This window comes from Theropithecus gelada, chromosome 13 (assembly GCF_003255815.1).
Source record: "Theropithecus gelada isolate Dixy chromosome 13, Tgel_1.0, whole genome shotgun sequence".
NCBI lineage: Eukaryota > Metazoa > Chordata > Mammalia > Primates > Cercopithecidae > Theropithecus > Theropithecus gelada.
In genome coordinates this window covers 98454555-98526643 of record NC_037681.1, presented here as the reverse complement: position 1 = coordinate 98526643, position 72089 = coordinate 98454555, and positions in this window count along the sequence as shown.

Here is a 72089-nt window from a genome sequence, read left to right as displayed (position 1 = left end):
ACTTGAAATGACTGGGACACACTCAGAAACACGTTTTTGGAAATTGATGTCACTGGAGACATTCAAAGCGTCACATCTTAAAATATGTGTCCAATCAGCTGGTATAAGTATTATTAATAGAACACTGTATGAGAAGTTTACTTATGTATCTTTCAAATTATTAATTTGGGTAAAATGTTTCTGTATATAATCCTAATATTTAGTTGAGTTATCCACCATGTGTCCAGTATCATACTAGGTATAATGCACTGGATATATTTACATACCTAAATTCTGGCAGAGACTTTTTTCTGTACTGGTTAATGAAATTATTCTTAGAGAAGAATTAACTTTATTGGGTCTATGAATTTAGTGTAAAAAGCAGTGTAGTTTTTTGTTTCTGTTTTTTTGAGACAGGGTCTTACTCTGTCACCAAGGCTGGTGTGTAGTGATGGCTGCAACCTCTGCTTCCCAGGCCCAAGAAATCCTTTACCTCAGCTTCCCAAGTAGCTGTGACTACAGGCATGCCCCACCGCACCTGGCTAGTTTTTGTATTTTTAGTGGAGACAGGGTTTCACCATGTTGCTCAGGTTGGTATCAAACTCCTGACCTCAAGCAATCTGTCCTCTTTGACCTCCCAAAGTGTTGGGATTACAGGTGTGAGCCACAGTGCCCAGTCAGAGCAGTGTAAATTAAATGGATTTTATAAAACATTTATCAAATGATTGTCTTGAATTTTGATGGAGCTCGAAAAGTAGTGTTGAACAATATAGACATATAAAGGTTAAGAAGGTTGAGAATCATCATGCAGACAAGAAAGATTACAAAATTAAAGAATTACCAAGGATCCATTTTTAATATTAGCACATAAAAATTTTCTTTATAGAGTATAATATTGCTTATTTTACTTCTTTCAGAAGGATTAAGCAGCACAGGGATAGGTGTTCCAGGTCAAGGAATTTCTTCTGTCATGAATACTTAATTATATGGCTGTCTTAATGTTTTCTTAAAATAATTTCAAATTTTATTCTAGATTAAGGAGGGGTACATGTACAAGTTTGTTAAATGAGTATATTGCATGATGCTGAGGTTTGAGGTATGAGTGATTACATCGGCCAGGTAGTAAACATAATATCCAATAGTTAGTTTTTCAATCCTTGGTCCCTCCTGCTCTCCCTTCTCTTTCTAGTAGTCTTCAGTGTTTACTGTAGCCATTTTTATGTCCATGAGTACCTGATGTTTAGCTTCCACTTATAAGTGAGAACATATGGTATTTGACTCTCTGTTCCTTTGTTAATTTGCTTAGGATAATGGTCTTCAGCTGCCTCCTCATTGCTGCAAAGGACATGATTTTGTTCTTTCATATGGCTGCACACTGTCTTCATTTTCTTAAAGCAATTTATAATTTTCTAATTGCCTATGTGCCTCTTAATCAACACATCCAAAGCAAACATTTAATACAGCTCTTTCTGATTTAATAGATAAGAAAATAGGCACTATCCCACTATCTAGCCCTAACAGGCCCACTTTCTCCAAATGCTTTCCCATCCAAAACTTGGATTGTTAAGTGGATGAGAGTTGCTGCCATTTAAAAAATATGTATATGTAAAGATGCGAGAATTGGAGGTCATTAGTCTGGATCTTCACATAGTAAAAAAATTCAATAAACAGTAGAAGACACTGCTTTACATTATCAGTTTTAGTTTCAACTTTAAAAACTACAAAAGATAATTTAAGTGAGCCTATAATAGTTTCTGTTGAGACATGTGTTTTGGAGAAAGAACGAATGTTGGATAATACGATCTATCTATCAACCATGAGTAGCAGGGAATTCTTTTATATATGCAATATTAAAAAGAAAACAAAAACAATTCTAAATTTATAGTTGAAGCCTGAATTTTATGTTCCATAATAAATTTGTCAAAAGTAAAAATGGGGCTAAAGAGGATATGTAAAGAATCTATGATTAAATTTTTTGGCTTTTAAGAAAGTTAGAATTAGCGTGAATGAGAAACAACTCCTAGGAATTGTGTTGCATTCTATGCAAAGTGCTTTAACTGGGACATAAATAAATCAGAGTGAATTCCAAATAGAGAGCTGGGAGACAGTGAAGACACTCAAAGCTATGACATATGCAAGGTATTATTTAACTGAGGTGTGTTTATGTTTTGGAAGAGACCCATAAAATGGCAAAGGAAATATTTCCTCAAATGCTTGAAAAGCTGGCCATGGAAAAGAAAGAAGTGTTTATGTGACTCTAGAGTCATAGTAAGGATGAGAGTGTGGAAGCTTCAGAGAAAAACATTTCTCCTCAATCAAAGGAAAAACTGCATACTAATAAAAGCTATCAAAAACAAGATGGGCCTATGGCAAATGCCATAATAAGGGTATAAGCACACAATATTATGTTTGGACCTTAAGGAAAGAATGAAGCAACAGCTAGAGAATAACACTAAGCAACTTCTAGAATGTTCTAATCCCTCTTTCTGCTATTTGGTTAAATGATATACTCAAAATTACAGGCCTTATTTATTTAAGGTTGATTTTTAAAATGTGGTAGAAAATGCTGCCAGAACAATTAAGCCTTTTGTACCTTATATAAGTTTTCATTTTACATGATTTTTAATCTATAATTTGTAATCTATTAGTAGGCAAGAAACCAATTTAGCAGCTAAGAAGAGCATTTTCAAATAAGTAAAAGAGATAAAATTGCAAAAACGAAATTTCATCCAACAAGGATCAATATTGCTTTGCAAATCTTTTGTTTGAACACCTCTATGTGTATGTACATGCACGCACACACAGACACATGCAAGTACTCTGTAATGACACAAAATGTGCTTTTCACTGTGAGCCATGTTCTAAAACTTTTTAAAAACACTGTCTGAAACCATGATTCCATGTATATCTTACATAATTTTGATTGCATTGGATAATGAGAATAATAATAATATTGTACATAAGTAACCAATTGCCTAATTTTTGTCAATAAATTAATTTTAATTACTTTTATTTACAATTACCATAATTCCATTTTAGTAGTCTTCTTCCATAGTGTTTCACCCTTGAAAGTGACTGCAATTTCTTTCTTTGAGATTAGATTAAGACTCTGAAACAAAGGAGTGTTTAGGGATTGATGTTGCAAACAAGAATAGTTAAACTCCTGAGTCCAGTGCACATTTAATATTAAGGTTTAATTCTAAACTAAGTTTAGAGGAGTTGGTGGGAAAATTAGTTTTAGAACTGGGCATATCTGGATTCAAATATTGGCACTTATATTTGTTTAACCTAGGACAAATTATTTCATTTTTCTAATCTCCATCTTTCTATATATAAAATGAAGATTACATTTTTCAGAGTTTGACTTTTATGCAATATTCGTCCCCTAAATCTAACTTCATAGGACATATTCAGGTTACAGAGAACACTAGAGTGATTACATTTTATAGTGAGGTCTTCAGTTTTAAAAGAGAAAAGAGTGAGAAAGAGGAGAAAGAAAGGAAAGGGAAAAGAAAAAGACGAGAAAGAAAGAAAGAAAGAAAGAAAGAAAGAAAGAAAGAAAGAAAGAAAGAAAGAAAGAAAGAAAGAAAGAGAAAGAAAGAAAGAAAGAAAGAAAGAAAGAAAGAAAGAGAAGGAAGGAAGGAAGGAAGGAAGGAAGGAAGGAAAGAGAGAGAAAGGAAAGAAAGAAATTAAGAAAGAGAAAAAAAGAAAGAATGGGAAAGAAAGAGAGAGAGAGAGAAAGAAAGAGAAAAAGAATGAAAGAGAAAGAAAGAAAGAAAGAAAGAAAGAAAGAAAGAAAGAAAGAAAGAAAAGAAAAAGGGAAGGGAGGAAGGGAGAGAAAGAAAAGAAAGAAAGAAGAAAGAAAGAAAGAGAAAGAAAGAAAGAAAGAAAAAGAAAGAAAGAAAGAAAGAAAGAAAGAAAGAAAGAAAGAAAGAAAGAAAGAAAGAAAAAGGGAAGGGAGGAAGGGAGAGAAAGAAAAGAAAGAAAGAAGAAAGAAAGAAAGAGAAAGAAAGAAAGAAAGAAAAAGAAAGAAAGAAAGAAAGAAAAAGAAAGAAAGAAAGAAAGAAAAAGAAAGAAAGAAAGAAAGAAAGAAAGAAAGAAAGAAAGAAAGAAAGAAAGAAAGAAAGAAGAGAGAGACAAAGGAGAGAGAGGGAGGGACAGAGGGAGGGAGAGAAGGAAGGAAGGAAGAAAGGAAGGAAGGAAGGAAGGAAGGAAGGAAGGAAGGAAGGAAGGAAGGAAGGAAGGAAGGAAGGAAGGAAGGAAGGAGCTGTCGAAATTCTTTTCATTTGTTTACTGTCTGTATGTGTAATTTTTTGTGGAGAAGACTATTCCATCTATTTAGGAAACCCTCTCCTTCCTATGGGTATTTGAATCCAGAATAGGGAATTTAAGAATTGGAAAGGGATCAAGAAAGGTGGATCTTGTTTCACAGCCATAATTTGATTGGGGTAAATGGGATACTTGCTAAGGCTTTTCCCACAGGACCCCAAGGTAGAATGCCAGCTAGGAATTTGGGACAGAAGGGCTATCTAAGAATTAAGAGCATTATTTTGACTAATAACAGCTATGTCATGCCTACTTGAGAATCCTAAATTTTGTTTCAGGTGGAAATTTAGTGTTCTGAGTCTTAAGAACAAGTCCCCAAAACTCTTAAGCAAGGTTCCCAAAGCAAATATTTGTAATGGTCCATTTCTTTATCTCAGCCAACAGATTATCACTAAAGTAGTTGACATTTACAGACTATATCCTTATATCTAAGGATATAAGGCTGACTACTACATTTTGATTATAATAGGACAACTTAAATTAAGATGCACACACACACACACACGCACACACACAAAGGTGTGGTTATAGTTAATATTTTCGATCCAGCTTCAAATGGCTCATGAGAGCCAATTTTTAAATTTTCAGAAAAGTTTTTGAAAGTGGTTGTTAAACACAGCCAGTTTTAAAAATTAAATTGCATAAATGTACATTTTCGTAAATCCTTTTAAAGAGATAAATGCTTAAAATACTCAAATTCATCACTTTCTAATTAGCTTGATCTATTTCACTATTATCTATACTCTTGAGGTTATTATTCTGTTGTTTCATTATATTCATAAATACACTGGTGTGATACTGCACATCATTTTCCCAATGTTCATTGACATCATGCCATTAACTTGAAGTAGATATTGTTGGAAATATTTACACCACAGATACTGGCAGGCACTATAAATCAAGGCTTTGTTGTTGTTGTTGTCGTTGTTGTTTTTAGAAGCATCAGTTGTTAAACATGGCCATTACACTCTGGATTATGTCAAAAGATTTCAAAAGTATTGGTGACACACATTTGTTTAGGAGGCCCCCCAAAAACGAATTCTTACCTATGTTAACTACATTATTACGCTCCACCACAAGGGACATTAGCCCTTTTAGAGGGAAGGGCTGAAGCCTCTTTGTCCAGGGACAGCTGAGGGCCACAGCATATGGAGCTAGCCCCTTCCACTGCCTGAGAATAACTGAAGAAACTGTTCCTTTTTTTTTTTTTTCTTTTGAGACAGAGTCTCACTCTGTCCTCCAGCCTGGGGTGCAGTGGCGTGATCCAGGCTCACTGCAAACTCCGCCTCCCGGGTTCATGCCGTTCTCCTGCCTCAGCCTCCAGAGTAGCTGGGACTACAGGTGCCTGCCATCACGGCTGGCTAGTTTTTGGGTTTTTTTTTTTTTGTTTTTTTTGTTTGTTTGTTTTGTTTTGTTTTTTGAGACGGAGTCTCGCTCTGTCGCCCAGGCTGGAGTGCAGTGGCGCGATCTCGGCTCACTGCAAGCTCCCCCTCCCGGGTTCACGCCATTCTCCTGCCTCAGCCTCCCGAGTAGCTGGGACTACAGGCGCCCGCCAGCAGGCCCGGCTAATTTTTTTGTATTTTTAGTAGAGACGGGGGTTTCACCCTGTTAGCCTGGATGGTCTGGATCTCCTGACCTCGTGATCTGCCCGCCTCGGCCTCCCAAAGTGATGGGATTACAGGTGTGAGCCACCGCGCCCGGCCAATGTTTTGTATTTTTAGTAGACACAGGGTTTCATCATGTTAGCCAGGATGGTCTCCGTCTCCTGACCTCATGATCTGCCCACCTTGGCCTCCCAAAGTGCTGGGATTACAGGCGTGAGCCACCACACCTGGTTTCCATTTTTTTAGATAAGACAAGAGCAAATTGAGACACTGTGAATAATTCTTGAAACAATTAATATACAGCATTTATTTTGAAATAACTAACATTTTTTTTCTTTTATCAATGTCATTTTGTTTCTCCTTAAGCTGAATACTTTACTCTGCACAAGTATAATTTAATACCCAAACATGTAATGGAAAATAAATTTTCATTAGATTGCCACTGGATCATTGTTGATCTATAGCAATGCCTTTTCTCTATTCTCTACTCTTCATGCCAAACTTCCACTACAAACAATAACTTTGTTCTAATACTGAAATTCAATGAAAAGACCAGTGTGTAATAAAGTATCAAAATCATGAATCAACAATAGGGACTCTACTGACAGCTTCATAACCAAGTACAGAACACATCGATCTTTATGCTAGCTAGAGTTCTATTGCTGCATCAAGAGGGAGTTCATATACAGGGGTTTTCTGTCTACTAAGATGGATATAAAAAATGTATATTACCAAGATACAGTGAAAAGTTAAGGGTTTTTTTGTTTTTGTTTTTGTTTTTTTTTCAGACTAGAGGGTAAAAGAAAGAAAATCGCTGTATAGCTGTGGAAGTAAGAGCCTATGGCAAACTGCCTGCTGTGCCCTTTGTGGATAGAGTTCTTAATACAATTTATTCTGTTATCATTTCTTTGGAAAAATATATTATCTTGTGGTATAAGATATTTGAAGATCTGTCTTGTTAAAATGCTGTGTTTTAGTAGATGGACTTTTTTTTTTTTTTTTTTTTTTTCCTATTAGAGCATATAGTCTATTCTCATCCTGTGGATGCCATCAAGATGTTTCTTTTTTAATAGACATTTTTTAGACAGTTTTAGGTTCACAGCAATACTGAGCAGAAGGCACAGAAATTTCCCATATACTCTCTTTCCCCACAAATGCATAACCTCATTCATTATCAATATCTCCCACTAGAGGGGTACATTTGTTAGAACTAATGAGTCTAAGTTGACACATCATCACCCAAAGTCCATATTTTATATTAGTCTTCACTGTCGGTATTGTATATTCTATAGGTTCTTGAATTTTGCAATGCTTTATAAACTTTGTTTCTAAAAAAGCCAAATTATTTTGTGCGGATTCTACTATGGGGTATATCACTATGCGTGAATTTAAAATTTTAGTAAGTGCACTGGGAAATCGACTTACCACCTAATCTTTTCTCTAGCAATAAGCCATTGTTCAAAATGTGGCAGGGACTCCGGAACTTGCCTCAAAAATGAGAACTGTCAATAAAATCGTTATTTATGTTTAGTAAAAATCAATGTAGTTTGAAGCACTCTGAAGAGAATTACAGGTGGATTAAAAGTCAATTATAAGAATCAGAATCTTCACTAACATAATGTTCTCCAGACTTTGGTATTCTTTTCTTACCTTCACATTTACATACATTTTTATTCCTCCATACTTTCTCTTATGATTGTTGATGTCTTGCATAGGTTACTCCATTTTGTAGAAAGATTAATTAAACACTTCATTTTTGGGAGAATCTCAAGCTCAAGTTCAGACCAAGATAGCATATCATACTCCTGTGATATTTGGAACTTATCTTCAAAATAGGAAGGAAAGGTAAAGTTATCCATTCAATGTTAGCATAACCTATTATGATAAATAACAGTTTGTTTCACTTCTAAGGTTGGTTTTTAGTAAGTTAGTATGCAGATGATATGTTTTATTTAGCTTTGTCTTACTTTTAGGTATATTTCACTATAGGTTATTAACCTCCATAATAGAAAGATATGTTCTGTAAGGAAAATATGAGTTTGTCTTAAGTCAGATAAACTACAAGAGCCTGAGATATGAATTCTAATCAAGTGATTCATTAAAGCAGTGCTCTAAAGAAAAGGGGAAAGGTAAAAGCTAAGTAAGCATGTAGACTTCCCTCAGCCTGCTCGTGTGGTGAAACTCTGGAGCTTGACTTATATTCATGGAGTTAGTCTTCTCTTTGAGTCAAAAAGACTCCCTTTCTACTCCCAAGTTAATTAATCAATCACTGGCTGTGTACTATAGGTTGTAATTGCCCAAGAACAATTTTTTGAAGAAGGGCAGCTATTAACTGCTAGTGTGCAACAATCACGGGGTATAGAGGATGGGTCTGAAAGAATACCCACTTTCAGTGCTCTCCTCTTCATTGAAAGTCATGGGGCCTAATTATTCTCTGTGATTCTTGATGCTTGGCTTACAGTAGAACTGCCCTTGCTGCATTCCTCCTAGATAAAGGAGAGTCTAAATGGGGCATCAAGAGAAAGCATTAGAGAGATTTAGAAGAAAATTAACTAATAAACATATATATTTACATTAATTTTATATATATAATAAAAATATTTGATGCCTATAGTCCAATTGCAGTGTGAAGCTTTATTTTTGCCTAATTACCATTTTGATTTAAATTTATCTGAATCAGAATGTTTCTAGAGTAGATGTGACCAGGCACTGCTTTCTAAATTCCTATAGTATTGTACTTATTTACCCCACAAATTTTTATTTTAGCCCCCTTGGATCCTGAAGGCATCTGAATCTGCCAAATAAGGTATAGTTGTATTGGAGGAACTTAATTGTAACAGCCTAGGATAGTTATCTCAAAACTAGGATAGGGTGAGGCTAGGGCTAGGATACTTATCTCAAAACTATTCAATCTTCAGTCACCTCTTGGTGCTACCACTTTTCAAATCTTCGGTTTTACATCATAAAATCAGTATTAAAGAGCTTCAAGGGCTTAAAACTACCTAATTTTATAAATAAAATAAATTATAAACAGTGCTTAACACATGATGAATGAATATATAAAACGGATGTATATTTGTATGTATCATTATTATTGCTAATTTTGCTAATCTTGTCATTATTTTTATCCAAGTAGCCTAAGACAACGCTAAAGCACAGAAAGAAGTTATTGGCCTAGAATTTTTCAAGTAATGAGCAAAGAGTCAGGACTTGATTAACAAATTTGGGATCAGCACGTCCAACTAGATCAAAAAACTGAACTTGATCACCAAGATATATTTTCTTTTCTACAATTTCTAGTGTGAGTCCTTACAATCAATACTTTTTCTATTCTACAACTGAAATTTTTCCAAGACTAGAGCTGAAAGAGAATACCCACTTTCAGTGCTCTCCTCTGCATTGAAAGTCATGGGGCCTAATCATTCTCTGTGATTCTTGATGCTTGGCCTAGAGTGGAACGGTCCTGGCTGCATTCCTCCAAGTACTAGGTTCTGTTTATTGTCTTAATGTCAGAAATGCTTTTTCCGTTCCCTTAAATTTCTATTAAGAAAACCTCTCCTCAGTCATTGTCTATGATTATGTGCTGTGGTGAAAGAATGCCATCATAGGAATGAGCAAGTGAAGTTCTGGTAAGAGTGGGCATCTGCTAATGGTAACGGCTGAGTTTATTACCCTTTTTGATGCAAGTGGTTTCAAGACTTGTTAACTAGTGGCCTAAATAAGCAGACAACAGGCATAGATTTGTCTACTTCACTTCCCTTCGTATTTGAAAATTTCTTTGAATCTCACCCATTGATCTCCTTTGTGCCTTGATTTTAGTTGAGACAACATCATGTACTCTCTTCCAATTTCCAGAGCATTAATTCATTTTCGTTCTCTCTCTCTCTCTCTATTTTTTTTTCTTTTTTAAAGACAGCTCTCTGGGCCCACATATAATCTTAACATCTTTTCAAGTATTTTCTGATCCTGTGCCTTTGCACTGTGACTTTCTAATTTTCCCTATATTTGTGGTTGCTTTTGTATGTCCTACTCTTTAATGCCTGCCTCCCAAAAGAGGAAAAAGATAAAAATGAAGAAGATGAAAAGGCACTGCCCCGGAAGTTATTTCAGCTGCAGAGGGAGTGGCTTGCAACAATATGAAGAGACGCAACAGCAATGACTGACTGCTTCTGTCTCTGCCCCTCCAGGATTAGAAGAAGAAATCAGTGATCAAAACACCGATGGCTGACATTTGGAGAACAGTGTCCTTATTACTCACCTTTGATCTTACAAAATGTATGTATATTGCTCCAGGAATATATACATAGTTGCCTACCATAGGGGAGGGAGGTGGAGGATAGGTGGCTGTTGCCAAGCTAAAACTAAAATTGACCAACATTAGCCACAATTGACTGTCCAAGCCTCCTTCTGGACATTGAATGCCTTCGATAGATTCCAAAGTTCGAAAATAGTCACATCAGACAATCCTGCCAGTTTAATTGTTGTCTGAGTTGAGAGATGGATTTCTGGTATATCCTACTCCACATTTTCCCAGAATTCTCTAAGCTCTTATTTTTATGTTTATTTATTCATTTTCTCAGCTTTTCTTATTCATTATATCTACAATTCTTTGCCAAATTATTTATTTATTTATTATTATTAGTCTTTTTTTAGAATAAAAATGCTCACACAAAAAATTATCAGAAAAAAAAAAGTTGTTCCAAGATCTCAGCTTGGTCACCTCAGTCATCCTCCACAAAAACACTGAGGGGTATTTTTAATTTTATTGAAACCAGTGAGTAAACCTATATCTCTAAATAATGGTTTATAAAACTTATTAATGTTAATCTTCATTAATTATCAATTGTTCATTTAATATTGATGATTTGTTCTATCCATTGATATCTTTTTTTTTGCCCTGAAGACTCTCTTCCAGGGAATTCTATGATCTGTAGACCAGCTGTGACTATAGGACTCCTATTCACTTTTTTCTGGAATTAGTGCCACTGTTTGCTGATTATCCATGGCTTTCCCTTTATTTTCACATCATTTTGCATGTAATAACGTAACATGAATCTCAAAAGCATCATGCTAAGTGAATCTACCCAGATACAAATGACTAAATACCTTATTATTTTATTTATATGACATTTAAAGAATGGTAAAACTATACAAAGGCCAGTAAACAGATTGGTATTTGATACTGTCTGGGAGATGGAAGGTGATTAACTGTAAAGAGATGTAGTGAAAATATGTGAGATGGTGAAATGTTTTATGTTTTGAATTCGGTTATGGTTATACAACTGTACACATATGTCAATATTCATTGAGTGGTATCATTTATAAAGAAGAATTATTTTATGCTGTTAATATTTCAATTTCAAATAATTGTTTTTTAAAAAATTCTGTTATTTATGGTCAGTTTCGATATTATTACAAATCTCTCCAAATTTTCAATATCTTAAATAGATATTTATTTTTTCTGCCATAAACTTTGAGTTGGTATAATATTTCTCTTCAACAAAGGCAGCAAAGGCAGTCATGCCTGCTACCCTCAACCTCAGAGGGTTGAATATGACTACTCTAGCTTATGCCCAAATTCAATGAGTAGCAAAAAGGAGGAAAAAAACTAAACCTATTTATTTTAGGAACCATACCCATTTATTTTAGGCACCTATTGGAATTGTATTTGACATTTTCTATTGACCTGATGTGTAAATAAACAAAGATAACCCAAAGGAGAACAAGACACAAGCTATATATTTAGAGTTTGCAAGGGTGTCAATCACTGATGCCTGCATTTGGCACAAAGCTAAAGGCAGGTAGACGAGGAGAAAACTTTATAGAAAAAAAAAAATTGGAAAGGATTCAGATATAATCTGTTTGTATATTTTTTGCTATAGGAAGTTGGAGCCAGGCTAACTAGAAGTGAGTGTCTTATGTGCTTTGTTTGGTTGGAGCCAGGCTAACTAGAATTCAGCATCTCGCGATTTATTTGAAAACCATATTTGGGTTTCTTTGGCCCTGAGTTGGATTCAGGGGCAAAATTATCCAAGCAAACAATTGATGACCCAGTACTGACAGTTCTCAGCCAATTGCTTCAAATTTTGTGGTTCAGCTTCTCAAGTGGTTGATGCAGATTTTCTGCTTTAGAGTTCTATTGTCATATATTGGCAGGCCATTGCCTACTTGTATATTCAGTCTAATAAGCAATTGGTCACATGGCAATACTTTCTTAAAATGGAGACTAGGCAATGTATTTTGTTTTTCTGGTTGGGTATCATCAAGCCAAATGTATATTTTTATACAAAAAGTGAACCCCCATACCCACACTTCATTACAGCCAAACATTTGTGTATATATTTGTTCCCATGCATAGAATACATTCAGTGATACCCTAAGAGATATAATCCAATGTCCAAACAGATTATTGCTTAAATCTAAAGTTTTGGATCTTTGAGTTATATACTGTTCCTTTTGTGTCTCTATATAATGCCCTCTTGGTGAGGATGTCCATAAATTAACTACATATTCAATATACAGTAGTTGAGTAGGAGCAGAATAATTGCAATTCAATTTCCCATCAAGGAGAATGAGAAACATGTCATTGCCACCATTGAATAAAATGACCAGATCCTGTAATGAAGAAATTGCTAAGAGTCCCCTACTCCAGAAGTAGAATATGTTCTAAGTTCCTTGGATAGCCCGCTTTGATACCACTGATTATGCTTTCTGAGTGCTACATAGTCAACCTTAACCTAGTGCAAAGTTTTTTTCCTTTTACATTATCTTCTCTGGCCCATCTGAAGTAGGCATTAAAAGAATATGACCTTCTTGGAATCAGGTTTTCCAACTTACAGTCTACTAGTCAGTTTGGGGGTCTCTCTGAGGTTATTTCAGGCATCTAACAACCATAGGATTGCTCAAGCAAACTAGTATTTGGAGCAATATAATCTCTTCAAAACTTTAGTAGGTTTCTGTCTATTGGATTCCAAATAATTCTAGGGCAATGATATTTAGAAATAGTTTCTAAGCCTAAAATATCTAGTCTTTTATATACTTGTCTTGTGCTTTGTCCATCAGAGTCTCTCTGAACTTAATCACATATAACTTGGGGCCATCTGAAACAATAGGTTTCAGTGAAGAGAAAAAGACATTCTTTTCATCTATCCTGCTTGGCTGGCTCTCATTATCTGGTAGAAAACAATTACTGGGAGATGTTTCAAAAAGGCTTAAGGGCACAATCTTATTTTTTGAGAGCCATCTCTTATAACAGCTTTATTTTAGGGATGGGGGATAGGTTTTTTCCCATTTTTATAGAGTTCAGTCATCTTGAAGTTCAAGCTATAGCCAAAGAGCATCCCTAACAGAGGTGTTTGCAAAAAAAAAAACTTACCTAATGCCTATATTTAAACTGAATTCATCCTGTTTTATAAGACTTTTGTAAAAGCAGAGAAAATAGTAGCCATATGCATTAAATTCTTATTTAAAAATTATTAATTTACTTTTGTAAAAGCAGAGATAATTTTAATATGCATTAAAATTCTCATTTAAAAAAGTTATTTCCTCTAGAATTTTGAGCTCTATTGGTATATAGTTTACCTTAGAAGGTATTGTACACTCTACAGAAACCACCAGAATTCTAGACTATGTTATTTAGTCCTTGATGTCCAGTACTTCACTGCTAAGCCATGTCACATATTTAAATATTTAAGATTTTGCCAGGTCATACCCCACTTCTAGATATTAAATTTTGTGTAGGATAAGACAGCATTTCAATTGATATAGAAGAAACACAAAATTAACAATGATGTAAAAAATATTCATTTATATCATTTTCATATGTAGTTGAAGCTTGTAGATTGAATTTTTATGTTGAAACTTGACATGGTCCTAGGCTCCCTGTAGCTTGTTGCTTTTTTTCTGTTCTCATTTTGTGGCTTCCATTTCACATACATGATGACTGTTCCAGTGTTTGCTACCATTCCAACCAGTAAGCATAAAGGAAAGTCAAGCAGTGACAATTAAAAGGCATAATCAGAATTGTATATTGTCTAGATCGTGCTTATATGTTGATACTTGGCTTGAAGAAAATTTAGGAGATATATATTCTGGCATAGAAGTTCACTGCATGTGATTCAAACTATTAAAGAAAGTTTATGAGATAAAAGGAAAATAATACTAGATGAGGACTGAGATACACATAAAGGAATTATGAGCAGTAGAAATGATAAATATGTGGGTAAATACCTTTTAAAAAATATCTAATTTATTTAAAAGATAACTGAATATTTCAAACCAAAAATAATACACTGTGAGGTATAAAAGGCATTTAGAAATAAAATATATGAAAATAATATCCCAAGATAGAGAAAAGGAGCTACAAGAAGTATATTTTCATAAGGCCTTTTCCACATATATATGGAGTAATATGATGTTATTGAATTATAGACAGTAACAAGTTAAACATGCATATACAATCCCTACAGCAATCCAAAATAGAGATAAATATGTAAAATGGATAACATAATCAGCTATTATGAAAATAATCAACTAACAGTAAAGCAGGAAAATGAAGAAACCTGGATACCTTTCCCATTTTTATAAATTTTTATTTGAGAAAAGTTCCTACCCAGTGTAATAAATGAGATAACATGGATAACATAATCATCTATTATAGAAATAATTAACTAATACAGAAAGCAGAAAAATGAAGATATATTGGATACCTTTCCAATTTTTATGAGTGGAAAAGTCCTCACCTAGTGCTATAAGGGGTGGTTAAGACTCCAATAGAAAAGCGATTATCTCAACTGACTTGAATAACCAGAGTATGTAAATCCAGATAACTGCCACAACTGGAAAAGGAGGAGGAAAATTTCTTTAGAAACAGAGCAACAGAAGGCCACGTCTTTCTTACTTATAAACTAGATCTAAATATTGGTCAGGTCTGCAAAATTCAAATTCCCAGAAAATACTCCAAGTAACACAGCTAGAGCTAAAAGAACAGAAAAGATTTCTGCTGCTTTCCAACACAGGAGAGACAGACATCTTATTTCAAGTACTGACATGTTATCTTCCTTTTAAAACAAACAACATTAAAAAAATAGAAACAGGTCACCTCAGAAGGCCAAAACAGAATCCAGTCTCTACAATGTATCATTTACAATGCCTAGGAAAAATCTAACATTATCAGATATGCAGGGAGAAATATGACCCTATCTTAATCCATTTGTGTAGTTATGGCAAACGACGATCAACTGGGTAGCTTATAAACAAGAGAAATGTCTTTCTCACAGATCTAAAAGCTAGGAAGTCCAATGTCATCATACCAGCAGAATCAGTATCTGGTGAAGGCCTGCTTTCTGGTTCAGAACTAGATTTTTTTTTTTCTGTGACTTAACAGGGTGAAGGAGCAAGAAATCTCTCTGAGGTCTTCTTTACAAGGAGAGCAATCCCATTCTTTAAGGCTCCATCCTCATGACCTAATCACATGCCAAGGTCCCACCTCCTAATACTATCACATTGGGGTTAGAATGACAACATGTGAGTTTTGGGAAACATATATATCTAGACCATAGTAGACCTACATTGCAAAAAATAGGGGCAATCAACTGTGATATACATTGAGATGAACTAAATATTGGCTTAACAGAAAAAATTATAAACTAACTACTATAGTAATGATAAATGACATAAATGAAAACATGCTCATAATAAATGAAAATATATAATTTAGTCAAAATAAGATTTTTTAAACCAAAAGCAAATTATATTTAAAAAATAAAATTTATAAAATTAAAAACAAATAATTAATGAACTGATCATCATCATAAACATGATAGAAAAGAGAGTCAGCAAATGTAAAGACAAATTAATAGAAATATCTGATTTAAAGAGCATAGAGGGACCACTAGAGAGGAAAATGATGAATCTTTGTGATCTGTGGGACTATATCAAGAGGTTTATCATATCATTTTAAGGGTTTAAGAGGTTTATCAGATCAATTTAAGAGCAAAGTACTTGATAGCCTAGAGAAAGAAAAGAGGTATTTGTGGAATAACAACATATTTCATGACTTTTTCTAGAAGACTTAAAAAGGCAAAAATTTCCAAATGTGCTAAAAGATATTAATTTATAAACATAATAAGTTTAGAGAACCCCAAGCACATATAGTATAACTGAACATTTAAGGTACATTAAAAAAAATCTTACAAGCAGCTAGAAAAATATTACATGGAATAAAGAAAACAGCATTATGAATTATTACTGACTTCCTTTTAGAAAAGTTATGAACCAGAAAACAGTGGAAGTCAAATAACAATATGGCAGGCATAATAGAAAACATATAACAAATCACACAAAATATAAAGGCACCAAATAATCCAATTAAAATGAAAGCGTATCAGGATGTATTAAAAAAACAAGACACAATTATATGTTGATTGTAACAGATTCATTTTATAGTTAAAATTAAACATTTGGATGCACTATGCAAACACCACTTACAGAAAGCTAATGTCTCCACATTAACATCCGACAAAATACACTTTAAGACGGTGAGTGCTACCAGTCACTATCTTAAAGTAGTGCTTCATAATTTAAAAATAGTAAATTTATTTAAAAGATGTGACAATGCCAATGAAGATAAAACCAATAAAGATATTCAGAATCCATGATGCAGAAACTCACAAATATATTGAGAGATTGTTAACATCTATTTCTCAGTAATTGATATAATAGACAAAAAATAAAGATGTAACTGATTTAAACAACTTCATAACCTAACAGATATTTATAAAAATTGTACTCAAAAAGGATAAGATCAAGGTTTTTTTTTGAGACAGAATTTTGCTCTGTCACCCAGGCTGAATTGTGGTGGTGCAATAGATAAACATTTTTTTCAAGCATACATAGATCATTTAATGAGATGGAACATATGTTGAGTGATTCTTTTAAAAGTCTCAGGAAATATCAAAGATTTGAAATTATACAGAGTTTGGTTTTTCATTACCAGGGATTTAAATAGAAACCAATAACAAAAATATATCTGGAAAAATTCAGAACAATTTGAAAAATAAGAAACACACTTTTATGTAACTAACTAATCAAGGAAGAAATCAGAAGGATATTTAGAAAATATTTCAAGGTGAAAAAGATTTGTAAAATATCTTATTAAAATGTGTGGGGTACAAATTCCTTCTATATGCTTAGAAAAATTATAAATCTTGAGCGCTTGTACTAGAAAAGAAGAAAGGTTTAAAACGCATACTTTAAATATTCACCCAAAATTTTAGAAAAGAAAGTTATATCCAAAAAAATAGATAGAGAAAATGTATCAAACCAAAATTTTGCTCTTTAGAAAGACAAATAAAAAGGAAAAGCCACTATATAATCTGATGAGGGAAAAAGAAAGAAAAAACATAAATTGACACTCTCTGTAACACAACAGGGCACATGACAATTGATCCTATTTATACATCTAGATATGTCTAAATTAGGAATCAGCATATTAAGTTCTCAAAACCAAGTATTGCCTACAGCCTGTTTTTGTGGGGGAAAAAAAATTGTACTGTAACATAGCCACATCCATTTATTTTTGTGTTCTCTATGGCTACTTCCACATTACAACAGATTTGAACAGTTATGTCAGAGACCACACTAACTGAGAAACCTAAAATATTTCCAATCTGGCTTCTTACAGAAGAAAAGTTTGCTAGCCTCTGCTACAAGTGTTACAACAATAAAAAGAAAAAAGTATCAGTAAATCTTTGTCAAATTTGACATTCTTGATGAAATGTGCAAATGCTTTAAATAATATAAACTAACAATATAACTGAAGAAACATAAAACCAGAATAACACTATGTCTGTTAAAGAAATTAAATTAATTAATAAAAATATTCCAATAAAGAAAAATCCTGGGCTAATTACTTTCGTTGGTGAATTATATCAAATATTTCAAGAAAAAATAACACTTTTACACAAAATTTTTCCAAGAAATTAGTGGAAAATACTTAAAACTCATTTTAAGAATTCATCATTACAGACTAAATTATGTCAAAGCTTTAAAAATACAAATGAGTACCCCTTAAATATAATGCAGTGATTTTTTACAGAAGTTTAACAACCAAATCCAGCAACATAAGAAATATTTTATTCCAGGAATGAAATGTTAGTTTAGCATTCAAAATCAATTAAGGTATTTTCTCCACATCGCTATAATTAAAAAAAAATAAAAAAAAACAACAAAACAAAACAAAAAAAACTATAGTCATCTCAAGAAGTACAGAAAATGCTTTTGACAAAATTAAAAATTTATTCATTATAAATATGATCAGAAAAATATAAATAGCTGTATAAAGGGTATCTGTAAAAATTCTACAGTAAGGATCATATATAATGGTAGAAAATTCAAGAAAGAAAATACATTTGCTTCCATACTTCCAATTAGCATTCTACTAGAGATCCTAGCTAATACATTTAAGCAAGAAAAAACATTTAAAAATATATTGATTGGAAATAAAGGAGTATAATGCATTTGTTTACAAATGACTATTTATGTAGAAAATCCTAAGAAAGATGTTAAAAATTTAAGAACAATACGGAAATTTAATACGGCCTGCAATACAAAGTCAATATATAGTAGGAATAGACCTTTGAAAAATACAATTTTAAAAATACAATTTTAAATAACATTACACAACATTAAATAGATAGGGATAACTTCTATATCCCTAGTAACTTAAACCTGAAACAAATGTTTACAGCTAAGTCTGTTTATTTTGGAACTGACAGTGTAACTAAGATTTCCACTTATTAATTTCCATGTGCAATACGTTTATTACATTTATGTAGGAAGAATGTGTTGATTGGAAGGTTATATTTTATACTCAAAAAATTTACTAAATTCCCATAGTAACCATAGCAATTGTTTCTCAATTAAACCAGGAACTAGTTTTATATTTAGGGGGACAAGCATTTTTTCCCCGATGATTATAAATGATAATAATAATAATCAAACTCACGTTTTTATCATTGTTTTAACATATTCCACATTAATGGACTCTAGTGTGTTTCCTGGAGCAGCAGCTGTAGTATTATTTGTCATTGTGTTGAAATGCAACTTTTTGAGCCCTATATCAGATGCTCTTAAATGTTTGAGAATGACCGCTCCTTAGATAATGCACCTTAGATAATGATAACATATTAACTGTACAAGCATTGACAGCTCATACAACTTCACTCTTGGTATTTGACTGCCCCTTATATTCTCCCTCAAATCTGTTTCTCTTGCAGTCTTCCTCTTTCACTTGATGGCAGCACTATTATTCCTGTTGCTTTCTCTCCCTCTTCCTATAACTATATATGCAGGTTGATGCAGAATTGGTGCTTGTTAAATATTTTTGAATGAATGAAAGAATACTGAGACCCCAGGTGATTATGTCACCTGTTCAATTTCACAAAGCGTATTAGTAACTTTTTATATTCTTAATATTATTATTCAAATACATGAGCTTCAACAGCTAATATTTAAGTGCCTACTGTGAATCAGGCACTGCTCTAAGATCTTTGTATGTATATTTGGGTTTTAAACTTGAAAGAACTTGATGTGAGAGGTACTATTATTATACCTGCTTTATAAACAAGTACATTAATATATAGAAAGTTTATAAATTGACTAAGGTAAAGAAGCTAAGAATTATGGAGCCAGAAATTCATCACAGGTCATTTGATTATAGAGTCTATGTATTAATACTTAACTGTTTTATTTATGTATTGTTTCATAACAAATAACCCCAAAACTTAAGAGCTTATTCAACAAGCATTTGTTACATCACAATTTCTCTGAATTAAGAATACAGGCACTATTTAGCTGCGTACCTGTGATTCAGAATTCTCATAAAGCTGCAATTAAAGTCTTTGCCAGGGTTGTGATTATTTAAAGCCTCCACTGGGGGTAGAATTCTCTTATAAGGTCACTTACTTGGCTGTTGGCTGCCCTCAGATTGTTACTGGCAGTTAGCCAGAAAGATAAGCATTTTGGCACACGTGCCTCTCTGTAGGGCTGTTTATAGTATGTATTTTAATTTAGGATCCTTAAGATAGAGAGTATTATTTCAATGATCTGGCAAGACACAAGATGAAAATAAAGATTTTATTACTTACAGGTCGTGAGACTTACATTCATGCTGGAGGCCACTCAAAGAGATCAGGGAGTGTGCAGAGAGAGAGAGAGACAGAGAGAGGGGCCACTATCAGCCAATGCCTTTATTGGATCCAGGACCTTATCCAAATAGGTTACCCACAGAGAGTTCTAGTTGGTGGGTTTAAAGCAAGTAAACATGAATTTTAGAGTTCCAGGACGTAGTGCTGTGACTGGGAGGTAGTCACTGTGACATATCTGTACAGTTCATGTGAGGTCTGAGGGTCAGTGGGGCCAGTCAGGTAGGCTTTATCTAGCTGTCCCATAGGGAAGTAGAAGTAGTCACTAGGGAGCAGTTGTTTCAGACAAATATGTGGACCAATCAAATTTGGGAACTGAGTGGGGATGTTGTTAAAGAACTGGAAACTGTGTCAAGTGTGACTGAGTCTTGCTTCTTGTATGAGAACATTAGATTTACATTCAAAATGGATGCTGGGGCAAAACAAAAGTATGAGAATTCACTAAAACATACCTTCCTGTTTTCCTTAGAATCAGGGCTTTGACAGAGAGAAAGAGTGAGAGACAGATGAACAGAAAGAGAGACAGAGAGAGAGAAAGAAAAAGAGAGAGAGAGAGAGAGAGTAAAATAGGGTCTAGTAGAGAAAAAGTCATAATCCCTTTATAATCAATCTTGGAAGTAACATCACTTTTTCCATATTGTATTCATTTAAAGTTAGTTACATGGTCTAGTCCATGCTCAAAAAGAAGGGATTCCACAATGACATAAATACCATGATTTGGGGATTGGTCGGGGGCCATTTAGAGGTTGTATATCATAGTAACATCCTTTCTGAATGGACAGATGAATGAACAAATTAATTTTAAAATGTAGCAAGACTGGTGAAATATAATGTCATGCTTACCATGCACTCTTACAATAATGGTTACATTTTAGTCATAAGTGTATATAAATCTTTAATCCTGAATTTTTAAAAAAATTGCAGGGTGTATTTTTTGTTGGTCTGTAGCAAAAAACAAAGCTCATTACATTATTGATCTTTTAGTTCTTAAGGCCTTTGTGGTAATCTAAGCATCTACTTGTGAATGCATTGTATGTGTCAGTGGTCATTATTTATAATTGACTGAAAGTCAGCTAATTATAAATCTGGTCCATTTATGGGACTCTCATGGCAACAGGTCGAAGAGTGAAATAACTTGTATCCAAAATGTTTTGTTTTATTGGTTCTAAATTTACCTATCATTTATTTGATTCAGTGACCTCTTGTTTTCAAATGATGAGGCAATCAATTATGTTTGGTATTTTTGTTAGTTACCATGTAGGTCCAGCAATTAAACCCAATTGTAGAGTGATTTATTCTCAATGGGAGGAATGTATTTTGCTGTTTCTCTCAGTCAGTAATTTCTACTCTCAGTCCTACCCAGGGTGCTAAAAGGTTTTTAGCCACCTAATGGTTAGGTGCATGTCAGCAAAAATATTTCCATATTTATGTTCTTAGGCAGTGGTCCCCAATCCCTGGGCCAGGGACCTGTACCAGTCCATGGCCTGTTAGGAACGGGGCTGCAAAGCCAGAGGTGAGCAATGGGGAGCAAGCATTACTGCCTGAGCTCTGTCTCCTCTCAGATCAGTGGTGGCATCAGAGTCTCACAGGGGCATGAACCCTACTGTGAACCATGCATGTGAGGGATCTAGGTAGGGTGCTCCTTATGAGAATATAATTCCTGTTGATGGAACAGTTTCATCTGCAAACTGTACTCCCCACCCCATCTGTGGAAAAAGTCTCTTCCACAGAACTGGTCCCTGGTGCCAAAAAGACTGTGGTTCACTGTTCTTAGGTATCTGAATGACGAAAATCCAATTGTGACTACTGGAGCAGTGAAAAATATCTTCATTATTATCTTAATAAGGTCCTGTTCTAATATATAACTGCATTGCTAATGTGAAAGATAAGAGAATGAAATCTGCAGTGTATATGCCACTAAATAAATTGCAGAGACTCAAAAAATATTACTCAACCTCACTTTTCTTAAAAGTGATTGATATAAATTAAGGCCCGTGAAATCAAAACAAACAAACAAACAAACAAAAAACACACAAGTTATTTTGTATTAGGTTGGTGCAGAAGAAATTACAGTCTAATTAGAAGTATGTAGAAAACACTTAGAAGTATGAGTGTTTAAAGTATAAAATAGATAAGAATTAATCCACTTATGCACAGAGAGATTGTTGTTATATGAGGACAATCATGGGAAATTCTTTAAATGTGGAATGAAAGGATTAAGCTGTGAGGCCAACCCCATACCTGGTGAAAGGAGTTTTGAAAATATCAAGTAGACTGAAGTGTGTTTCTTCCATTAGTCCTTGGTGACAGTTTACGTACAAATGATAGTAATAAAAATAATATAATTTGCCTAAAGTATCACTTTTAAATATTAAATTCCATATAATGGAGTTTTACAGGAAAAGGTATATTTGACAGCTATATTGTGATTCAAGTGTAAAGGTAGTATTATTTTCTGTCATAACATGTCACAGAAATAATATGATCACTTTCTGAAAAATAAAACAAATACAGATATATGTGTTATGATCTGTCCCCCATAACACATTTGTGCCCCCTGCCACCAAATTCACATTCTGAAATTTTAACACCCAGTGTGATGATAACAGGAGGTGAAGACTTTGGGTGGATATTAGGTCATAAGGGTCAAGCCCTCATGACTGTAATTAGTGCCCTTATAAAAGAGAACACAGATAATTAACTAGACCCTTTCACCATGTAAGTGTGCAGTAAGAAAATGCCATCTATGAGAAATGCACACTCCCAGACACTGAATCTGCCAGTGCCTCAATCTTTGACTTCTCAGCCTCCAGAACTGTGAGAAATAAATATGTGTTGCTTATAAACCATCTAGTATATGTCATTTTTGTTATAGCAGCCCAGCTGGACTAAGACACTGTGTAAACAATTACAAAGAAAGGTCCATTCCATTAGGACATGGATTGTAATGAACAAATTATAAAAAGGGAACCAAAGCATTTTAATAATGAATTAGTAAGCTTTTAATAATGAGTTAGTAAGATTAGTCCTAAGCTGACAGAGTTCTGAGTAGAAATGCAGATCCATTTTCTGATGTAAGAAGTTGTTCTGTAATTAGAAAATTATAGTGAGTTGGTTTTAAGAAAAGATTTGGGGCAAAAAATTAAATTATTAATTTATGTGTGGGTAACAGAACTTTCAATTCATATAATACAGAAATGCAAGCTCTTAGCTCCTTTCCTCAGATACTGTAATAGAACCAAAAATAAAAAAATAACTTAAGGTAAAAACCTTTTGTAAACTCAGGCATACTGAAGTCACCCTATGTGCCCTGAACACTTCAGTCAGGTAGAAGATTTGTGAGAAAATAATGACTCAAAGAAAGGAGATTGCCCTTGTTTGGAAAAGGCAGAGAGGTCCGTGAGAATTCAGGTAAAAAGTACGCAGAGGACCTTCACTCTTTTCACCAGCAACGGTTCTGAAAGGTAGAAAGATGTCAGAAGGAATAGGTGTTTTGTGTGCATAAGGAGGTTTAGAAATTTAAGAACCTGCCTCAAGAAAGATTGAGAAGAGAGGCAATGTTTTATATTTTTAGAAGTAGGGGCTTGAGTTTGAGCAAAGAGAATATTCGGCACAAACCTGAAAAACCAGGAAAGAGAAGACTGTGTTAGCTATCTACTACTGCATAGCTGATTATCAGATCACGAGGTCAGGAGATCGAGACTATCCTGGCTAACATGGTGAAACCCCGTCTCTACTAAAAATACAAAAAACTAGCCGGGCGAGGTGGCGGGCGCCTGTAGTCTCAGCTACTCAGGAGGCTGAGGCGGGAGAATGGCGTGAACCCGGGAGGCGGAGCTTGCAGTGAGCTGAGATCAAGCCACTGCACTCCAGCCTGGGAGCACAGCGAGACTCCCTCTCAAAAAAAAAAAAAAAAAAAAAAAAAAATCTTTGTATCTTAAAGAAACAAGCATTTATCATCTCAATTTCTGAGGATCAGGAATTTAGGCATGGCTTATGGGCACCTTTGGCTCAAGGGCTCTCCTGAATTTACTGTCCAGTTGCCAGTTGGGGTTGTGATCTTATCTGAAGATTCATTTCAAAGGAGGTGCTGGAGGGATCTTCTTCTAAACTCACTCATGTGCTTTCTGATGGACCTCAACACCACCACCCTGTGGATTACTCCACAAGACTCTGCCTCACATCATGAGAGCTGGCTATCTACAGAGTGAACCATTCAAGAGATCATTTGAGACTGCCTCACATCATGAGAGCTGGCTATCCGCCCAGTGAACCATTCAAAAGACCATCTGAGAGAGAATACCCAAGATGTAAACAACAGTCTTTTCATCACCTGTAATTTTGAAAGTGAAATAGTTTCTTAGAATTATTTTGAAGCCAGTCCAGGTCACACTTAAGGGAAAGAGGGGATGACCTAAGGCTGTGAATACTACGAGGCAGGAACTATTAGGGGTCATCTTAGAAGCTGCCTACCACCGGGTACTTTAGTATGTTTCAGATACTTTACCAGCAAAAACAACCAGTATGGAATTTTCCACTTGTCCAAAGGGATGGAAGATTGAAGACCCAGGTAATTTAAAGATAAAAGCAATGATTTTTTTTTAACTTTGTGCTTTTGAGATTACCATTCATAATGTCACAAAGAGAGAAATGAGAGTCAATGGCTCTGTAAGTGAGGTTTCTACTATTTTCAATTGTTTTGACAAACTTAATGGCACAAACAAAAAATAGTGAATCAGGAGCAATGTGAAGCCATTAACATCCCACTCTCAAGAGGTAAAAGGTTGAGGTCCTGAGACAATATAACAATATTAAGATCTGATTTGATTTTTTTCATTCTCTCTCTATTTCCTCTCATGTGTAAAGTAAGTAGAGTTTTCCAGAGACTACATAATGTGTGATATCACAACATACCGAAAGCAGAAGTAGATCTAATAAATCAGTATGTCTTATATTAAGTCAGGCATTAAAGAAATTGTAAAAATATAAAACAATGCCATTCTTTATATCTGTAATGAATATTGCCAGTGAACAAGATGAATATTTTCAAATGTAATATCCAGCATAAAATCAAAGATAACCTAGGACAGAAGGAGGCAAAACAAAATGAATGAAAACAAGGAAAAAGAGCAAAATAACAGAAAAGTCCTGCTAGTGATTGAGAGAGACAGGAGGCAGACAAATCCTTAGGCAGATTGGGACGGGTTCCCTGTGAAATCCAACCTTCAAGCTGGAAACTGTGCTGGGTAAAGCCTTGGATTGGATTGAGACCCACCTTCTTGTTTGGTATGCTTTCTTCTGATTGATCCTCATTTTTCACCCATTTTACCTATTGTTTTCTTTTCTTTTCTTCTCTTTTTTTTTTTTTTTTTTTTTCAGACAGAGACTTGCTGTGTGGCCCAAGTTGGAGTGCAGTGGTGGGACCTCTGATTACTGCAACCTCCACTTCCTGGGTTCAAGCAATTCTCATGCCTCAGCCTCCCAAGTAGCTAGGATCCTCCCAAGTAGGCACATGCCAACCTGCCTAGCTAATTTTTGTATTTTTAGTAGAGATGAGGTTTCACCATGTTTGCCAGGGTGGCCTTGAACTCCTGACCTCAGGTGATCCAGTATCCTCGGCCTCTCAAAATGCTGGGATTACAGGCATGAGACACTGTGCCCAGCTGCCTAATTGATTTTCTACACTCTCATGCCCACCTTTGCGTGGTGTCTTTGCTTTAACCATTTTGCATACTCACAAACCAATCAGCACACACTACCTATTCAGCCCATAAAGAACACTAGGCTCAACCGTGTTGGGGAACTTTCCTGTCTTTGGGTAAGAGAACCAACCCCCACATCTTCTCTTTTTTGCTGAGAGCTTTCCTTTCACTTAATACATTCTACTCCACTCACTCTTTGATGTACACTTGTCTAATTATTCCTCATTGTGAGACAAAAATCTGAACTAGCTGAGCTAAGGAACAAAAATTGTGCGTCACTAGTAGAATTATCCCAGGTAGTAGAATTATTCTGAAGATAAAAAACAAAATATAAACATTTTATTAAATAATTGGAAAGCTTAAAATTGGCATTTCAGATGTGAAAAGGAAACAATATAAAAAAACACAATAGACAGGTTGGAGAGTAATTGATAAGGAAATTAATGATCTAGCAGATATGTTATAATAAAGTATGTAGAATCAAACGTGATAAAGAAACAGATAGAAAATATTGTAGAGTGCAAAGGTTAATGAAAAGTCTTAGATATAATTACGGGCTCAAGAAAGTAGAACAAGAACAAGGAAGATATGCTTCTAAATGAATTATTAATTGAAAGGGAAAAATGAATCCAAAGCAGAAAAACATGAAAAGCAATTCAAAACCTGATGACACAGAAAGGAAGTACAGAAACATAGAGTAAAAGAGAAAAATATCATGGAAAGTCAGGAGAAAAACAGATTACCTTTAAAAGAACACCTTTAGACTCTTAACTTGCTAAGTGAAACAATGTAAGTGAAAAGACAATAGGATTATAACTTCTATGCCCTAAAAGAAAATAATTTATAATCTTCATTCACTTATAAACTTCACAAGTGAAGATAATACAAAAACCTATTTAGATCACTGAAAACTGAAGTACTCCACTGAGACAGAACCCACACTCATGGTTACCTTTGAAACAAAAATGAAATGGTATTAAGTGGTAGTTTATAGATTCAGGAAGTAATAAGAAACAAAAAGTTGTATTCAAATGGGTAAATTTAAATGAATATTTACAATGTAGCATAATAAGAGCAATAACGATGTTTTGAGGAGTCATAGCATTTACTAAAATGTATTATAAAAATAGCATGGAAATTGAAAGGGAGAAATAAATGGAGTTACAATTTTAGAAGGTCTTCATTTTGCTCTAAATTGAGGCAAATATTAATTCACGTTATAGTTTAATACATCATGAATGCATGTTGTAAATGTTAGGATACTCTAAATGTCAACAGAAAAACAGAAACTTTCTGCCAACAGAGGAAAAAATGGAATAAAGGAATATGATTATGAAAGCAATAGAAAATGCATAGTGAAATGGTAGATTTAAGGGAAGTGTAATTTAAATATATTCATAGGATGTGGACTTTTTCTGTAAACTGCATGTAGTTATTTTATTTGGTTTTGATTACTACTGTCCTTATTTTGTTCCCCAAATTATCCAGAATTGTATCTATTGTATTAGAGGTAATATAAAATAATTATATCAGGGTGGAGACACCAGAGACTGACAGCAAAACCCACTCTATACATTTGACGTAATATTTATAATCATGCATAGTATACTATATAACATAATTTCAAAAGTTTAAAATGTATGCATTTTAATTTCAGTAAATATTATGAACAGAATTATGAGGATAAATTATTCAATAAAAGATAAATTTGACACACATATAAAAATGATTGATGGCATTATTATATACATAGTCCTAAACAAATTAAAATACAAATAATGCTAACAGGCAATTCAAAAATGAAAAATTGCACTAATAAAATTAAAGACTATAAAAATTAAATGAGATAGTATGTGGTGTACTTGAACTTCAAAGATATTTGGATTGTTTATTCTTTCTAATTAAGATTATTTTGAGTCAGGTGAAAGAGGGCCTCCAGCCATGACACTTAAGAGTTTAAACTTATACAAATTTTCCCGTGTGCAATTTAGGGACACTTATCAGAAATCCTAAAAGTAATTGCACTTTGGGCTCAATAATTCATTTTTTAGATATTTACCCTGAAGAAGCAGAGGTAATACTTACAAGAATTCCTGCATCAGAATGTTCATTGACCAATAATTTTCAAAACATTCTAAATATGTTTAGAATGATTCAACTATAAAGAATAAAAATATTTGATTTTAGTATATTGAGAGCATAGAGTTTCATTCAGTTTTGTATGTACTTTTAAAGGAATCACTAATAATTTTAGAAAATTATAGCATATTGTCAGTTTGGGTAGAATGCCAAAGTGAAATAAAACACATTTTCAATTTTGTAACAAATACAGGTATAAATATTTTAACGAAAGCTCTCAAAGGATATATACATATGTGTAATAATCATTTTGGGGGTGTTAGATTTATTGTTAATTTTGTCTTTATTTTCCTTACATTTTCCACGTTTTATAATTGGATCCATGTTATAATTCATTAAATAAAAAATGTCAATTGACAATTGTTGTAATTCATCATTAAAACAAAGTGACGCTCAGTCTGCTAAGTCACTGGTGTGCTGGAAGTATTATGCACTGGTTTCTAAGAAAGCTCATTTCTGCATCTTTTCCTGGTGCTGTGTTCAAGATCTCATGTCAGTAGCTTGAAATTGGCCACTGGGAATTTTTACACCATGAAAATCTGAAAATACCATAAATCTGGCTTTTTATTATACAAAGCTAGTTACTAAACATTTACCATCACACCTCAGTACTAAGAAAAAAAAAAGATATTTCAGAAAATATATGTGTATACAATTCACAATTCTTCTGAAAGAGATAGATGTATACACATTTATTTCTTCAAAAATAATAACATTTATATTTAAATAACAGCTAGCAAATATATTCTTTCTGTGACTCTTATTTCATGGTGTTCTTGTCATCTTACTTTACATTTAAGCTAAGTTATTATTTTCATTTATTCTTCAGTCATTTTTGTTTACTGCTTACCCTCATATAATTATGCAAAAGACCCTAGTAAGATTCACACCTCTAGCAGTCACTATTTATGAAGTAAACAGATACTACAGCAATAGCTATAGGCTTGGTTCCACATAATAACATAGCAAAATGAGCGATATATAAATATAACACATATTAATGAAACTGCATCTTGCTGGGAGAAACTCAGGCTTTTAAAATCACAGGTGTTAATGAGACCATCCCTGCCGAGAATGAGAGAAGCCGAACATCTTATGCAGATATATGGATATAATACTCACTGTGAACTTTGTATCAATGTTAGCCGGTCCTATAATGAAGATTCATAAACCATGTGGAGAAAAAAATGTATTTTAAAGCTTGTATTTTTAATATGGTTTAAAAAGTATTTTTGTGGATTTTGAATGCCAGATTTTTTATACTTCTTCCTAAAAATAAGCTTATTTTTTGTTATTAATAATTGAATAATCTATTGTTACTCATAGTTCATAGAAGAACATCAATCTCATCTTGAAGCTTGTGAGAAGCATAGCTTCTCAGGTCAGTACAGAACTACTGAAACACAGCCTCTGTTTTAACGAGATGCCATCATATATATGAACATTAAAGTTTGTGAAGCGACACTCTAATCAATACTCATTGTCACCTTAGTAGATAGTTTCTTTTTATTTGTTTTAAAACGAAGCTAGTTTATAAATCAACTATTTTAAATGAACGTGATTGATGTTACCTTATTCAGGTAATTATTATTTTACTATAAAATTTTAAGAAACTATGTCATGCATATGCTGTATACAACAATATTCTTTTAAATACCACTTTACAGAGTCATATTTAGCCAAATCCGTATTATAGAGCTATATGAATTTATTATACTATTACATTTATTACGCTAGCTGGAAAGGTAAAAAGATTCATTTCTTTCGGTATTTGGTTTTATTTGTAGTATTGTACTAATGCTAGCTAGGTATCTATTTTTGCCTGGTTTATTATAGAAACTACTTCAAATACCTTTGGAAAAATAAAATGAGTTTGTTGATAAAAGCTGCTGACATGCATTAGTTAATAGAAATTTGTTCATTTAAATTTATTAGCATGTAGATTTCTGATATATTTGAAATATTTGTTTTTCTAAATTCTCCAAATCAATATATTAGAGGCATATAATTGGCTTTGATAATCAAGATCCAGTTTAGAAAGTTTATTAAACCTGTTCTGGGTATTGTAAGTTTTTCCAACCATGCTACAAAAACAAAAACAAAACCCGATTAGCTTGTTTTATTAGGTTTGGCACTAAGGATGCTTCATGTGATCATCCCACATAGGAAGCTTGAGATTCCACACAGAATCTTGCCAGATATTTTATTGTTTTGGAAAGCATCTGAGGAATGGAATGCAGATATCTTGAATGCAATTTGAAGCAAATGACTATAGTGTAATCCTGTGACTTTTATGACTATACAGACACCAAGAAGATCATAAATTAGTAGATCTGGCATGCAAATAATCTTCCTGATAGGGTTTCCTGAATACCTTCTATAATCCCAGATGATTTTTAGTGCATTCTTGGGGGGTGTCATAAGTCCTCTAGGTCTTGATTGAATTTCATACACTCTAAACTAGAGAACAGGTCCTTTAAGTCCTGGCTAACTTAAGACTGTCTTTAATAATGTTCATCATAGTATTATTTACAATAGGGAAAATTTTAAATAACATACATGTTCAAATATATTAGACAGAAAAATTAAATATGGCATGTTTTTACATGGGGGTAACCAGCTGTAAATATATATATAAATATTTGTTGACATAACAAACTATTTATATTATTTTAGTATATTGTTCTATCTGGAAGAATATAAACCAAACTTTTAAAAGTGATGATATCTGGTAAAAATACAAATGATTGTTTTTACTGTTTAATCATCTTTTTTTCTGATTACTAATTAAAAACAGATATTTGATCATATGTTCTATAAAATAAATCCTTATTTCAAATTTAGAATTTCTTGCAAATTTTATGTAAAATATCACAAAATTTTTAATCTTCATATGCTTTATGATGAACGTTAAGAAACTGCTATTTATTCACTCATCAATAGAAGATATACAATTAATTTAAAGCACTATAAGTTGATTCAGCCTTCCATTTTAATATGAATCAAAAACAAAATCAATCAAGATATCCATGTAAAAAAATGGTATATAATCTTTAAGAAAAAAATGTAGCTGTGCTTCCTTTCTCTGTTGGAGTTTCTCTGTTCGAATATCAATAACTTAGACATTTTTGACACTAGAAAAACAATTGAACAATAAATCCATGTAAAATATGTGATTACACTGCAGAAATGTGATTTCCATTTTTCATGAAAGGAGCTTTTTTTCTACACATGATACTTTTATATGTTAACAAATTATAAAATTGAATATAAAATAAAAATAACATACATATATGGTGAATATTAAAGTTTACTTTTTATATATGTTTAATATTTTGTATCAATGTCATCTAAGAATATTTACCACTGATTTGAATATCATTTCTGTGTTTTAAAGAGAACAGGAAAGAGTATTTGTGAGTTGCACAACTGACAGAACAATAATAGATTTGAGCAGTTGAAAAGAGATTTCTTTTCAAATAACTTCTATGGAGCAAACCACATTACTTGAGTAGAAATCAAATAACTAGAACTGTATTTAAAAAGTCATCACTTGGTACAATTTCATGTAAGTTATACAAAAGATGAGTAACTCAAGATTTATTCTTATTTTACAAGCATGTAATTTTTCAATTTTTACAAGGTTATATATTCATTTAACATATTTGGTAGATATCAAACCAAAACCTATTTTTTCATGTATCATGCACTTTCTTACACATTGTAGATTCTCTTGTCATCTCTTAATCTTTCTTTCATGACCTTCCAGATTATTCTAGCATAATACACTATTTAATGGTGTAATTTGTCATTGTAATGAATTGATTCTCTGTGTGATTCCCGCTGGATATATAGTGGCAAAAAACCAATTGCCACGACTATGTTTCTTTATATGACAGAAAAGAATAATAACTATTGTTTAGAGGTAGCATTAGGTATTGTGAGACAGCAGAGGCAGCATTTTATAAAAAGTTTGGTTCCTATTTTAATATTCGGCATATTTCACAAACACTACAAAGAATGATTCTACAAAGAAGGGTAGTATAAGATAATTCAGTAATGCAGCTTTCATTCTTTTAACACGTGGATTGAAACACCATGTAAAAGGCATGGTGATTCTTAATATGTAGGGTATCAAGAATAAAACTATCATCTCTCACAGAATATTTACAGTGAATTTACGACCCAAAGCATTATAATGATCAAGATTTTTAAGGTTAAATATAATAAGAAAGAAATACAATTAGCATGGTGGACATTTGGAAGAGAAAATAATTTCTTTTTTCTTATGGAGAAGGGACATAAATTCCAATAATGTAACTTTTCTGAGTATGTAAAAAGATTTCCTATATGAGAAGGAAAAACAAAGTAAGCTTTGAAGAAGATGTAAAATACAATGCATCCTATTGTTAAATAAACTGTGACTTTTGCTTTTAGATTTCAGGAACCACGGTAGCTTTCATAATTAGAGGTTTGATTATTTGTTGTACGACTTGATTGCTACATTCTGTATCCTAGGTCTCCTGTGTTCCACATTAAAATGTTTTATAATTGAAATACAGCATCTCCATGTTGTATAATTAATTATAAATTCTAATTCCAAAAGGAACAAAAACATATCTGACATGTGAAAAACAGTTCAGTGCATGAGGTTAAGGCTGATGTTAACTTTTTCACACAGCCGGTTACCTGCGTTATTTGTTAAGATTGTGAGTGGCACTTTCATTTAAAATGAATTGTAATGACACTTTTTTGAGTCACTAGAGAGGTACCTGAAGTGATTCAGTGTTTCAATAAAGCAAAGTCATAAAAATAATTTTTTAAAAAATAGTAATTCATAAAAGTATGCTTTGAGTTCATATTCCTTATCTTTTTTAAACTTTGCTAATTGAGGGATGGTGAAGAAATGTTAATGAAATTTGGCTAAGTTTTCTAGAGTCAGCAAAAATCCCAATGTATGATGTATCTTTATGCAGTTGGGGGAAGATCTCAAATTTATTACAAGAACCAACAAATGTTGCTACACATAAAGGAAATAATACAGTGATTACAAAATTAAATGCAACTTTTCAAAAGTTTTCCAACCTTCTTGGTTCCTTCTTTACCTGTCCCAGAGAGGATGAGGACATTTTCACTCTCATCTGGCTTTAAAATTCCTAAAACCATTCGATTTGTAATTGTTATCAAATAATTACCACAATATCTGTTAGAAAAGAGTTTTGGCATACATTTGTGTAGCCATAACAAAAATAAATAATATTCAAGGACTAAAGTCACTTTTCACATATTGAAAATATTGGATTCAATTATTACAAAGCATATGGTTCTTAGCAATGTCTCTAATCAAATAAAGATAATTTAGGTAATAGAGACTCAATGCTTCTGTTGATTACATAAAAATACATTTCCCAAGTCATTAATTTAGAGGAAGTATTGTGTCTCAATAAGCTGTATCCTCTGTCTTTAATTAATTGCTATTATTCCCCAATGTTCTAGGTGTACTTCTCTGATAGACTAGGAAGGGGACAAATTTAGGATCCCAGTGGCAAGTGTAAAAACTCCAGAGATCATGGACAGTAATATAAGATCAAGTCTACAATAAAAGTCAATTTCTCAAGTTTAATTTTCAGAAAATGTACAAGAATTGAATTAGAGGGCCAGATTCTCAAGCTATTAGTTAGATGTTGCTTGAACTGTTGGAGGAATACGGGCAAGACTCCAAAAGTGAATTGCATTGCAAGACAGAAATAAGGACATAGCCAAGGCAAAATAATAACTTTAAACTCTTTTATTCAACTGGCAACTCTCAGAGAGGGTAAATTATATTTTAGATATTTTGTATCCCCAGAAAATCATTCTGTAATTGTCATGAATTATATATTTAATATTTTGTCCATGGTTATCACTAATTACCTGACTTTTAAAGAGAAAATGAAAATGACAGTCTAATGTTGAGACAAATAGAGAGAGGTGCCAGGATACAAATGACACAGATAAATGTGCCTGTGTCTTTACCTCAGTTAATCCAACATAAATTGGAGGTGGATATCAAAAGAAGACTTTTAAAACACACAGGGTGAGAAATTGGTCAAAAGAGGGAATTTTTAAGTTTGGGACACAATAGATATTTTTATTGTTATTCTTTATAGGACTCAGGATTCCATTTCTGTACTTTTCCTTAATTCATATTTCTTGTACTTTGTAGACATTTTAACTTTAACATATTTACTTTTTTCTTTCCTGATATACAAATTCTGTTGTAACAAAACACACACAAAAATAAAAATATACCTAATGCAAAGCCACAGTCAACATGTGGTTCACCTAGACATTTTATATTAATATGAAATACTGATTTATGCACACACATGTGAGCATATATAGATTAGCACACACGTAAATTGGGAGAAGATAATTTTGGTTTGCTACCTAGTTTTACACTTGACTATGTATTAGAGATCACTACATATTCTCTTACATTTTAATAGGATCACAGTTCTCCATTGTATGAGGAAATATGACTCTTTAACACAGGATTAGCTTCTTGTATAGTTCCAATTTTTGCTCCTATAAACATAATTTATAAAGATCCCTGTAACTGTGTCATACTTTTATTATTTATTTAGGATTAATTCATTGAAAGGAATAGTTTAGTAAAACAAATGCACATTCCGTTTGCTAAATGTTTTTAAAAGTTGCCAAGTAGAAAACCAGAAAATTTGCCAGTTTTTAGTTCTTTAAAATATGTAGGATAGTGCCCATATCAGTTCATTGTAGTCACTGCTGGATATTGCAACATATTTTTAGTTTTGATTATTGAACAGAAAAATGTGACAGCTTGTCATTTAAAAAATGTATTAATTTGACAATTTATTGAGGTGCAACACTTCTTTAGATACATATTAATATTCAAATTCTTTATTTTATAGATTACTTTCAGTGAACGTTTTTCCACTTTTCTATGAGTTAAATTTTTATTGATTTGTAAGAGCTCTTTATGAAATAGTAATATTTTTTATTTGCATTTATTATAATTTTTTAAAAATTTGCTTTTTATTATTAATTGTTACATATTTAAATAGGTTCCTAAATTATCTCCACTTTCAGTGTCATGACTAGGCAGTTCTTCTCCAGCCAAACTTTTATACATATTTGCATATAATATTCTATATTTGTAATAATTCTCTTATCACATATATATACTTGTTATGAAATAAATTTAATTTTCAGTAAATGCAGGGGAGGAATTTAACTTTAAATTTCCCTAAATCGTTAGAAACTTGTGTCATTTAGTGAATAATCTAATTTTATCTCCTCTAATTATTTGTAAATATGTTTTGAATTATTAAATCAAAATATATATTAAGATTTTGATAGAAACTCTGTTCAATCAACAGATTAGTGGATTTTCTCTTACAAAAATATCATCAGGGTAATAACACTTTGTTTTCTATATTTGCCTCTCAAAAAAGTTCTGTGCCGTAAGCTTACTATTTTGTTGTGTATCACGTTAATGCTGTTCATTTAAATGTGAACATTGTTCTCTTCAATAGAATAATCATATCACCAACGAATAGAAGGATATACTGATTTATTTTAATAATCACAATACTTATTTTTGTTTTCTTGTCTAGTTTCAGTTGTTAGAATTTCCAGAAACAAATGTTAAGCCATTTATATGCTTGAAAAAATTGTTTTTTCTAATTTTAAATGTTAATGTGGATGCCTCACAGTAAAATAAACTCAACACTTGGGTGTATATGTACATATCTATATAGATGTTTATATACATTTTATAGAATTTTTAAATCACTGTCAAGACAACTATTAAATTTTTCACTCTGTACCATTCACAGAATAATTGTATTTATAAGCTGAAATGTTCATGAAATGAATTCATCTTCAGAAGAGCTTATTAAATTCTTAATATAAAATGAATTCAATATCCCAGCTTCGTAATATAGGTTCCCCCAATATTCCTAAATAACATCTTGCTGTATTTTCTTCTCATTGATATTGTGGTGATTGTCTTCTGTGCTCCATCAGATTTTGGAATCAAATAGAATAAGTTTTATATAATCTAGGACCCATTAAATATTATAAATTAGCGAATATAAAAGGATTTGGAAAAAAAAAAAGCTTAAAAATAGCTGGGACTCAAAATTTGGAGTAAGAATTTCTTTGCATTATGTTTTCTTTTTCTGGAGTTATGGTCTTCAGGTTTTTTACTTATTTACGTCACAACTTCATATTTTCCTAGAGAATTAGGTGATTCTCTAACTGAATTTGAAAAAAAAATAGTCTTTGCTTTTAAAATAAAATAATTAACCTGACAAATAAGTATCTTTTTAAAATTCTTATGCTGCGTGTTTCATGTTTTTTTTACTAAACATGTTAGGAATGGCAGATTATTGGTCTTTTTAATGACACGGCTTTATTAAAAATACTTTTTAAAACAGTTTTATAAATGTATAGTGTAAATACTATAAAATTCACCTATTATAAGCAAACAGCTCAATTGTTTTCACAAATATTTGTGACACAATGATAACTACAATCCAGTTTTAGAGAACTTTCTTCACTTTAAACAAATTCCTTAATGCCTATTTACAGTCAGTTTCCTTTCTACTCCCAGACCAGAAAATCACAGGCCTAGGTATTCTTTATATATTTTTCTTTTCTGGACATTTCATAAAAATGAAAAATCCAATATATAATTTTTTGTGTCTGGCTGCAGACTGTGCATATCTTCAAATTTCTTCCTCTTTCAAAAATACTTTTGGCTAGATTATTTTTGTTTTCACAAGAACTTTTTAACCAAATGTTGGGCTCCTCCGGGATTTGAACCCAGGACTTCTCGCACCCTAAGTGAGAATCATACCTCTAGACCAACCATCCGCACTCACAAGAACTTTTAAATGGCTTTTCAGTTTCTATATTAAAGCCAGCTTAGATTTTGATTGGGATTGCCTTAGCTCTATAGATCATTTTGGGGAGAATTGGAATATTAAGAATATTCTGTTTCAACCAAGGAGCAACCAAGGAGCATGGTCTCTCTCTCTATTTATTTTGGTCTTCTTTAATATCTATGAGCAATGCTGTGTAGTTTTTAATGTGCATATCTTGCATGTATTTTGATAAATCTGGTTTCATATATTTTAGGTTTTAATGCTATTATAAATGGTAGGTTTTGTGCTTCAGAAATTTATTACATTTTCTTTTTCGGGTACTCAATGTGTTGGCATATAATTTTTCATAGCAGTCTCTTACTGTCATTTTTTATTTCTGTGACATCAATTATGTCTTCTCTTGCAAGTCTGCTTTTATTCATTTGAGTCTTATCTTTTTTTTTTTTAAGTTTAGCCAAAGGTTTGTCAATTTTGTTGGTCTTTTCAAAAACAACCTAATTTTCATTGTTTTTTAATCATTTTATTTGTGTCTATTTTATTTATTTCTATACTAATCTTTAATATTTCCTTCTTCTTTTGTCTTGGACTTATTTTGTTTTTCTAGTTCCTTGAGGTGTAAAGTTAGGTTAGTGGTTTAATAACTCTCTTTGTTTTTAATGTAGAGATTTATTATCATAAACATTTCTCTTGCTACTACTTTTGCTGCATCTCATAAGTTTTGGTGATTTCTGTTTCAGTTTTAGTTTGTCACAAGATATTTTTTAATTTCCCATTGGATTTCTTTTTGACTCTGGTTGTTCAAGAATGTGTTGTCAATTGCAATGTATTTGTGAATCTTCCAGTCTTTCTTCTGCTATCAATCTCTAGTTTCATTCCATATATATTAGAAAATGTACTTGGTATGATTACCATCTTCTTAAATCTGTTAAAACATGTTTTGTTACCAAACACTATACATTCTAAAAAATGTTCTATGTGCATTTGAAAAGAATGTGTATTCTGCTGTTGTTGAGTGGCATGTTCTCTATATGTGTCTTTGGTTAATTTGATCTGGAGTGTTGTTCAAGTTAAATTTTACTTTTTTGTTTTTCTGTCTGGTTATTTTATCCATTATTAAGAATGGAATATTGAAATATGCTACTATTATTGTCTTGCTATTTCTTTTTTTAGTTTTGCTACTTGCAAAAAACAAAACAAAATGAAAACAAAAACAAATTGTTTCACTTTTGACCACTTGATTATGTATCTCGTTACGTATTTCTTTGCCTTCATTCTGATTTTTGCCCATTTGTTTCTTGAATCTGGATGTCTGCCCATTTGTTAACCACGATTTAGGTAGTTTTTCTTCATTATTTTCAAAAGTAATTATCAAAAATAATTAAATAATTATCCAAAACTAAATAAAAATAATTATCAAAAAATCTTTGATCTTTTTATTATCAAAAGAGTAGAATTAAACAGAGATTTTACAGAAATCAGCACACTTTCCTCTTTTAAACTTTTGAAGTTTTTCATTAACCTCAGGAATTTCCTACAGGCAATGGTATTGTTCTTAATTAACTATGAGGAATGATCAGTTCCTGGCACTCAAGTTATCACCACCTCCTATTATAATCTTACTTACACAAGACAAGGAGCCATTGTGGGTATTCTCTCAGATGGTCAGTTGGCCAAAACTGAATAGAGTTGAAATGCCAAAAATTCCTTCATATAATGTAGAAGGATGAATCCAGTGATTTTGGGAGTAGAAATGTTAGATGATTTACCAAGGATTCACTGAATGATTCTAGATATGCCCCATAAGAAAGCAGGCAGCGTAGCATATTTACCAAACCTTAACAAATTTTTTTGTGTGTGAGTTGTGTAGTTTTTATTCTTTGTAGGATGGTTGAATATTTAATTTTGGATCAAATTACTAGAGCTTGGTCATGAACTCACTGGAGTCTCTATGAGATTAATCTAAACAAAAGTTCATTTACTATTCAACCCCCTTGACTTCTACTTCAACTGATGGATTAGAAAGGTGCTCTGAGTCACCCAAGAAATGAGTTAACAAAGAGCTAGTGTCTAATAATTTTTGAAAGCTCTGGGAATTTTATTTACTCCGTGAGTCCAGTCATCTTATAAATAACCTCTGTTTATACCTTTAGGCATTCAAAGAATATTTAGAGTAAACAGTTGTGGAATATTTTAGAGACCTTCATTACTATCAATTTCCATCTTAATGTGAGAGTATCTGGGGCTGCAAATTGAATCAGACTTGGAACTAAATGAAAGATAACAAATGTCTGTCTTACCGCTCAGATTAAGTTCCCATTGCTATAACTAGTTTTTTGTTGTTATTGTTGTAGTTGTTGTTGCTTCCAATTATAGAAATAAAATTAGTCTGTAATTTCTTATAGTGTATTTTCTTTCCTAGTAGCACAATAATCAATTAATAATTGCCAGTGATTACTTGGACAAAATCAGTTTGACCTCTGGAACCTACTACATTGTATGCTAACTGCAAAATTCTGGCCTTTAATCTCTCAAACTCTACGTTTGCATCATCCCTTGAGAAACGAGAATAAGTATTTATGTTCTGTAATCTCCCACTTAATCCACAGCTGACAAATTGCAATCACTACAGTTTTCCCTCACTAAAATCTCAGGAATAAATTGTCCTCCTTTCCCTTTGGTGGGGCTTACATGAGATTGAGTTAATGGGTTAAAGTATAAATCAAATGTGACACCTCTAAAGGTTTTGGATGCCTTCCTCAACATTAAACTTGAATTCCTGGTGTCTCAACCCTTTTTAATGTTTTCCACTATTGAATCTAGGTTGGACTTTCCCAGTTGAGCAAGGATACAGAAATATTTCTAGCTAGTTGAGCTGAAATGCATAATGCAGTATCTCTAATAAATGTACCATCTTGACAAATTTGACTTGATCCAAAATTTTCTTTTTTAGACCTACTTTAGCACATTTAAATTTTATTTTGCATGTATATTATTTGGGTACTCTTGATAAAATTCATCAAAATATAATTCTTACAGTATGTGGATTTTTTTTTCCTTTGCTCAACTTTTATTTAATGAGTCATTTGTTTTGTGTTTAGAGGTCTGATGGCAAGGAAAGGTAGCAGATGTGAGACATGCAAGGAAATAGGTATCCCCTTCCTCAGGTATTATTATCTCTGAAAAAGGGAGAGTGTGATTCATCAGACAGTGAAGAAGAAACTATGTCTCCAGACAAAAGAGCTCTGGGAATTTTGGACATAAGTACTTAAAATCGTATAATTGCCTAAGCATTCCTATTTCAGTTTTTTGAGTCTTAATCATTCTCAAGTAACACCTAACTTTTACATAGGAGATCTGAAAAGATTGTGAATTCATCATAGTAATTCAACAACCCACAGGCTGTAACTTTGACTGTACTTGACCACTTCAGTCTTATGCCTTTACGATAAAAAAGGTTGGTTTAAGGAAGTAATAGAAACTTGTTGGTCCTGTAATCACACATAAAGCCAAGCTATTATCTTATCATTTTATTTACTTAAGCTGCACAGCAGAGATAAATGCAATTAATTTACACTTGAATGCATGTATTTTTCATTGCCTTAGTGTCAAAAGGCACTTCATTCTAGTTAGTTAAAGGAAATATTTTAAGTTATCCTTTTCCCTCTGAATGCCATGGTGAGTAATGATGAAGGAGTCAATCACATCAGTGAAATTTATTCAAGATTTTTATATTTCTATATCATTATTTTTCTTCCTTCTTTTTTTTTTCTAAACAGCAATCTTATTTTCTAATGGAAACAAGTTATCACTACCTACAAACTCTATCAGGTGATAGAAGTTCTTAATTTGTGTCCTTGAGGGTTTGTTGCTTGCAATCATTTCTTAAAGTTTCAAATACTTTTTAAGTCAAGGTTAAGTTGCAAAAAATAGAAACAATGCTAGTATATTAAAGTAGAAAGCAATTTAATACAAAATATTAGATTTTTTACACAATCTTTCGAAGAGCTGGATAAATATTCTCTATCTTGAAATGACTTTCAGATTAACATTGTCAGCCTGATCCAAGAGGGCTGTTGTTACTTTGCTACAACTAAAAAGATGGAAATAAGGAAGCTACCTCTGAATATATTGAAACAAGAACGCACCATTTTGTCTATGATCTAAATATCAAGATATCTGCTACTATTATAAGTAGCTAAACCACCATCTAGGTCTAGGGAGGATCTTTGTGTCCTATTCTTTACTTCCTCAATAGTGCAGCAGAAGAGAAATAACATCTGCAAAAAAACAAAACCTCCTCCTTAATCATATCCAAGCTCCCAGCTGTAAGATTGTCTGGACAAAAAGAAAAATCCATATTTGAGTTGTCCTGCCCCTTCAATATAGATGGACACTAGAAGAAGGGTGGAACAGATGCTGAGAGTCATTCAACCATATATCCCATTTGCTGGATATTCCTAAGGGGGCATATTATTCCATTAATTTATATTGCAAACTCAGTGAGACTTTAGATGGGAACATCTTTTTGGGAACAACCCCACCAAAATCTGGCCATAAACTGGCCCCAAAACTGGCCATAAACAAAATCTCTGCAGCACTGTCATGAGTCCATAATGGCCCTAACACCCAAGCTGGAAGGTTGTGGGTTTATGGGAATGAGGGCAAGGAACACCTGGCCCACCCAGGGCGGAAAACCGCTTAGAAACAATGCTAATAACTGGTTTGCTGTTAATCAATGTGTGGGTAAATCTCTGTTCCGGGCTCTCAGCTCTGAAGGCTGTGAGATCCCTGATTTCCCACTTCACACCTCTATATTTCTGTGTGTGTGTCTTTAATTCCTCTAGCACCACTGGGTTAGGGTCTCCCTGACAGAGCTGGTCTCAGCAAGTGGCATCCATTGTGGGGACTCAAATCCAGGTTGAAGGGTCGCTGGAGCGACGGTTGGAATGGAAAACTAGCTGGAGGACACCAGAGTACTCTTAAAACAATCCCTGTGGTGAGTAAGAAGGGGAGCTCAGAAGCATCCGGGTAACAATGGGACATGTACGGGGTCTGGTTTGTTCCACCTTGGAACTTTTTCATACTACTGAGGAGGAGGAAGGAGAGTAAAGTGAAGTAACAGAAGAGGTTACAGAGCATGTTTATTTGCCAGCTAAAGCTAAAGCGGCAAAGGAAGGAGAGGTTCATCCCTACCCTTCTGCACCCCCTCATTATTATTTTAAAGAAAATGACCCCCCAGATCTTTCTTTTCTGGAAGACACTGGGTGAAAAGTAGTTGCCCCCGTGACTGTTTGAGCAGTTTCTCGAGCGACTGCTCTTAGTTCTATTTAGGCAGGAATTCAGCAAGCTAGAGAGGGTGATTTAGAGGCTTGGCAGTTCCCTGTTAGAATACACCCCCCAGATCAAGACGGAAATATTATAGCTACATTTGAGTCTTTTCCTTTTAAATTACTCAAAGAATTAAACAGTAACATTCTTTAACAGTCCCATTACAAAAGGAGAATGTGGTCCGTACTGATTTATTGCTTGTTTTTAATTTAGCATTATTTGGTGAAAAGATCCAGTAACAAAAAGTTGGGAAATAAGTAAAATAATAACTTGGGGTAGAGGTTATGCTTGTATTTCTCCAGGCCAAAATCAACAGCCAATTTGGATACCACCAAGACACCTGAAACCTTATCATGAACCAGATGCCGAGGAGAAGATTCCGGGAGGATCCCTGAAAGGAGCCGGGCACATTCCTCAGCCCCGGGCTCAAAACAAACAAGCCCAGTACAAACACATCCTATCCTCCCATCCCACCACGTATCGCCATATATCTCTCAAACTTCCTGAGCCCAGTACAAACACCACCTGGAAAGTCTCCGATAAGGAGACAGGCGTTCAAAGTTTTACTGAAAGCGCGGGAACCAAAAGAATTCCTTTGTTCCCCTGTAACTTTCAGGCTATAAAAAAGCAAGCACTCGCATTGTTCAAGGCCCTCTTGTATGCTGTGGAATGGAGGGACCAGGTTCGAACTTGTAGTAAAGATCCTTGCCGCTTGGCTTTGACTCTGGACTCTGGCGGTCTTCTTTGGGGAACAAGCGGTCTGGGCATAACATCCCGAGGACCCCCCGTTTGCAGCCACGTCGAGGTTGACACTGAGGAGGGCCCCATCTGTCACGAGCAACACCCGTCGAACACAGCCAACCACCTGGGTACAGATCAGGAAGCTGTCACAGATGGTGGAAGGAAACCTAAGGAAAGCATGACAACCAGTCACAATGAATAATTTAATGGTAGCTATGATAGCGGTTATCACCACTGCCCTAGTATTCCTTCAATAAGGGCTGGCAATAATGCCTGGATGCAATCACTTTGACACAGTTTCACATGCTCTCTGATCTCAGTATTTACCATAATAAATCTGCTCCTATAATTGAGGCATACCACCCTCAAAAAGCTTTTTGTAAACAGGATTGGACCCAGTTAGAAAAAATGAACGTACTTGTTTAGGAAGATTGCTTTGCAGAACAGGCAGATGTGCTGCACAACAATTCCTATGGAATCATTATTAATTGATCCCCTAGGGATGTTTAGCTTGAATTGCACCTCTCAGTCTGCGTGCCATGGCCACACTATGTTCAGATGATCTGAACAAAACGGTCAGATGGTAGAAATGATAAGAATTACAGCCAAAGTTCCTGTTATCTGGAACCATGGCAGTATAGTGGCACCTCAACCTCAAATGATATGTCCTGCTCTAGGAGCTAAACAGAAGGATTTGTGGAAACTAGTACATGCTCTTAAAAAGATCAAAATTTGGGAAAGAATAAAAACGCTTCTAGAATGACACTCTACAAACTTGTTTTTGGATATAGCAAAATTAAAAGAACAAATATTTAAAGCATCCCCGGCACACCTGACCTTAATGCCAGGAACTGGCGTGCTTAGAGGAGCTGCAGACAAATTAGCAGCTAGTAACCCATTTAAATGGATGAAAACATTTGGAAGCTCTGTAATTTCAATGATGATTGTACTTTTAATCTATGTTGTTTTTCTTTGAATAGTCTGCAGATGCGGATCTCGACTCCTGCGAGAAGTAGCTCACTGTGACAAAGCTGCCCTTGCTTTTATTTTTTCGCAAATTAGAGAAGGGAGACATGTTGGGAGCAAGTCCCCCAAAATCTGGCCATAAACTGGCCCCAAAACTGGCCATAAAAAAAATCTCTGCAACCCTGTGACATGTCCATAATGGCCCTAACACCGAAGTTGGAAGGTTGTGGGTTTACGGGAATGAGGGCAAGGAACACCTGGACCGCCCAGCCCAGGGTGGAAAACCACTTAAAAGCATTCTTAAGCCACAAACAATAGCAAATGATTTATGCCTTAAGGGCATGTTCCTGCTGCAGTTAACTAGTCCAACCTATTTCTTTAATTTGGCCCACCTATCCCTTCATTTCCCATAAGGGATACTTTTAGTTTATTTAATATCTATAGAAACAATGCTAAGGACTGATTTGCTGTTAATCAATGTGTGAGTAAATCTCTGTTTGGGGCTCTCAGCTCTGAAGTCTGTGAGATCCCTGATTTCCCACTTCACACCTCTATATTTCTGTGTGTATGTCTTTAATTCCTCTAGCGCCGCTGGGTTAGGGTCTCCCCGGCATATCTAAAGAAAATGTCAGTATATTGTTATTATTGTTGGTTGTTGCTGTTGTTTTCTTTTCATGGCTTCTTCACTAATTTTTAAAAATCCCTTAATTCTGCTTCAAAATTACTGTGACAGTCAATTTATTTGCCTGTTCTGTTACCCAGTAAATGATTCATAAAAAAAGAATAATTATACACACACACACACACACACACACACAATATATGACAAAACTTGTAGCAGAATTAAAATGCTAGAAAGGATGTTATTAAAGAATAAGAATATTAAAAAAATTGCTGATATAAAAGAAATGCCATTAACAACTGAAAAAAGTACAATGCCATACAGCATACAAGTCACAGTGAGTTTTCCCAAAATAATAGCTCAGATTCCCAATTCAGTTTCAGAAGAAGAGGAGAGTGAGAGAAGCCCACAGAGCAGCCACTAGGGTAATTAATTACACAATTTGGGGAAAATTGTCTCCTCACATGCTGTGATGTTGAACCCAGATTAAATCCAGAAAACCTTCTCTTTCTATGATGAGAATAAGCCATTGGGAAATTCCTTTGCTGAACCTATGGATGAGAGATAAACGTGGCAATACTTGCACATGACTGCCAACTTTCTCTAGAGACGTGTTTAATAATGTTTATGTCTGCACAGTTTATTACTGTCAAAAACTGGAAGTAACTCCAATTTCCATCATCAATAGATCAATACCACATTGTGGTATATTCATAAAATGGATTGTTATACAGCTATAAAATAAACTAAATGGAACAGCATGCAATAGCATGGATGGATCACATAAATATAACATTGAGTGAAAGATGACACACCTACAACAATCCATGCTACATAATTACATCTATTAATATATCAATTTCAAAGAACAAATCTAAATGATGATCTTTAGATATTTACATATTAGATGAAAAAATATATCTTTATATCTATCTTAATTAAAATATCAAGATGGTAATTATCTTGGATTATATAGACAGGAATGAATTTTGGAGGAGAACATGAAGTGGGGAGTTTTGGGGTGCTGGCAATGCTCTCTTGACATGCCTTATGGATACATAAATATCCATGTTGTGATAATTCATCAACCTGTAAAATTTGGTGTATGTACTTGTTTTGTATGGATAAATTATTTTATGGTTAAAAAATAATATCAACAGTATTGTATACAGCAAATTGAAGAGGAATTAACTATCCTCAAGCCAAAAAGCAAGAAAAATAAAATATATTTTTAAAAGAAAATAATCAGCTTTAAAATACTAGCCTCACAGAAAACCAAGAGATTTTATATATTTGAACAAGAAGAACCAGTGGCGAGAAGAGGCGACAGAGAGAAAGCGAGAGGGGAGAATGCTTTTGAAGCTGTTCCTTGAAAATAAAAGAATTGACAAGTATAACTGCATAACTAGTTATCATATTAATTACATAAAAAACCTGAGGAGTCCTTTTAGAAAATTGTTCAATACAACAAAGATAAAAATTATGAAAAACTTGAGAGGTTAATAATTAATCCAATGTTTTAATATCCATTTATTATTTATGGGAAAATCCAACAAAAGGATATAAGGTAACATCCATGCACAAATACAAACACATAATTAAAAAATATATGCCAAAGCTTATAAAAAACATGGAAAGACACCAAAGTATCTTTCAAAATTATTAACATTAATTTGAAATAAACTCATTAATATGTACACAAAAATATTAAATTCAAAAGATAATCAGAAGTACTAGATGTCCTACAATAGGAGACTACATTTACATGAGAATGAAGTGATGGCAGTTTGTAGACTATTTACCTCAAAAACACAATATGAAAATGGTGGAACACTGCCTTCAAATTCTAAGAGTAAATATTTTAACTTAGTATCCCATAGCTGGACAAACTTTTGGTCAAGACGAGGCAAAATAAGCCCTTTTGGCAAGTGAGGACTCATAAAGTTTATATCCCATATATTCATCCTAAAAAATAATTACTGAAATCTAAGAAAAGAGAAGACATAGATATAAGAAATGTGATGAGAAAAGTAAGTACTAAAACATATAATCAGGACTAAGTTGCAGAGAATTCACTTGAGAAATTTAAAGCAACTATTAGGGATTCCCAAAATAGAAAAAATCATAATGTTTAAGAGAATAAACTTCCTTTTCCCCCCCTAAAATATACAAACAGAAGAAACAAAAATGGCCAAGGGAATTTTAATAAAAACTGTGACTAAGGATATTTTAAGCAAATTTCAATATCAATAAAAGCAGAATCTATAATATTAAAATTAAAAACAAAATTACCCATAATAGCATTAAACAAATTATAATGGCGTTTTAACAAGATTTACATAAAATCCAACAGATTAACAACAAAATTCTTTATGCACCTTGAATGATAACATTAAATCATAATGTTGAAACTATTCAATATAAAAGGACAACAGATAATCTCAGTGGGCATATTTAACAAACCCACTTTCAGATACAGGTAAAGTCAGTCAAGAAAATGAAATTAGGGCACCTATAGAAATTAAGAAAGGTGTAAGCATACATGGACAAATTTTGACATACGAGTATGTTGTAATTGAACTTGCCAATGAAATGAAGTATCTTTAGTGTACACTATAGAACTTTGCATGCTGAAGACTGATTCTTGCTTTATATTCTGTTCCAATAATTGATCCAACCATTTCTGAGATTCTATCAAACTGTTGTAATGATTGGGATTTCAAAGTGGTTTAATGGTAGCCAATGTAAATTAGCCACTATTCTTTTAAATTAAGATTTTCATTGTTGGCTCTGCATCATTCTTACATTCTCAAATTCCAAAGGTGATCAAATTTGTGATGATGAAGATAATTTGATCTTTAAACATCTGAACATAAAAATAGGTTTATGATAATATTGAGTTGTCTTGTCCATCTCTTTAATTTGTTTTTTGCCTCTCACTAAACTTTACAACCTGCTTAATTTTTGGTTTCCTCATTGATTACGGATGGGTTTCCATCTCAACTGCATTCCCTAACCAATTTTAAGCTGGTACTTCCTCCAGTCTGGGCCATTCTTTCTCATCTGCTTGCTCTTTCTAATAAATGTGCTGAAAGCTCTTGTCTATTATGGCTCACCATCACTACTTCTTGCTTATGTGAATCACTTTCCCTTATCTTGCTTTACAAAAAGTAAATGCAGTGATTGAAAGTTGAGACATGAGTTTATTTCTCCACATTTAATTGAAATTCACTATCTGTGTTTAAATATTCTTATTTGTATTTTGCATTAGAAGCCCAGCTGTGGGAATCTTCTTGGGAGAAAAGTAAGCTAGCTGACTGACTTAAGTTAATTTATTTTCACTTGGGTATATGCATTTAGAGCAGCAAGCAGGATTGTGATGTGTTGCTATATAACAATATAAACTTCTGTATTTTATTTCTTTTTGTAGCAGGACGAGCCACAGACAAGAATCCCTCAGACACCGAGTTGTGGAAGGAAAGGACTTTATTCAGTTGGGAGTATCGACGGACTCATGTCTTTAAAAACCGAGCTCTCCAAGTGAGCAATTCCTGTCCCTTTTAAGGGCTTATAACTCTAAAGGGGTACACGTGAGAGGGTCATGATCCATTGAGCAAGCAGGGGGTACATAGCTGGGGGCTGCATGCATCAGTAATCAGAATGGAACAGAACAGGACAGGGATTTTCACAATGCTTTTCCATGCAATGTCTGAAATCTATAGATAACATAACTAGTTAGGTCAGGGGTAGATCTTTAACCAGGCCCGGGGTGCGGCACTGGGCTGTCTGCCTGTGGGTTTCATTTCTGCCTTTTAGTTTTCACTTCTTTCTTTGGAGGCAGAAATTGCACATAAGACAATATGACGGGTTATCTCCTCCCTTATTCTAATAGTTTTGATTCTAATCAAATGATTTTTTTTTGAAACTCATATTAAAGCAGATAAAGAATTTAATTTAAAACTATTCCTTCTAGAAAATATTATAAAGAATGATGATAAAATATAAAAAATAACTATTGTTTTCCAAAAAAACCAAAAATGTTCCTGGAAAGGCTTACAGTAATAGAACAAATAAAAATATATCTTCTTTCTACTTCTACAATTATATGTAACTTAAACTTTACTTATTAAAGAATCCTAAGAAACATATTATTCACTAAAGGATAAATAGTTTTACTGAAGCAGATAGCTCAATTCATTTCATTTGTATCATTTAAGTTAAACATTTTCTGAGGAGTCTGAGGAAGAGAGAGGATATATGGAATTAGCTGGTCGATGTTTGCAAAGGATACAAAAATTGATTCTTCTCACTAAGCACCTCCACACAATTTATCATTATTCCATTTTATATATACATGAGAAGTAAAGGGCTAAAGTTGACCAGAAAAGGAACAATGCAAAGTTGTTATTTTAGCCCATAGCTTCTCTGAATTCTCCTGAGTTAGAAATGTCAAATGGGTGAATTAATTAATCCTCATGCACATAAAAATTGACATAGATTAAATGTTGTCCTATGAATTTTACTTATTTTAGGAAACAATGCTCAATTATCCCATGTAATTCAATGGCATGATGAAAATTTGGAAGCCCTTTTATGCTTATCTGTGATAAAAAGGTCAAAAATAGCCATGATCTGTTAGTAAAGTAAGAATTTTATTTTAGCCAATTCTTTCAAATGACTTTGTGGCAGCTTCCAATTAATCATAACAAATATGACATAAGATGGAATAATCTGATTTGTCCAGTTAATTGGAGGCTGCCTCAGTCATCTTTGTGGTGAAAAAAATCTTAAGACTTTTAAAGTATGTTGCATGGTCCATCGCCATGCAAGGTGAACTGTTTTCCTCCCAAATCTATGACAGGTGTCCATGTGTTTGTTCCTAGTCTAAAATGATCCATTCTCTACAGAACATTTAGAAGCCTTGATAAGTTACTTACTTTCCATACTTAATTTATCTTACTACTTCTTCACTAACTATATACATCTTTATCACTCTCCAGTTCCACCCAAATATATCTCCTTGTAAAGGCTTTTCTGTTAGTTGCAGGTCTTTCTTTCAGTTCTCTGACATTTACCTGCATTTATCTTCTATCACTTTCATTTGTGGAGATTAAACGTGACTCTGTATCCTGTTTCTTTTTATCACAGCTTTCCAGCAAATACAGAAAATATAGAGATTGTGATTTATACTTTTTACCCATCATGACACCTAGCCCAGTTCTACATGCATATGAGGCTCATAAAATATCAAATGTAAATTAGTAAGATTTAAAACTAGCATTTTTCATTAAACATGGAGCCTTTGAGTTTGGCTTATTTTACAGCCTCTAGTATATGTACAGCTGTAAATAATTAAGTCACATTCATAAATGTCACCACTATATATCTCTACAAAAATGTAATAAAAATGCTTATTTTTTCTTCCTAAATTTTTTAAAATAATGAGCTACATAGACATTATTAATACCTATTTTACTCTCTGAAAATCAGCATATTTCTACAAAGCTGAGAGAACTACGATAAACATATGAAGAGGCTTTTAATTCTCTTTTATTTTTTCTAAGCCCTTTGTTGTGAATTTGATAGTAAATAAATTTAGTACATTTTTCCTATGACTTAACACTAGATACAACCTATGATATTCAGTGGACACATCCCCTTATTTCTTCATTGATTTATTCATTGAGCTATTGAATTAATATCTGCAGATTATATACTTACTATGTGCCAAGGCCTCTATTAAACTGTAAAAATAAAATGAGAGATGAGATGCCTACATCCACAAACCTTACAGCATATAAAGAGAAACAGATACAATCACAGTAGAACTAGGTGGGTGCTACAAGATAAGATGCTTGAGATGCTTTAAGAACCCATAGTTTACCCTCATATGTCTGAGACTGATGATCTCCTCAAGTAAGCCATTTGAGCTAAGATGTAAAGAAATTAGACCTTGGAAGAGAGAATCAGCTATGAAAAGACTCAGAATCCACCAAGACTCCTAGAAACTTTGTGAAAATAAAAATAATTTAGTAGGTCTGTAAGTAAAATGTATGGAGGATATAGAAATACGTGACTGGAGAAGCATCTTTGTAAGTGATGTTAAGGTATTTGTGAGAGGTGAAGCCAACTGGGCTTCTGGGTCAGCTGAGGACTTGGAGAACTTTTCTGTCTAGCCAAAGATTTGTAAACACACCAATCAGCGCTCTGTGTATAGCTAAAGGTTTGTAAATACATCAATCAGCACTCTGTAAAAACACACCCATCAGAGCTCTGTCTCTAGCTAAAGGTTTGTAAATGCGCCAATCAGCACTCTGTAAAAATGTACCAGTCAGTGCTCTGTGTCTAGCTAAAAGTTGGTAAATGCACCAATCAGCACTCTGTAAAAACAGACCAATCAGCACTCTGTAAAATGGACCAATCAGCAGGATGCTGGCAAGATCAAATAATGGAATAAAAGCTGTCCCCCCAAGCCAGCAGCAGCAACCCACTTGGGTCCCCTTGCACCATGTGGGAGCTTTGTTCTTTCACTCTTCACAATAAATCTTGCTGCTGCTCACTCTTTGGGTCCGCCCTACCTATATGAGCTGTAACACTCACAGCGAAGGTCCACGACTTCACTCCTGAAGTCAGTGAGACCACAGACCCTCCTGGAGGAACAAACTAACTCTGGAGGCAGCACCTTTAAGAGCTGTAACACTCACTGTGAAGGTCTGCGGCTTCACTCCTGAAGTCAAGTGAGACCACGAACCCACTGGAAGGAAGAAACTCTAGATACATCTGAACATCCGAAGGAGCAAACTCTGGACACACCATCTTTAAGAACTGTAACACTCACTGCGAGGGTCTGTGGCTTCATTCTTGAAGTCAGCAAGACCAATAACCCACTGGAAGCAACCAGTTCCATACACATTTGGACATTATCCAGGAGGAAATAGTGCACCCGTGAAAAGTCTGTATCAGAGGTATTTTTATGATTAAACTCAAAGCATGACATTAGGATTCTTGACTTTGGAATCAGCTAGCATGGATTCCAGTCTCAGAACTAACACTGGGATTTGTTAATTTATGACAAGTAACAACCTCTGCATGCCTCTATTTGCTTGTTGTAAAATTAGAGAGTTGTAACAATACCTATCTCATAGAATCATTTGGAGGCTGAAATGAGCTAATGTTTGATGCTTAGAAAAGTGGCACATGTATAGTGTTAAATCAATATTAAATATTAATATTATTTGAAACATTCATTATTATTAAAGAATTGAGAATAGATAGAATCAGGAAACTCAGAGAAAGATCAATGAAAGCAATATTAATGTAAATGAAACAAACAAAGATTGGTGGACTCTGATTCTACCAGGAGTCCCACTGATTCCATTAAGGTGGAAGCTGAGGCTGCCCTTTGTCACTTTAATCTCTCATACCACTGACAGAACAGGCAACCAAAGAAATTACTATACTACTTGAGGTGTTTTATTTGCACTATTAAGAGTAAATAACAGAACTATGGATGAGTCCTAGTATACCTCTAAGGTGCATTATTGTATCTAGGAGCCAATGTGTGGGAGACTATAGTAAAACAGTATCACTAAGGATTAGATCTTGGAAAATTGAAGCTTTGATTATACCCACTAGGTAAAGAATCCCAATGAAATAATTTCACTGAATGAGAAGAAAATCTATAATAGATAGTAGAAGAAAGGAGTAAAAAACCCAATAGCCTTAGGACCACTTGCAGAAACAAGGACTGTAGGATCTACCTTTATGACTTTTTAAAAGTATTTGTATTCATTTGTGTAGCGAAAAGGGACACATTAGTTAAGGCCATTTTTGAATAATTGCTTTTTATTTACAACATTTTTATCAACACGAGTCAGTCTTTCCCAAATAGAACCCAATATCCTTAGATTTTTCTCATAACAATAGTGCATTCCTGTAAATTAGTTATACCAATCCAGCATGCATTTTTGAGGCTTGGATTAAGAGGTAAATGAGCAAGGGATGGAAACTGATCTTTTGACAAGTGTAGTTACTATGGTAGTAAACTGTTTAAGAGCAGCATATGGAGAAAAGAGGGATGACATCAGATTCTTATTTCAAAAGGATAAAGCATAAAGAACACATTGCAGAAGAGGTAAAAGAGTGTATGAAGTTGGAATAGTCAGAAAGAAAATCATTGTAGTAATCTTAGGCAAGAGATGATGGTGATTTGGACTAGGGTTAGAGTGGCGATTCAGCAGAGGAACATGCTCATTAGAAATATGCTGCAGATAAAGCTGGAAAAGCACCTTAATGAACTACTAGGAGTAGTGAGGGAAGCATGGGGCTAGAAATGAGGAATCAAAGGCCTAAGCTTATCTAGATAAATAGCACGTGGAATGATTACTCTTGTGAGCATATTTTACTGACTATTTTTAAAAGTTATGTGTTGCTATAGTTGCTTCTGGGGTATTAGTCTGTTATCATTCTGCTATGAAGAAACACCCAAGACTGATAATTTATAAAGAAAAGAGGTTTAATTGACTCACAGTTCTCTGTGGCTGGGGAGGCCTCAGGAAACTTACAATAATGGCAGAAGGCTCCTCTTCACAGGCAAGCAGAGAGAAATAAGAGCCAAGAGGAGGGGAAAGCTCCTTATAAAACCATCAGATTTCACGAGAACTCACTATCACAAGATCGGCATGGGGGAAACACCCCCATGATTCAATTACCTCCTACTGAGTCCCTCCCACAACACATAGGGATTATGGGAACTACAATTCAAGATGAGATTTGGGTGGGAACACAGTCAAACAATAACAGTGGTGAATAAAATGTAAAAAGTAAATAAGATAAAGCCTTATGAAAATAACTCACTGAGAAAAGTAGAGAAATTATTGTTAAAAATTACTGGGATTTTTTTTTTTTCCCTTTTTCCTAAAATCAATGACATAGTTCTCATCCAAAACCTCTTTGGGTATGTGTATAGATAAATTCCTTGGAGACACAGTTTCCTTAAGAGTCATTTTTAAAAAACTGAAGTGCAAGTAGAAACAAAATATCATATATCATTGTTTCCTCTGAGCTTTTCCATGGATAATTTTTTTTTGTCTTCAAGTGAATTACCTAACTTTGAAATGAGTTATATTAGTCAAGTAAGATGTTAATTTTGCAATTAAGAAATCAGATAATTAACCATATTTTTCAATGTCAATAAGAATACAGGCTCTTCTTCTCAATCTGATAGGCATAAACTAATTATGAGGAGAGATTATTAGAGCAGGTGTTGGGCCATGGAAAGTTATTTACTCTTCCCATGAATGCCAGAAATTAGTAATTTTTATATATACCCTTTCTGACTTTATGTATGGGAAAATTACTTTTGTTGGTAGAGAAAATAAATTGTTGTTTAACAGACTCTATTTGTTATATTACCTTGTTTACCATGATTTCAGCTTTTTTTTTTTTTAGATAGAATTTCGCTCTTGTTGCCCAGGTTGGAGTGCAATGGTGCAATCTCAGCTCACTGCAACCTCTGCCTTCTGGGTTCAAGTGATTCTCCTGCCTCAGACTCCCAAGTAGCTGGGATTACAGGTGCCTGGACTATAGATTTTGGCATTAGATATTTCAGTAGTTAATTTTGAATTATGATAGGCTTGACCCAACTAATCTTGATTTTTTATTTTAAATATGGTACAGTAATGTTTTCCTTTGTTAGCTTTTTGAATGTTTGAGAAAGGAATAAAGATGAAAAATTATTTTTCAGATATTCAACAAAAATGTCAGACATCAGTATTCCACATTCAAGAACATGCAATGCAAAGTATGATTATGGGGGAAGAAAAAGTAAGAAATAAACAGGAGGTAGGGAAATAAAGCTAAGTAAAATGGAATTTGGGGGGGTACTGGGTGTTGGATCAACTAGCTTTGGAACTGTCAGAAAAAAAGTAGTCCTAGTAAGCCAATTGTGTTAATCTTCTCAAGAAGAAGAGCTCAGTCATAAAGCACCTGACTTTAGAGTCAGTCTACCTGAACTTTTCTTGTGGTACTAATGTTATTTTGAATAATTTAAGTAATTCTTGTGCATCTTATTCTATTTCTTCTGTAATGGGGACAATATCGATCCAGATGAAAAAGGTGTTTCAAGAAAGAAATGAGTTAGGATCTATGATGATGATGACGATGATAATGATGATGTAAGTTTCTGTGAGTCTGGATTAACAGCACAAACTCCAAGGTCTATTGAGTAATTATTTATATTGCTCCTGCCTAGGTCATCTGAAAATCCAGGCACAACCCAGGCACAACCCAGGCATACTAGACCTTGACCTCACTGGAAGTGTGTGAGCATGGGGATGTGGTGTTTAAAGCAAGAAAACATAGGGACAGAAATACAATACTGGAGAGATCACTTGATGTCTTTTCTGATGGCTTTTATCCATGCTGCCCAAATAAAATAAACAAATTTCCCTGATATTTTACAATGTCATTACTTTTTTTTTAAATTTTATACTTGGTTTGTATTTAGCAGGATTGCTCTAGTGTTGCTCTGATCTAAACTAGCTGCTTCTGTGCTTTTTCTACTTAAGCCATTAATATGCTAGTAAACTAATAACCAACATTTATATAAGGCTCTATATTTAAAATTATTTCATATTAATTATCTCACTAAATTCAATTTATCCTACTCCACAGAGACAACCTGATATTTCTAAAGTATAGCTTCTATAGAATCATTACTGAGTTTTTCCATTATCCCTATCTTATATTAATGAAGGTTATTACCGTTAGGTTTTTAAAAGAATCATTTTGATAGTACCTTAAGCTTTCACTGAAAAGTTAAGTAATAATAAAAATATATAGCCTAAAAACTACCTATAATGGTAATAACAACCAATTAGTTCTCGTAGTTTATTTCCCATCTATATGTTTTATCTATTGAAATTACACTCTTGCAGGGTATGCAGCACTCATTTCTGCTAATGGTAAACAGCTCAAGTAACAGCACTTACTGTATAATCTAATATTTACCACTTATTTTAAAACTTTAACATTATCGCAGTCTGCATTTGGATGATTTCCTGGATCTCTAGTTCTGAAATTATTTTTGTCTTTTATAAAATTCACTTTGAATCTGAATATCAGAAAATTTTAATTATTAAAGCCAGTAGCATGTATCAATCACTTAAAGAACAAGTGCTCCTCTATGATTCATTTAGTTTATATTTCTGGCTATTCCCCATCTGAATATATTTTCATTGTTAAAAAGACAGTCAATGAATATTTGCATATAGCTATATGGATGGGTAAATAGATAGATAAGATAGATAAATAGATAATATATACATAGACAAACAGAAATATAGATACAGACATGTGCATGTGTGTGATAACTTTTACACAAAGTTGGGTCTATATATTTCCAGTTAGTATTTAAATTTTAGGAAATGCATGTTTTTCCTCGTGATTAATTTTAGTTTGTTTTAAAGGTAAATAAATTACTCCTTTCCAAAGTCAAATATATATAACAAGATATATTCCCTTCTAGAATCTACCTAAAGTTTACACTGGAAAATATTGATCTACATCTATCTATCTATCTATCTATCTATCATCTATATGATATTGTGAATAAGCTGTTAATTTCAGCCCTGTTTGTAAAAGACTGAAAACAATTCAAATAGCCATTGCTTGAAAACTGATTGAAATAAACTGTAGTATGTTTACAAAGCGAATACTACGTAGTTAGAAAGGAAATTAATCCCTCTTTATACTAATACATGTATTTTTAAATGGAAAAAGAAAGTTGCACAACATGTACACATTTGGGTTCATCACAACCAGACACTGGTAAGAAGAGATCAGCTAGAAAAGTTGGTAATTTGGTGAAGGCCAAGTGTGGACTGGCAAAACAGTATAAAATACTTGAGACTGTGAAAATGAATTTTCTCCCACTTTCTACACATTCTTCAGGCTGTTTCTCCATGCACGAACCTCACGTCACACTCACAGAAAATACTGGAAAAGCCCTAGGAAGTGTTCATCATAGAGCACAACTACAGGAGGAGAATAGTAGCTGTGCAGAACGGGCAAGAAATTCTACCTGAATCTGTCTTTCCTGTATCTCTTGTGAACCAAAATTTTAACCTATGGTGGAAAAGGTAGCAAGGAACGCTTCCTGTTTATCACTCTCCTCTTTTTTCAGGGCACATACAAAGCATTTGCTATACATAAAATTTTTAAAGGGATGAGTGCAAAGTACAAATGTGCTTAATCCATGCATGAAGAGAGATGGGTTAAAGGAATTGCTGGAAGGTATTGGTGAACACTTTTTGAAGCCGGGAGAAGAGAACAGGGACACAGAGACAGGAATAAGTACTGAATCCAAAACTATATATGGAAGCAGAGCAGGCAAATAGCAAACATTATATCCGCTGATATCCAGAGAGAAGAACCTGCCTAAGGCTGATCCTTAATCAGAATAGCTAAAAAAATACATTCCACCAACTGTATATAGCATTCTTGACATAACTAATTCCATCTTAGATAAATATCCCATTTTATATTTCATAGGGGACTTTCCCAACAAGGATAAGATATTTTGCTTAATAAATGAATAGAATAAGACTACATCCAACCAGATAAGGTCACAAACAAGTACACTCTTCAACTATCAGTTCTCACCAGAAGACTCCATAACCATAAAAGAGAAAGACTTTCAACAGCTCAAAATGACTATCTTAACTGGCACCGTCTTACAGTCACTTGTGATAAGAAATCTTCGACTTTTGCTGCCAAAGATTCTGCAACATCAAAGACTCTGGAATCTTCCTTGCAAGACCTAAGGACCGCCCTGGCCCAGACCAGGACTCCTTTTGTCTTCACTTTCCATGGACTAGTTTGTTAATCCTTTCTCCTATCTCTTTTTCTCTTGATGTTAATTCTTACCTTGTTTGTTGTGTAATGTTTAATCTACAACATTTATATATTGATTAAGTGTACTATTATGTACGGTTCACAATATTGATTTACTTGTGGAGTGGCTTGACCTGTGTGCCCACAGCTTTGACTACCAAGTGAATAAAAAGTACTAAGAAAAATTTCCTCCTTGGAAACTATATGTAGCTTGTGGCTTTTGTGATTAAATTAACATCAATAAAAGTCTGACATTGTAAAAAGACACAAACATGCATAGACCTGGTTATTGCTAACCTTACACCTCTCATGACACTAACCAAGCTAAAAAATCTCAAGTAACAAGCAACAGAAGAATACCACTGGCAAACCTATGAAGAGCCCAGTGAGACCTACCACACTTCTAACTTCCAACACAAAATATATGGTAGCCCCTTACAGAATGGTGAAGGAATAATCTTTGAAAAATTCATCCCACCAAAAAGACAATGAAAACACTGGCAAAAATTGTCTAGCTTTTTCAGAGCTTAGAAAATTCACCAAAGACTTAGGAAATCTGAAGAGGACTTAAAAAAAAAATAGTGGAGCACAACTCTCTCTTGAGTATGTCTACACTCCCTTTTCTTGAGTGTGTACTTTTTGCTTTGCAATAAATCTCCTTCCTTTCATGAGAGAAAAAAAAGGGTGAATCTTGGTAAGAACAAAACTTTGTAAAGTTTTAATCTTATTACCATCCTTCTTTCCTCAGCTTTATGATGATTTTAAAAAGAAGTTTCACAATTAAAGTAGCTATGAAAGGTTGTAGGCTAGTAGTTACTTAAAAAAGCATAACAGATTTGAAGGTACCTATAAACTCCATCCCTAAAGAACTGTGAGTATTTGACCTGTTTGGCAGTTCTCTGGGAAATCTCTCTATTAGGCTTTTCTTTATTTAGCCTGATTCATAACTTACTCATGAAGAACAACCTTTCCGTATGGCATTTATCAAAAATAATCAGCAGCAATTGTTTAAACCTGCAGCTAACCAAGCACGTACTTTAGTGGCCTCATCTGACAAAAAATATGGGTTCTAAATAATACGCTTAGAAAAGACACCAAACAAGCAGTCATAATAACAACAACAACAATAACAAAATGAAGCCCTGGAAATGAAGTGAAATGACTTCCAGAGATTTTGTATATTATTTTCAAAGTCCAATTTTTTAATTAAAAAGTATGTGCAAAGGTATAGGAAAGTATACCTGTAGAATTTGTTTCTAAAATATCCTAGACATTATAATTGCTAGACAAACACTTTAAATCAGCTATCATAAATATGACCATTGTAATGGTTAGTTTATGTATCCAGTTGGCTGTTTTAATATAAGTTATTTGATCAACACTAACCTTAAGTGTTGCTGGAATCTATTTTGTAAATGTAGCTAACATTGACAATCAATTGACTTTAAGTAAAGGAGATTATCCTTATTAATGTGTGTGAAACTCACCTATTCAGTTGAAAATTCTTAAGAGCAAGGTTGCTTAGGAAAGGAAATCCACCTCTAGACTGCAACATTAACTCCTGCCTGAGTTTCCAGCCTGCCAATTTGTCCTATAAATTTCAATCTCATCAGCCCCCACAGTTATAGTGCATTTCTTTTTATATCCTTATATGCTATTAGTTCTTTTTCTCTAGAGACTCTTTACTGATACAGACATAAAATTGAAAGTAACCATTGCCATGTCTATGGAATTAAGGCATAGTGTGAGAACAATCTCTAACCAAATAAAATACAAAAAACAAATAGAATGTGTGTATGTGTGTGCACGTGTATGTGTGTACATGTATATGTGTATATGTATAAATATAATAAATTACATATACATATAATACAACACAAATAATAAATTCTAGAGTTGAAAATTAGAATAACTCAAATGAAGAATTCTCTAGAGTGGCTCAATGGAAGATTTGATCTGGTAGAAGAAAGTATTAGCAAATTTGAAAAAGGAACCATTGACATTATCTACTGTAAGAAGCCGATGGGAAAACAAAAAAGAAAAGTGAACAAATTTTCAGAGGCCTGTGAAATAACATCAAGTCTACCAACATTCACATAATGAGATCTTAGAAGCTAAGTGAACTCCAAATATGGAAAACTGACACTAAAGATAAGAAGACATTCTACAGTGATGAAAGTGTGAATCTATCAAAAAGATAAACAGTTATAAAAAATATGCATCTCTCAGCAGAGCTTCAAAATAAATAAAGCATAACGTGGCAGAATTGAAAGACATAATATATTATTCAACAATAGTAGTTAGAGACTTCACTTACTTTAAACAATTGATAGAACGACTGTTCAGATCAGCTAGAAAATAGAAGCCTTGGCCAGGCATGGTGGCTCATGCCTGTAATCCCAGCACTTTGGGAGACCGAGGCGGGTGGATTACCTGAGGTCAGGAGTTCAGGACCATCTTGGTCAACATGATGAAACACTGTCTCTACTAAAATATACAAAAAAAAAAAAAAAAAAAAATTACCCAGGAGTAGCAGCAGTGCCTGTAATCCCAGCTACTCAGGAGGCTGAGACAGGAGAACTGCTTGAACTTGGGAGGTGGAGGTTGCAATGAGCTGAGACTGCACCATTGCACTTCAGCCTGGGTGACAAGAGCGAAACTCTGTCTCAAAAAAAATAAATAAATAAAACAAAAAATAGAAACCTTGATCAATATCATAAATCTACTACATCTAACAGATATCTAAAAAATATGACATTCACAATAGCAGAATACACATTCTTCTCAAGGGCGGATTAAATATATTTTAGAATAGGCCGTATGATCATATGTAAAACAAGTGTCAATAAATTTAAGGAATAAAAATCACATGAAATATATTCTCTAACAACAATGAAATGAAACTGGTTATTAATAATAGAAAAATAACATTTGGGAAAGTTACAAATATATGGAAATTAAACAACACTCTGCCCCCAAATAAGTAATAGAATAAAAAAAGAGATCACAGAGAAAATTATAAAAGATACATAAAAGAGAAAAACACAACATACCAAATTTTATTTAATTCATTTAGCTCAATGCCTAGATCGATTTGCTAGCTGGAAATAGCTGCATTTTAAAAACGTATCTCAAATAAATAAGAAAAACTTCCACCTTAGGGAGCGAGAAAAAGAACAAAGTAAGCCAAAGCAAGCAGAAGGAAGAAAATACAAATAATTAGAGTGTATATAATGCAAGAGAGAATAGAAAAAAATTGAAAATAAAGAATAGAAAAATAGAAAATTTGTCAAAATAAAGAACATCAACAAATATTTAAAGTATATTTTAAAGTATTCATAAATTGACAAACTTACAGCTAGATTGATCGAGTTAAAAAGACAGGAGGCCAGGCACAGTGGCTCACACCTACAATCCCGGCATTTTAAGAGGCCAAGGTCGGTGGATCACTTGAACCCAGGTATTTGAGACTGGCCTGACCAACATAATGAGACCCTATCTTTATGAAAAATCTTTAAAAACATTAGCCTGTTATGCGAATTAAAACATTAGCCAGGTACACACAGGCGATGTGCACCTTTGACCGCAGCTACTTGGGAGGCTGAAATAGGAGGATCACATGAGGCCAGGAGGTTGAGGCTGCAGTGAGCCATGATTGTTTCTCCAGCCTGAGCAACAGAGCAAGATCCTGCTCCCTAGGGAATTCAAATTACTAAAATCAGCAGTGCTCAGAATGAAGACTAAATAAATACAGCAGTAAAAAAGGGGTAATTACTACTGATCTTAGAGAGTTAAAAAAGATTGTAAAGGGATACCATTAACATACCAATTTTATGCTAATAAAGTAGGCAACCTAGATGAAACTGACAAATTTATAGACATAAACTACTGAGCCCAATAAGATGTAACAGTGTATTGCTGCTGAGTAAAATAAAACAAGCAAATAGATTGAATTAGTATTTAAGAAAAAAAAAAAAAAACTTTTCAAAAAGAAAATCCAAGGTCAAGATGTCTTTATTTGTTAATTCTACTGAACATTTAAGGAAGAATTAAACAAAAAAAATTACACAAACTGCTCCCCAAAAATAGAATAGAAAGGTACTTCAGATGGTTGACTAGAGGCATACAGTACTCACCTCCTTCACAAAGAAGAACAAAAACAACAAGTAAATAATCACACTTCAAATACAGCATCTAAAAGAACACTGGAATTTAACAGATAATTGACAGGGAATACCTGAATCACGGAAGGAGAAAGAAGGTAGGCAGCCAACTTCGCTGTGATTGGCTGGGAGCCTAGAGAGGTTCCCCAGGCAAAGAAAGGGCAATTGAGAGACACCTAGCAGTTTACATCCCTCCATGGACTCCTGCAACCCTAGCCATAAAATAATCCCTAGCAGGCCCTGAGAATAGCCTGGCTTTGCCATAATATGGCATAGGAGCTCCACCAGGTCTCACATACCTCCCAGGGCCTAAGCAGTTGCAACACTACCATTTTGAAAGTCATTTGGCATGAGACTACATTCTTCCATGGGGCCAAATAACCCTTACATCTCCACATCCCTAGAGCCTCACTGACATTTCTTTCAAATCCACCCAATGGGCTGCAAATGTGTGACACTATTCAGACCATGCAGAATAGCAAGGTCTTCAGCACGCTAGTAAACACAGGGTATTGTACCCTGAGAAATGGGCAGTGCATTGCACAAAGGAGGCTTACTCCAGGACAAAGGGAGCCAAAGTGTGTCCTTCTTAGAACCTGAGAATAGTTACCTGAGACAGCTAGCACAGACAGTAACCTGCACTCCCAGCAGTAGTGGTACCACACACACACTCTGAGGTCATGCTCTGCTGCTGCCCTTCACAGCCACTACTGCTACCACTGAGAGCTGAAGTATACACCCCAGAGTCTTACAATTACATGCCTGTAGCTGCAGTTATTGTCAGCAATTTTACTCTCCAATCAGCAGGGAGAGCCACAGCTCACTTGCATGTGCCCTGTGGATAGGCTCCCCTTGCCCACCACTGCTGCTGCTGCAGCCACTTAAGCACTCCTCCGGGGGTCTGAGATATCACCCTCCCCTCCCCATCACAGCCTGCTTGGCCTGACATTGACCTCCAATGAGTGCCTGAGTATACAGTCCAGGGACTTGGGGATTACCCCACCCTGTGCATGCACCACTGGCATCATGCACTCCCCCAGAGAGACAGAAAATAGACTTATCTAGTCTACTGCTTTCACCACAGCTGGCACCCACCCAAATGTGCCACCTGGGAGAATGAGGACTGGATCACCAAGTCCATTGCAGTACTACTAACACCATTATGTGACTTCTTGGCCCAAAAGTTGTCCTGCGACCTCTACTGCCATTGCCAGTGTTACCCAAAGTACCAAGAACCAGCTCATTCACCTTACCCACCACTTCCATTGCTATCACCAGAGAAAGAAAGCTGGAAGCCCCAAATTTTGTCCATTTGGACCCACTAACACCAATGCCTGAGTATACCAACATGTGTCCCAAAGGCAGGCACATTCAGCCCACAACTGCCACCATTGAGGCCCAAAGACCCAAAGACTGACCACCCTGATGTCTTCATTCCCAGCAAAACCTCACCCGAATTACTACTAACAACTGTAGCCTAAGACACTAAGGGAATCACAGACACTAGTTAGAACACTTACAGTTGAAAAAAAAAAAAATGATATGGTGACTACACTACTGCATGCACCAGAATCAAAACTAAAATGTCCTACCCAATAAACACCAAGATGCATATTTAGAAAAAATTCTTCCCTAATGAAAGTCAATGCAAAAAAATTGAAGAAGTAACTGTTATACCAGATGCACAGGTATTAATGCAAGAATACAACAAACATGAAATAAAGAAGATATAAAACCTCCAAAGAAACAGAATAATTATCTAGCAGCAGCTACCAATGAAAAAGAAAAAAAAAAATTATAAATCCCAGAAAAAGGATTCAAACTAATGTTATTAAAGAAGTTCAGCGAGACAAATACAACACCAATAAAAAATAAATCAGAAAAACAATAGAAGATATTACTGAGGAATTCACCAGGAAGCTAGAGATCATTAAAAAATGTAAATTCTAGAACTGAAGAATTCAAAAAGTAAAATAAGCAAACTCATTACAGGGATTCAACAATAGACTAGAACAAGCAAAATAACAAATTTTAGAACTTGAAGACAGATCTTTTGAAATGACCCAATAAGACATAAAGACATAAAGAAAAAGTAATTAATAAGAATGAACAAAACCTATATGACATATACAACACCACAAAGCAATCAAATATACAAATTTTGTTCCAGAAAGTGAAGGGACCAAAGGAACATAAAAAAACCTATCTAATGAAATAATAGTGAAAAAGTTCCCAAGTCTACCATGAGATTTGATACTAGATACTAGAAGCTCAGAGATCTCAAAATACATGCAACCCAAAAATCTGTTCTCCATGGCACATTATACTCAAGTTGTTCAAAAAAACAAAGAGAGGAACAGATAGATTGAGTGAGTGAGGGAGAGAGAATTCTTAAAAAAAGCAAGAGAAAACTGTTTAGTGACATGTAAGGGAACCCAATTCAGATTAATAGTGGAATTATCAGTAAAAATCTTACAGGCTAGGAGAGAATGGAATATTTTCAAAGTTCCAGGAAAAAAAAAAAAAAGCCTGTCAGCCAAGAATACTATATCCAACAAAGCTTTACTTCAGAAACAAAGGAGAAATAAAGTTTTTCTCAGACAAGCAAAAACTAAGCAATTTATCACCACTAGACTGGCCCTATAAGAAATTCTTAAGGTTGTCCTACACCTGGAGGTGAAAGAATATCTACCATCATGAAAACACCTGAAAGTATAAAACTCACTGATACAGCAAACACAGAAATGAAGAAGTGACAGGATTCATATGTTCTTGTTGCAGAAAGCCATAATAATAAACAATAAGAGACAAAGAAAGCAACAAAGGATATACAATTCAATCAGGCAACAGTGAACATAATGACAGGAATAAATACTAACATATTAATAATATGTTAACACCTCAATAATAACCTAACATAATAATAACATTGGGTTTAAATGGACTAAATTTCCCACTTAAAATAAAAAGACTGGCTGAATGGATTTAAAAAACAAAAAACAATAAAACAAAACAAACAAAAAAACTCACAGGACCCAATTATATGCTGCCAACAAGAAACTCATTTAATCTATAAGAAAACATTTAGATTGCAAGAAAAGGGACATATGCACTTCCAACTAAAGAGAAACCAAAAGTGAGCAAAACTAGCTATATTTATACCAAAAGAAAAACATACTTTAAGTTAAAAATAGTAAAAAAAAAAAAAAAAAAAAAAAAAAGAGATAATGAAGGTTATTATATAATCATGTATTGACCTATAAGGGAGCAATTCAAGAAGAGGATATAATAATTATAAATATGTATGTACCCAGCACTGGAGCACATAGATCTATAAAGAATATTAGTAGATCTAAAGGGAGAAATAAACTCAATACAATAATAGTTGAGGACTTCAACACTCTATGCTTAACAAGAGAAAAATCATCTAGACAGCAAATAAATATTAAATTTCAGCCACATTTTGGAATAAATGGGCCTAACTGACATATACAGAATGTTTTCTCCAAAGTTGCAGAATATACATCCTTCTCATCAGTACCTGAAAAATTATTCAGGATAGAATCTTATATTAGGAAACAAAACAAGTCTGGATACATTTCTAAAACTCAAAACCATATCAAATATCTTCTCAGACCACAATGGAATACAACTAGAAATCAATAACAAGAGAGATTTTGGAAACTGTACAAATATATGAAATGTTTAAAAACAGTCTTGAACAGTCACTGGGCAAATGAAACCATTAAAAATATTTTGAAACAAATGAAAATGGAACACAAACCTATGGAATACTGCAAAAGCTGTTCTAAGAGAGAAGTTTATAGGAATAAATGCAGACATTAAAAAAGTAGAAACATTTCAAATAAAGAATAGAACAATGCACCTCAAGGAGGTGAAAAAGTAAAATGAAACCAAACCCCAAATTAATAGAATAAAAAATAATAATAATCAGAGCAGAACTAAATAGAGTAAAAAAATATAAATGACAAAATGAAAAATGGTTTATTTTAAAGACAATGCTGCTAGGAAAAAAGGAAGAAGACTCAAATAAACAAAATCAGAAATGAAACACTAGATATAACAACTGATATTACAGAAATACAAATGATAATCATAGATGATTATAAACAACTATATACTAACAAACTGGAAAACCTAGAGGAAATGAATAAATTCCTGGACACATACAACCTACAAGACTGAATTGAGAAGAAATAGAAAACCTGAACAAACCAGTAACAAGATTGAACCAGTAATAAAATATTTTCCAACAAAGAAAATCCTAGTATCAGATGGCTGTGCTGACAAATTCTACAAAACTACAAATAAAAATTAACACCAACTTTTCTCAAACTATCCAAACAAAATTGAAAAGGAGGCAGTCCTTCCTAGCTCATGCTATGAGGCCAGCATTACCTTGAAACCAAAAGCAGACAAGAACACAATAAAAAAAAATCTTTAAAAACTACTAGCTAATATCCCCAATTAACATAGGCACAAAAATCCTCAGCAAAATACATGCAGACCAAATCTAACAACATATCAAAAAGGTAATAGACCATGATAAAATAACATTTATCTTAGGGATGCGAGGCTTGTTAGACATATTCAAATACATAAATGTGATACATCACATCAATAGAATGATAGACAAAAACCATATGATCACATCTCAATATGATAAAACTTTCAAGAAACTAGACATAGAAGAAGCATATCTCAAAATAATAAAGGCCATAAATGATAAACCTACAGCTAATAAAATACTAAATGGAGAAAAGCTGAAAGCTTTTTCTCTAAGAACTGGAAAAGACAAGGATGCCCGCTTTCACTGCTCTTACCTGACATAATACTCGAATTCCTAGTCAGAGCAACCAGGCAAGATAAATAAATAAAAGAAGTCCAAATTGTAAAAGAGGAAGTCACATTGTTTTTCAGCAGACAACATGATCTTATGTTTAGAAAGATCTGAAGACTTCACGATAATACCTTAGTAATCATAAACAAATTCAATAAAGTTGAGGGATACAAAATCAGCATACAAAAATCAGTAGGGTTTCTAAAAACCAATAATGAATTAGCTGATATCAGGAAGGCATTTTACGTAGCTATCAAAATCTAAAAATAAATTTAACCAAGGAGGTGGGGTTAGTATGTTTGCATTGCTATAAGGTGCTACCTGAGGTTGAATAATTTATAAAGAAAAAAATTTTCATTTGGTTCTTCAAGCTGTACAAGAAACATGGTGCCCGTATTAGCTTCTGGTGAGGCAATCAGGAAGTTTCCACTCTTCCACTCTTGGGAGAAGGGGAAGGGGGGCAGGCATTACATGGTGAGAGAGGAAGAAAGAGAGGGAGGAGGGAGTTGCCAGACTCTCTTTTTATTTTTTATTTTTATCTTTTTTTTTTTTTTACAGTGAAACTTACAAAAACTAAGACTGAGAACTCATCCACTGTCATAAGAATGGCACCAAGCCATTCATGAGAGTTCACCACCATGACCCAAACACCACTCATCACATTCCATCTCCAACACTGGAGATCAAATTTCAACATGAGATTTGGAGGGAGCAAATATCTGAACTCTATCAGAGGTTAAAAATGAAACATCTAAAAGGAAAACTACAAAACACTGATGAAAAAAATTGAACGTGACACAAACAAATGGAAATACATATCATGCTCACAGATCAGAAGAATTAATATGGTTAAAATGCCCATACTACATGAATAAATCTACAGATTCAGTACAATCCCTAGGAAAATACCAATGTCATTTTTCACAGAAATAGAAACAAAAAATTCTGAAGTGTGTATGAAACCAAAAAAGAGTCCAAATAGCCAGAACAATCTTGAGCAAAAAGAGCAAAGCTAGAAGTATCACACTACTTGACTTCAAAATACATTACAAGGTTATATTCACCCAAACGACATGCTATTGGTATAAAAATAAACCAATGGAACAAAAATAGAGAATCCAGAAAGAAATGTATGTATTTAGAGCTGACTGATTTTCAAAATAGGCACCAAGAACATTCATTGTAGAATAGATACCTTCTTCAATAAATAGTGCTGAGAAAACAGAATATTCAGATACAGAAGAAAGAAACCAGACTCTCACATATACACAATCTCTCACATATCTCTCACATATACACAATCAACTCAAAATGATATAATTATTTAAATATAAGATCTAAAACTATCAAATGACTACTAGAAGAAAATAGAGAAAACATTTCAGAATATTGGTCTAGGAAAATTTATGGCTAAAACATCAAAGCACAGGCAATAAAAGCAAAAATATACAAATGGGAATATATTAAATGAGAAAGCTTCTGCACAGCACAACAAACAACCAATAGAGTAAAGAGACAACCTGTTGAGTGAAAGAAAATATTTTCAAACTATATATCCGTCAAGGAACTAATATCCAGAATGTACAAGGAACTCAGAAGAACTCCACAGCAAAATAGCTAATAATCCCATTAAAAAATGGGCAAAAGACAGAAGCATTTCTCAAAAAAAGCATGCAAATAGCTAACATGTATATTTAAAAATGCTCAGTATCACTAATCATTGGGGAAATGTAAATGAAAACTACAATGAAATATCATCTTACTCTACTTAGAATAACCATTATCAAAAATACAAAAAACAAAAACAAAAACAAAACACAGATTCTGGAAGTTGTGGAAAAAGGGAATTCGTATACACTGTTGGTGGGAAAGCAAATTAGTAGAGCCAGTATGGAGATTTCTCCAAACAAAACAAAAAAGCCAAAAAAAAAAAAAAAAAAGTACCTAAAAAGAGAACTACCATACGATCCAGTATTCCCACAACTGGGTATTTATACAAAAGAAGAAAATCAGTACGTCAAAGGAATTACTGCACCACCATGTTTATTGCAGCACTATTTACAGTAGTAAAGTTGTGTGATTAATCTACATGACCATCAATGGATAAATGAATAAAGAAAATATGGTATATATAGACAATCTAATACTACTCAGCCATTAAGAAGAATAAAGTACTGTTATTTACAGCAACGTGAATGAAACTGGAGGTTATTATGTCAAGTGAAATAAGCCACGTGCAGAAAGACAATTATCAGATGTTCTTACTCATATGTGGAAACCAGAAAAAGTTATCTTTTGGAGGTAGAGAACAGATGGATAGTTACCAGAAGATAGAAAGGGTGTGTGTGTCATAGGGAAGGGATCAAGAGAGGTTGGTTAATGGGTATAAATGTAAAGTTAAACAGAAATGATAAGTTCCAATATTCACTACCAGAATAGTGAACTATAACTACAGTTAACAGCAATGTATTGTATATTCAAAATAGTTGGAGGAGATGACTTGAAATGTTCCTAACACATAGAAATAAATACTTGAGGTGATGATGGATATCCTAAATACCCTGATTTGATCATTATGCATTATACATACATATAATATATAATAAATAAATATAATAAATAAAAATATATAATAAATAAATATATATAATTATATATATTTTTATATATATAAAACAAAATGTCACATGTACCCCATAAAAATGTACAAATATAGTTGTTGTTTTTATTAAATAAAGAAGATACTTCCCAACTTATTTCATAAACCTGTCTTACCCTGATGCCAAAATCAAAGTCATGACAGAAAAAGAAAACCTATCAAGCTCTTAAACATATCACCTTCTTAAAACTTACAAAAAGGCAATATAAAAAAACCCCAAAAGTTGGCCATATTAATTTTATACTATGGCCAAGTACATATGAAAATCAATCTGTTTAAAATACCATATAAATATACTACAGGACAAATCAAACCCATATGATCATGTCAATAGGTGCAGAAAATGTATTTGACAAAATCTGAATACATTCATGCTGAAAGTACTCAAGAACCTAGGAAGAAGGGAATTTTCTCACTATGACAAAAGGCATCTATGATAAACTGTAACCTAACATCATTGAAAGACTTAAAGCATTCCTTCTAAGATCAGACACAAAACTACGTCATCTGCTTTGGACACTTCTGCTCAATATTTTACTAAAGGTTTATCCAGATAAATATGCAGCAAATACAGATAAATAACATTAATATTAGAGTGAAACAAGTAAAACTATTTACAGCTGACATAATCTTGTATATAACAAATCCTAAAAAAAAAAAAAAAAAGAAAGAAAGAAAATTGTTAGAACTAATAAATGAGCCATAAAAGTTACAGAATACATGATAAATACACAAAAATTAATTAGGTTTATATACACTAACAGTGAACTGTGCAAAATAAAACAGTGCAACTTAAAATAGCATCAAATAAAACAGAACATCTAGAAATAAATTTAATAAAAAAGGAAATAATATATGCAACAGAAACTACAAAATATTACTAAAAGAAATAAAGGCGACTTAAATAAATAGAAGGACATTCTGTGTCAATGGATTAGAAAACCAGATATTATTAAGATGGTAATGCTTCGTAAATTGAGTTAAAGATTCAATACAATCTGTATCAAAATTCTTTTTGCTTTTTTGGGAGAAGTTGACAAACTGATCCTAAAGTATAGACAGAAACACAAAGGAAACACAATAGACAAAATTTTGAAAAGGAACAAGGTCAAAGGATGCACACCTTCTTTTTCACAACTATTAATTAGCCATAAACATGACAGTGAGATACTGGTATATGGATAAACATATAGATCAATAGAATAGGAGTGGCAGTGCAAGATAAACCTATTAATAGTTGGTCAATTAATTTTCAACAAGTGTTCAAAACAATTCAATGTATAAAAGAATGGTCTGGCCGGGCGCGGTGGCTCAAGCCTGTAATCCCAGCACTTTGGGAGGCTGAGACGGGCGGATCACGAGGTCAGGAGATCAAGACCATCCTGGCTAACACGGTGAAACCCCGTCTCTACTGAAAAATACAAAAAACTAGTCGGGCGAGGTGGCGGGCGCCTGTAGTCCCAGCTACTCGGGAGGCTGAGGCAGGAGAATGGCGTGAACCCAGGAGGCGGAGCTTGCAGTGAGCTGAGATGGCGCCACTGCACTCCAGCCTGGGTGACAGAGCGAGACTCCGTCTCAAAAAAAAAAAAAAAGATCCAGTGGGGCAGCAGTCCCCAACCTTTTTGGCACAAGGAACCAGTTTCGTGGAAGACAGTTTTTCCAGGGACTNGGGGAAACCCCCCAAAAAAAAAAAAAAAAAAAAAAAAAAAAAAAAAAAAAAAAAAAAGAATGGTCTGGCTGGGCGTGGTGGCTCATGCCTGTAATCCCTACATTTTGGGAGGCCGAGGCAGGTGGATCACCTGAGGTCAGAAGTTCAAGAACAGCTTGGCCAACATGGTGAAACCTCGTCTCTACTAAAAATACAAAAATTAGCTGAATGCAGCAGTGCACATCTGTAATCCCAGCTACTCAGGAGGTTGAGACAGGAGAATCACTTGAACCTGGGAGGTGGAGGTTGCAGTGAGCCGAGATCGTGCTACTGCACTTTTGCCTGAGAGACAGAGCGAGATTCTCTCTCAAAAAAAAAAAAAAAAAAAAGTCTTTTCAATAAATGATGCTGGGACTACCAGATGGCCACATGAGAAAGAATGAAGTGGAATCCTACATTGCATGATATATAAAAATAGACTTGAAATAGACCAAAGATCCAACTATAAGAGCTAAAACAATAAAACTCTTACATAAAACATTGTTATACATTTTCATTACCTTAGATTAGATAAGTTTCTTAGATATGACACCAAAAACAAGATAAAAATAGACATATAGTTTATAACAGTTTTTTGAAAAAGTTTTGCTTTTTGAAGGTCACCATTGCTAAAGTAAAAAGACAAATTAAGAAACAAGAAAAAATATTTGCAAATTATATGTCTGACAAGGGACTTGTGCAGAGAATATTAGGAACTTTAACAACTCAATAATACAAAGAAAAATAGCCCAATTTAAAAATGGGCAAAGGTCAGGGATTTGAGAAAACTTAGGTGGTAGCCAGGTAGTTACTTTAGGCCTTGGGCAAGACTCAGTGCTGTGCTGGCTTCAGGTCTGTCCCAGCACAGCCTCAGTGGTAGTGGCCACAGTGATGCTTGTGTCAGCCTACTACCAGCTCCATGCAGCTGAGAAAAGTGAGAGACACTCCATTTGGTCGAAAGGAAGTAGGGGAAGAGAGAGTCTCTGTCTGATAATCCAAAGAGTTCATCAAGATCTTATTCAAGACCACTAAGGTTGTGCCTCTACAAGTCTTTAAGTGCTACAGCATTACTCCACTTGGGATGCCCCCTAATGCAAATGTGAGTTAGATTACAACACCTAAGTCCTTTTGGATACCTGGAAAGCCTTCCAAAGTAGGACAGGTGCAAATAAGCCCAGATTGCAAAGACTACAACAAATATCTGACTCTTCAGTGTCCAGACACAGATGAGCATCCAAAATTATCAAGAAAATTCAAGAAAATATGACCTCACCAAATGAGATCAACAAGGCACCAGGGGCCAAA